Here is a 72,089-nt window from a genome sequence, read left to right as displayed (position 1 = left end):
ACTGTCAGTTATATACAACATGATGATGGTTCCACTATGTATTACTGTCAGTTATATACAACAACATGATGATGGTTCCACTATGTATTACTGTCAGTTATATACAACATGATGATGGTTCCACTGTGTATTACTGTCAGTTATATACAACATGATGATGGTTCCACTGTGTATTACTGTCAGTTATATACAACATGATGATGGTTCCACTATGTATTACTGTCAGTTATATACAACATGATGATGGTTCCACTGTGTATTACTGTCAGTTATATACAACATGATGATGGTTCCACTGTGTATTACTGTCAGTTATATACAACATGATGATGGTTCCTCTGTGTATTACTGTCAGTTATATACAACAACATGATGATGGTTCCACTATGTATTACTGTCAGTTATATACAACAACATGATGATGGTTCCACTGTGTATTAATGTCAGTTATATACAACATGATGATGGTTCCACTGTGTATTACTGTCAGTTATATACAACAACATGATGATGGTTCCACTGTGTATTAATGTCAGTTATATACAACATGATGATGGTTCCACTGTGTATTACTGTCAGTTATATACAACAACATGATGATGGTTCCACTGTGTATTACTGTCAGTTATATACAACATGATGATGGTTCCACTATGTATTACTGTCAGTTATATACAACAACATGATGATGGTTCCACTATGTATTACTGTCAGTTATATACAACAACATGATGATGGTTCCACTGTGTATTAATGTCAGTTATATACAACATGATGATGGTTCCACTGTGTATTACTGTCAGTTATATACAACATGATGATGGTTCCACTATGTATTACTGTCAGTTATATACAACAACATGATGATGGTTCCACTGTGTATTACTGTCAGTTTTATACAACAACATGATGATGGTTCCACTGTGTTTTACTGTCAGTTATATACAACATGATGATGGTTCCACTGTGTATTACTGTCAGTTATATACAACATGATGTTGGTTCCACTATGTATTACTGTCAGTTATATACAACATGATGATGGTTCCACTGTGTATTACTGTCAGTTATATACAACATGATGATGGTTCCACTGTGTATTATTGTCAGTTATATACAACATGATGATGGTTCCACTGTGTATTACTGTCAGTTATATACAACAACATGATGATGGTTCCACTGTGTATTACTGTCAGTTATATACAACATGATGTTGGTTCCACTATGTATTACTGTCAGTTATATACAACATGATGATGGTTCCACTGTGTATTACTGTCAGTTATATACAACAACATGATGATGGTTCCACTGTGTATTACTGTCAGTTATATACAACAACATGATGATGGTTCCACTGTGTATTACTGTCAGTTATATACAACAACATGATGATGGTTCCACTGTGTATTACTGTCAGTTATATACAACATGATGATGGTTCCACTGTGTATTACTGTCAGTTATATACAACAACATGATGATGGTTCCACTGTGTATTACTCTCAGTTATATACAACATGATGATGGTTCCACTATGTATTACTGTCAGTTATATACAACATGATGATGGTTCCACTGTGTATTACTGTCAGTTATATACAACAGGGTGATGCTGGTTCCACTGTGTATTACTGTCAGTTATATACAACAACATGATGATGGTTCCACTGTGTATTACTGTCAGTTATATACAACAACATGATGATGGTTCCACTGTGTATTACTGTCAGTTATATACAACATGATGATGGTTCCACTGTGTATTACTGTCAGTTATATACAACAAATCAAATCAAATCAAATCAAATCAAATTTATTTATATAGCCCTTCGTACATCAGCTGATATCTCAAAGTGCTGTACAGAAACCCAGCCTAAAACCCCAAACAGCAAACAATGCAGGTGTAAAAGCACGGTGGCTAGGAAAACTCCCAGTTATAAAACAAAGAAACCTGATGGTTCCACTGTCCTATTACTGTCAGTTATATAACAGAACATGACCAAGATGTTCAAATGTTCATAAATGACCAGCATGGTCAAATAATAATAAGGCAGAACAGTTGAAACTGGAGCAGCAGCACAGTCAGATGGACTGGGGAGCAAGGAGCCATCATGTCAGGTAGTCCTGGGGCACGGTTATATACTCAGGTCCTCCGAGAGAGAGAAAGAAAGATTAGATGGGGTGGCCAGTCCTCTTCTGGCTGTGCCAGGTGGAGATTATAACAGAACGTGGCCAAGATGTTCAAATGTTCATAAATGACCAGCATGGTTGAATAATAGTAAGGCAGAACAGTTGAAACTGAGCAGGAGCATGGCCAGGTGGACTGGGGACAGCAAGGAGTCCTCATGTCAGGTAGTCCTGGGACATGGTTCCACCAGTTGAAACTGGAGCAGCAGCATGGCCAGGTGGACTGGGGACAGCAAGGAGTCATCATGTCAGGTAGTCCTGGGGCATGGTTCTAGGGCTCAGGTCCTATATACAGAAAGAGAAAGGATGATGAGTTCCACTTAGATTTTACACAGTTATATACCGAATAGATGACAGGAGAAGTACTCCAGATAAACAAACTGACCCTAGCCCCGATTACTGCAGCATAAATACTGGAGGCTGAGACAACAACATGATGATGGTTCCACTGTGTATTACTCTCAGTTATATACAACATGATGATGGTTCCACTATGTATTACTGTCAGTTATATACAACATGATTATGGTTCCACTGTGTTTTACTGTCAGTTATATACAACATGATGATGGTTCCACTGTGTATTACTGTCAGTTATATACAACATGATGTTGGTTCCACTGTGTATTACTGTCAGTTATATACAACATGATGATGGTTCCACTGTGTATTACTGTCAGTTATATACAACAACATGATGATGGTTCCACTGTGTATTACTGTCAGTTATATACAACATGATGATTATGGTTCCACTGTGTATTACTGTCAGTTATATACAACAACATGATGATGGTTCCACTGTGTATTACTGTCAATTATATAGAACAACATGATGATGGTTCCACTGTGTATTACTGTCAGTTATATACAACATGGTGATGGTTCCACTGTGTATTACTGTCAGTTATATACAACATGATGATGGTTCCACTGTGTATTACTGTCAGTTATATACAACAACATGATGATGGTTCCACTATGTATTACTGTCAGTTATATACAACAACATGTTGATGGTTCCACTGTGTATTACTGTCAGTTATATACAACAGGGTGATGGTTCCACTGTGTATTACTGTCAGTTATATACAACATGATGATGGTTCCACTGTGTATTACTGTCAGTTATATACAACATGATGATGGTTCCACTGTGTATTACTGTCAGTTATATACAACAAAATGATGATGGTTCCACTATGTATTACTGTCAGTTATATACAACAACATGATGATGGTTCCACTGTGTATTACTGTCAGTTATATACAACATGGTGATGGTTCCACTGTGTATTACTGTCAGTTATATACAGCATGATGATGGTTCCACTGTGTATTACTGTCAGTTATATACAATATGATTATGGTTCCACTGTGTATTACTGTCAGTTATATACAACATGATGATGGTTCCACTGTGTATTACTGTCAGTTATATACAACATGATTATGGTTCCACTGTGTTTTACTGTCAGTTATATACAACATGATGATGGTTCCACTGTGTATTACTGTCAGTTATATACAACATGATGTTGGTTCCACTGTGTATTACTGTCAGTTATATACAACATGATGATGGTTCCACTGTGTATTACTGTCAGTTATATACAACAACATGATGATGGTTCCACTGTGTATTACTGTCAGTTATATACAACATGATGATGATGGTTCCACTGTGTATTACTGTCAGTTATATACAACAACATGATGATGGTTCCACTGTGTATTACTGTCAATTATATAGAACAACATGATGATGGTTCCACTGTGTATTACTGTCAGTTATATACAACATGGTGATGGTTCCACTGTGTATTACTGTCAGTTATATACAACATGATGATGGTTCCACTGTGTATTACTGTCAGTTATATACAACATGATGATGGTTCCACTGTGTATTACTGTCAGTTATATACAACATGATGATGGTTCCACTGTGTATTACTGTCAGTTATATACAACAACATGATGATGGTTCCACTATGTATTACTGTCAGTTATATACAACAACATGATGATGGTTCCACTGTGTATTACTGTCAGTTATATACAACAGGGTGATGGTTCCACTGTGTATTACTGTCAGTTATATACAACAACATGATGATGGTTCCACTGTGTATTACTGTCAGTTATATACAACAACATGATGATGGTTCCACTATGTATTACTGTCAGTTATATACAACATGATGATGGTTCCACTATGTATTACTGTCAGTTATATACAACAACATGATGATGGTTCCACTATGTATTACTGTCAGTTATATACAACATGATGATGGTTCCACTGTGTATTACTGTCAGTTATATACAACATGATGATGGTTCCACTGTGTATTACTGTCAGTTATATAAAACATGATGATGGTTCCACTATGTATTACTGTCAGTTATATACAACATGATGATGGTTCCTCTGTGTATTACTGTCAGTTATATACAACAACATGATGATGGTTCCACTATGTATTACTGTCAGTTATATACAACAACATGATGATGGTTCCACTGTGTATTACTGTCAGTTATATACAACATGATGATGGTTCCACTGTGTATTACTGTCAGTTATATACAACAACATGATGATGGTTCCACTGTGTATTAATGTCAGTTATATACAACATGATGATGGTTCCACTGTGTATTACTGTCAGTTATATACAACAACATGATGATGGTTCCACTGTGTATTACTGTCAGTTATATACAACATGATGATGGTTCCACTATGTATTACTGTCAGTTATATACAACAACATGATGATGGTTCCACTGTGTATTACTGTCAGTTTTATACAACAACATGATGATGGTTCCACTGTGTTTTACTGTCAGTTATATACAACATGATGATGGTTCCACTGTGTATTACTGTCAGTTATATACAACATGATGATGATGGTTCCACTGTGTTTTACTGTCAGTTATATACAACATGATGATGGTTCCACTGTGTATTACTGTCAGTTATATACAACAACATGATGATGGTTCCACTGTGTATTAATGTCAGTTATATACAACATGATGATGGTTCCACTGTGTATTACTGTCAGTTATATACAACAACATGATGATGGTTCCACTGTGTATTAATGTCAGTTATATACAACATGATGATGGTTCCACTGTGTATTACTGTCAGTTATATACAACAACATGATGATGGTTCCACTGTTATTACTGTCAGTTATATACAACATGATGATGGTTCCACTATGTATTACTGTCAGTTATATACAACAACATGATGATGGTTCCACTGTGTATTACTGTCAGTTATATACAACAACATGATGATGGTTCCACTGTGTTTTACTGTCAGTTATATACAACATGATGATGGTTCCACTGTGTATTACTGTCAGTTATATACAACAACATGATGATGGTTCCACTGTGTATTAATGTCAGTTATATACAACATGATGATGGTTCCACTGTGTATTACTGTCAGTTATATACAACAACATGATGATGGTTCCACTGTGTATTACTGTCAGTTATATACAACATGATGATGGTTCCACTATGTATTACTGTCAGTTATATACAACAACATGATGATGGTTCCACTGTGTATTACTGTCAGTTTTATACAACAACATGATGATGGTTCCACTGTGTTTTACTGTCAGTTATATACAACATGATGATGGTTCCACTGTGTATTACTGTCAGTTATATACAACATGATGTTGGTTCCACTATGTATTACTGTCAGTTATATACAACATGATGATGGTTCCACTGTGTATTACTGTCAGTTATATACAACAACATGATGATGGTTCCACTGTGTATTAATGTCAGTTATATAAAACATGATGATGGTTCCACTGTGTATTACTGTCAGTTATATACAACAACATGATGATGGTTCCACTGTGTATTACTGTCAGTTATATACAACATGATGATGGTTCCACTATGTATTACTGTCAGTTATATACAACATGATGTTGGTTCCACTATGTATTACTGTCAGTTATATACAACATGATGATGGTTCCACTGTGTATTACTGTCAGTTATATACAACATGATGATGGTTCCACTGTGTATTACTGTCAGTTATATACAACAACATGATGATGGTTCCACTGTGTATTACTCTCAGTTATATACAACATGATGATGGTTCCACTGTGTATTACTGTCAGTTATATACAACATGATGATGGTTCCACTGTGTATTACTGTCAGTTATATAAAACATGATGATGGTTCCACTATGTATTACTGTCAGTTATATACAACATGATGATGGTTCCTCTGTGTATTACTGTCAGTTATATACAACAACATGATGATGGTTCCACTATGTATTACTGTCAGTTATATACAACAACATGATGATGGTTCCACTGTGTATTAATGTCAGTTATATACAACATGATGATGGTTCCACTGTGTATTACTGTCAGTTATATACAACAACATGATGATGGTTCCACTGTGTATTAATGTCAGTTATATACAACATGATGATGGTTCCACTGTGTATTACTGTCAGTTATATACAACAACATGATGATGGTTCCACTGTGTATTACTGTCAGTTATATACAACATGATGATGGTTCCACTATGTATTACTGTCAGTTATATACAACAACATGATGATGGTTCCACTGTGTATTACTGTCAGTTTTATACAACAACATGATGATGGTTCCACTGTGTTTTACTGTCAGTTATATACAACATGATGATGGTTCCACTGTGTATTACTGTCAGTTATATACAACATGATGATGATGGTTCCACTGTGTATTAATGTCAGTTATATACAACATGATGATGGTTCCACTGTGTATTACTGTCAGTTATATACAACATGATGATGATGGTTCCACTGTGTATTAATGTCAGTTATATACAACATGATGATGGTTCCACTGTGTATTACTGTCAGTTATATACAACAACATGATGATGGTTCCACTGTGTATTAATGTCAGTTATATACAACATGATGATGGTTCCACTGTGTATTACTGTCAGTTATATACAACAACATGATGATGGTTCCACTGTGTATTACTGTCAGTTATATACAACATGATGATGGTTCCACTATGTATTACTGTCAGTTATATACAACAACATGATGATGGTTCCACTGTGTATTACTGTCAGTTTTATACAACAACATGATGATGGTTCCACTGTGTTTTACTGTCAGTTATATACAACATGATGATGGTTCCACTGTGTATTACTGTCAGTTATATACAACAACATGATGATGGTTCCACTGTGTATTAATGTCAGTTATATACAACATGATGATGGTTCCACTGTGTATTACTGTCAGTTATATACAACAACATGATGATGGTTCCACTGTGTATTACTGTCAGTTATATACAACATGATGATGGTTCCACTATGTATTACTGTCAGTTATATACAACAACATGATGATGGTTCCACTGTGTATTACTGTCAGTTATATACAACAACATGATGATGGTTCCACTGTGTTTTACTGTCAGTTATATACAACATGATGATGGTTCCACTGTGTATTACTGTCAGTTATATACAACATGATGTTGGTTCCACTATGTATTACTGTCAGTTATATACAACATGATGATGGTTCCACTGTGTATTACTGTCAGTTATATACAACAACATGATGATGGTTCCACTGTGTATTAATGTCAGTTATATAAAACATGATGATGGTTCCACTGTGTATTACTGTCAGTTATATACAACATGATGATGGTTCCACTGTGTTTACTGTCAGTTATATACAACATGATGATGGTTCCATATGTATTACTGTCAGTTATATACAACATGATGTTGGTTCCACTATGTATTACTGTCAGTTATATACAACATGATGATGGTTCCACTGTGTATTACTGTCAGTTATATACAACATGATGATGGTTCCACTGTGTATTACTGTCAGTTATATACAACAACATGATGATGGTTCCACTGTGTATTACTGTCAGTTATATACAACATGATGATGGTTCCACTATGTATTACTGTCAGTTATATACAACATGATGATGGTTCCACTGTGTATTACTGTCAGTTATATACAACATGATGATGGTTCCACTGTGTATTACTGTCAGTTATATACAACAACATGATGATGGTTCCACTGTGTATTACTGTCAGTTATATACAACAACATGATGATGGTTCCACTGTGTATTACTGTCAGTTATATACAACATGATGATGGTTCCACTGTGTATTACTGTCAGTTATATACAACAACATGATGATGGTTCCACTGTGTATTACTGTCAGTTATATACAACATGATGATGGTTCCACTATGTATTACTGTCAGTTATATACAACATGATTATGGTTCCACTGTGTTTTACTGTCAGTTATATACAACATGATGATGGTTCCACTGTGTATTACTGTCAGTTATATACAACATGATGTTGGTTCCACTGTGTATTACTCTCAGTTATATACAACATGATGATGGTTCCACTGTGTATTACTGTCAGTTATATACAACAACATGATGATGGTTCCACTGTGTATTACTGTCAGTTATATACAACATGATGATTATGGTTCCACTGTGTATTACTGTCAGTTATATACAACAACATGATGATGGTTCCACTGTGTATTACTGTCAATTATATAGAACAACATGATGATGGTTCCACTGTGTATTACTGTCAGTTATATACAACATGGTGATGGTTCCACTGTGTATTACTGTCAGTTATATACAACATGATGATGGTTCCACTGTGTATTACTGTCAGTTATATACAACAACATGATGATGGTTCCACTATGTATTACTGTCAGTTATATACAACAACATGTTGGTGGTTCCACTGTGTATTACTGTGGTTTCCACTGTGTATTACTGTCAGTTATATACAACATGATGATGGTTCCACTGTGTATTACTGTCAGTTATATACAACATGATGATGGTTCCACTGTGTATTACTGTCAGTTATATACAACAAAATGATGATGGTTCCACTATGTATTACTGTCAGTTATATACAACAACATGATGATGGTTCCACTGTGTATTACTGTCAGTTATATACAACATGGTGATGGTTCCACTGTGTATTACTGTCAGTTATATACAACATGATGATGGTTCCACTGTGTATTACTGTCAGTTATATACAATATGATTATGGTTCCACTGTGTATTACTGTCAGTTATATACAACATGATGATGGTTCCACTGTGTATTACTGTCAGTTATATACAACATGATTATGGTTCCACTGTGTTTTACTGTCAGTTATATACAACATGATGATGGTTCCACTGTGTATTACTGTCAGTTATATACAACATGATGTTGGTTCCACTGTGTATGATGACTGTTCAGTTATATACAACATGATGATGGTTCCACTGTGTATTACTGTCAGTTATATACAACAACATGATGATGGTTCCACTGTGTATTACTGTCAGTTATATACAACATGATGATGATGGTTCCACTGTGTATTACTGTCAGTTATATACAACAACATGATGATGGTTCCACTGTGTATTACTGTCAGTTATATACAACAACATGATGATGGTTCCACTGTGTATTACTGTCAGTTATATACAACATGATGATGGTTCCACTGTGTATTACTGTCAGTTATATACAACATGATTATGGTTCCACTGTGTTTTACTGTCAGTTATATACAACATGATGATTTCCACTGTGTATTACTGTCAGTTATATACAACATGATGTTGGTTCCACTGTTATTATAGTTATATACAACATGATGATGGTTCCACTGTGTATTACTGTCAGTTATATACAACAACATGATGATGGTTCCACTGTGTATTACTGTCAGTTATATACAACATGATGATTATGGTTCCACTGTGTATTACTGTCAGTTATATACAACAACATGATGATGGTTCCACTGTGTATTACTGTCAATTATATAGAACAACATGATGATGGTTCCACTGTGTATTACTGTCAGTTATATACAACATGGTGATGGTTCCACTGTGTATTACTGTCAGTTATATACAACATGATGATGGTTCCACTGTGTATTACTGTCAGTTATATACAACAACATGATGATGGTTCCACTATGTATTACTGTCAGTTATATACAACAACATGATGATGGTTCCACTGTGTATTACTGTCAGTTATATACAACAGGGTGATGGTTCCACTGTGTATTACTGTCAGTTATATACAACATGATGATGGTTCCACTGTGTATTACTGTCAGTTATATACAACATGATGATGGTTCCACTGTGTATTACTGTCAGTTATATACAACAAAATGATGATGGTTCCACTATGTATTACTGTCAGTTATATACAACAACATGATGATGGTTCCACTGTGTATTACTGTCAGTTATATACAACATGGTGATGGTTCCACTGTGTATTACTGTCAGTTATATACAGCATGATGATGGTTCCACTGTGTATTACTGTCAGTTATATACAATATGATTATGGTTCCACTGTGTATTACTGTCAGTTATATACAACATGATGATGGTTCCACTGTGTATTACTGTCAGTTATATACAACATGATTATGGTTCCACTGTGTTTTACTGTCAGTTATATACAACATGATGATGGTTCCACTGTGTATTACTGTCAGTTATATACAACATGATGTTGGTTCCACTGTGTATTACTGTCAGTTATATACAACATGATGATGGTTCCACTGTGTATTACTGTCAGTTATATACAACAACATGATGATGGTTCCACTGTGTATTACTGTCAGTTATATACAACATGATGATGATGGTTCCACTGTGTATTACTGTCAGTTATATACAACAACATGATGATGGTTCCACTGTGTATTACTGTCAATTATATAGAACAACATGATGATGGTTCCACTGTGTATTACTGTCAGTTATATACAACATGGTGATGGTTCCACTGTGTATTACTGTCAGTTATATACAACATGATGATGGTTCCACTGTGTATTACTGTCAGTTATATACAACATGATGATGGTTCCACTGTGTATTACTGTCAGTTATATACAACATGATGATGGTTCCACTGTGTATTACTGTCAGTTATATACAACAACATGATGATGGTTCCACTATGTATTACTGTCAGTTATATACAACAACATGATGATGGTTCCACTGTGTATTACTGTCAGTTATATACAACAGGGTGATGGTTCCACTGTGTATTACTGTCAGTTATATACAACAACATGATGATGGTTCCACTGTGTATTACTGTCAGTTATATACAACAACATGATGTTGGTTCCACTATGTATTACTGTCAGTTATATACAACATGATGATGGTTCCACTATGTATTACTGTCAGTTATATACAACAACATGATGATGGTTCCACAATGTATTACTGTCAGTTATATACAACATGATGATGGTTCCACTGTGTATTACTGTCAGTTATATACAACATGATGATGGTTCCACTGTGTATTACTGTCAGTTATATAAAACATGATGATGGTTCCACTATGTATTACTGTCAGTTATATACAACATGATGATGGTTCCTCTGTGTATTACTGTCAGTTATATACAACAACATGATGATGGTTCCACTATGTATTACTGTCAGTTATATACAACAACATGATGATGGTTCCACTGTGTATTAATGTCAGTTATATACAACATGATGATGGTTCCACTGTGTATTACTGTCAGTTATATACAACAACATGATGATGGTTCCACTGTGTATTAATGTCAGTTATATACAACATGATGATGGTTCCACTGTGTATTACTGTCAGTTATATACAACAACATGATGATGGTTCCACTGTGTATTACTGTCAGTTATATACAACATGATGATGGTTCCACTATGTATTACTGTCAGTTATATACAACAACATGATGATGGTTCCACTGTGTATTACTGTCAGTTTTATACAACAACATGATGATGGTTCCACTGTGTTTTACTGTCAGTTATATACAACATGATGATGGTTCCACTGTGTATTACTGTCAGTTATATACAACATGATGTTGGTTCCACTATGTATTACTGTCAGTTATATACAACATGATGATGGTTCCACTGTGTATTACTGTCAGTTATATACAACAACATGATGATGGTTCCACTGTGTATTAATGTCAGTTATATAAAACATGATGATGGTTCCACTGTGTATTACTGTCAGTTATATACAACAACATGATGATGGTTCCACTGTGTATTACTGTCAGTTATATACAACATGATGATGGTTCCACTGTGTATTACTGTCAGTTATATACAACATGATGATGGTTCCACTATGTATTACTGTCAGTTATATACAACATGATGATGGTTCCACTGTGTATTACTGTCAGTTATATACAACATGATGATGGTTCCACTGTGTATTACTGTCAGTTATATACAACAACATGATGATGGTTCCACTGTGTATTACTGTCAGTTATATACAACATGATGATGGTTCCACTGTGTATTACTGTCAGTTATATACAACAACATGATGATGGTTCCACTGTGTATTACTGTCAGTTATATACAACATGATGATGGTTCCACTATGTATTACTGTCAGTTATATACAACAACATGATGATGGTTCCACTGTGTATTACTGTCAGTTTTATACAACAACATGATGATGGTTCCACTGTGTTTTACTGTCAGTTATATACAACATGATGATGGTTCCACTGTGTATTACTGTCAGTTATATACAACATGATGTTGGTTCCACTATGTATTACTGTCAGTTATATACAACATGATGATGGTTCCACTGTGTATTACTGTCAGTTATATACAACAACATGATGATGGTTCCACTGTGTATTAATGTCAGTTATATAAAACATGATGATGGTTCCACTGTGTATTACTGTCAGTTATATAAAACATGATGATGGTTCCACTGTGTATTACTGTCAGTTATATACAACAACATGATGATGGTTCCACTATGTATTACTGTCAGTTATATACAACATGATGATGGTTCCACTGTGTATTACTGTCAGTTATATACAACATGATGATGGTTCCACTGTGTATTACTGTCAGTTATATACAACATGATGATGGTTCCTCTGTGTATTACTGTCAGTTATATACAACAACATGATGATGGTTCCACTGTGTATTACAGTTATATACAACATGATGATGGTTCCACTGTGTATTACTGTCAGTTATATACAACAACATGATGATGGTTCCACTGTGTATTACTGTCAGTTATATACAACATGATGTTGGTTCCACTATGTATTACTGTCAGTTATATACAACATGATGATGGTTCCACTGTGTATTACTGTCAGTTATATACAACAACATGATGATGGTTCCACTGTGTATTACTGTCAGTTATATACAACATGATGATGGTTCCACTGTGTATTACTGTCAGTTATATACAACATGATGATGGTTCCACTGTGTATTACTGTCAGTTATATACAACAACATGATGATGCTTCCACTATGTATTACTGTCAGTTATATACAACAACATGATGAAGGTTCCACTGTGTATTATTGTCAGTTATATACAACAGATGATGGTTCCACTGTGTATTACTGTCAGTTATATACAACAACATGATGATGGTTCCACTGTGTATTACTGTCAGTTATATACAACAGCATGATGTTGGTTCCACTATGTATTACTGTCAGTTATATACAACATGATGATGGTTCCACTGTGTATTACTGTCAGTTATATACAACAACATGATGATGGTTCCACTGTGTATTACTGTCAGTTATATACAACATGATGTTGGTTCCACTATGTATTACTGTCAGTTATATACAACATGATGATGGTTCCACTGTGTATTACTGTCAGTTATATACAACAACATGATGATGGTTCCACTGTGTATTACTGTCAGTTATATACAACATGATGATGGTTCCACTGTGTATTACTGTCAGTTATATACAACATGATGATGGTTCCACTGTGTATTACTGTCAGTTATATACAACAACATGATGATGCTTCCACTATGTATTACTGTCAGTTATATACAACAACATGATGAAGGTTCCACTGTGTATTATTGTCAGTTATATACAACAGGGTGATGGTTCCACTGTGTATTACTGTCAGTTATATACAACAACATGATGATGGTTCCACTGTGTATTACTGTCAGTTATATACAACAGCATGATGTTGGTTCCACTATGTATTACTGTCAGTTATATACAACAACATGATGAAGGTTCCACTGTGTATTATTGTCAGTTATATACAACAGGGTGATGGTTCCACTGTGTATTACTGTCAGTTATATACAACAACATGATGATGGTTCCACTGTGTATTACTGTCAGTTATATACAACAACATGATGTTGGTTCCACTATGTATTACTGTCAGTTATATACAACAGCATGATGATGGTTCCACTGTGTATTACTGTCAGTTATATACAACATGATGATGGTTCCACTGTGTATTACTGTCAGTTATATACAACATGATGATGGTTCCACTGTGTATTACTGTCAGTTCTATACAACATGATGATGGTTCCACTGTGTATTACTGTCAGTTCTATACAACATGATGATGTTTCCACTGTGTATTACTGTCAGTTATATACAACAACATGATGTTGGTTCCACTGTGTATTACTGTCAGTTATATACAACATGGTGATGGTTCCACTGTGTATTACTGTCAGTTATATACAACATGATGATGGTTCCACTGTGTATTACTGTCAGTTATATACAACAACATGATGATGGTTCCACTGTATATTACTGTCAGTTATATACAACATGATGATGGTTCCACTGTGTATTACTGTCAGTTATATACAACAACATTATGATGGTTCCACTGTGTATTACTGTCAGTTAAATACAACATGATGGTTCCACTGTGTATTACTGCCAGTTATATACAACAACATGATGATGGTTCCACTGTGTATTACTGTCAGTTATATACAACATGGTGATGGTTCCACTGTGTATTACTGTCAGTTATATACAGCATGATGATGGTTCCACTGTGTATTACTGTCAGTTATATACAATATGATTATGGTTCCACTGTGTATTACTGTCAGTTATATACAACATGATGATGGTTCCACTGTGTATTACTGTCAGTTATATACAACATGATTATGGTTCCACTGTGTTTTACTGTCAGTTATATACAACATGATGATGGTTCCACTGTGTATTACTGTCAGTTATATACAACATGATGTTGGTTCCACTGTGTATTACTGTCAGTTATATACAACATGATGATGGTTCCACTGTGTATTACTGTCAGTTATATACAACAACATGATGATGGTTCCACTGTGTATTACTGTCAGTTATATACAACATGATGATGATGGTTCCACTGTGTATTACTGTCAGTTATATACAACAACATGATGATGGTTCCACTGTGTATTACTGTCAATTATATAGAACAACATGATGATGGTTCCACTGTGTATTACTGTCAGTTATATACAACATGGTGATGGTTCCACTGTGTATTACTGTCAGTTATATACAACATGATGATGGTTCCACTGTGTATTACTGTCAGTTATATACAACATGATGATGGTTCCACTGTGTATTACTGTCAGTTATATACAACATGATGATGGTTCCACTGTGTATTACTGTCAGTTATATACAACAACATGATGATGGTTCCACTATGTATTACTGTCAGTTATATACAACAACATGATGATGGTTCCACTGTGTATTACTGTCAGTTATATACAACAGGGTGATGGTTCCACTGTGTATTACTGTCAGTTATATACAACAACATGATGATGGTTCCACTGTGTATTACTGTCAGTTATATACAACAACATGATGTTGGTTCCACTATGTATTACTGTCAGTTATATACAACATGATGATGGTTCCACTATGTATTACTGTCAGTTATATACAACAACATGATGATGGTTCCACTGTGTATTACTCTCAGTTATATACAACATGATGATGGTTCCACTGTGTATTACTGTCAGTTATATACAACATGATGATGGTTCCACTGTGTATTACTGTCAGTTATATAAAACATGATGATGGTTCCACTATGTATTACTGTCAGTTATATACAACATGATGATGGTTCCTCTGTGTATTACTGTCAGTTATATACAACAACATGATGATGGTTCCACTATGTATTACTGTCAGTTATATACAACAACATGATGATGGTTCCACTGTGTATTACTGTCAGTTATATACAACATGATGATGGTTCCACTGTGTATTACTGTCAGTTATATACAACAACATGATGATGGTTCCACTGTGTATTAATGTCAGTTATATACAACATGATGATGGTTCCACTGTGTATTACTGTCAGTTATATACAACAACATGATGATGGTTCCACTGTGTATTACTGTCAGTTATATACAACATGATGATGGTTCCACTATGTATTACTGTCAGTTATATACAACAACATGATGATGGTTCCACTGTGTATTACTGTCAGTTTTATACAACAACATGATGATGGTTCCACTGTGTTTACTGTCAGTTATATACAACATGATGATGGTTCCACTGTGTATTACTGTCAGTTATATACAACATGATGTTGGTTCCACTATGTATTACTGTCAGTTATATACAACATGATGATGGTTCCACTGTGTATTACTGTCAGTTATATACAACAACATGATGATGGTTCCACTGTGTATTATATACAAACATGTCAGTTATATAAAACATGATGATGGTTCCACTGTGTATTACTGTCAGTTATATACAACAACATGATGATGGTTCCACTGTGTATTACTGTCAGTTATATACAACATGATGATGGTTCCACTATGTATTACTGTCAGTTATATACAACATGATGATGGTTCCACTGTGTATTACTGTCAGTTATATACAACATGATGATGGTTCCACTGTGTATTACTGTCAGTTATATACAACATGATGATGGTTCCACTGTGTATTACTGTCAGTTATATACAACAACATGATGATGGTTCCACTGTGTATTAATGTCAGTTATATACAACATGATGATGGTTCCACTGTGTATTACTGTCAGTTATATACAACAACATGATGATGGTTCCACTGTGTATTACTGTCAGTTATATACAACATGATGATGGTTCCACTATGTATTACTGTCAGTTATATACAACAACATGATGATGGTTCCACTGTGTATTACTGTCAGTTTTATACAACAACATGATGATGGTTCCACTGTGTTTTACTGTCAGTTATATACAACATGATGATGGTTCCACTGTGTATTACTGTCAGTTATATACAACATGATGATGGTTCCACTGTGTATTACTGTCAGTTATATACAACATGATGATGGTTCCACTGTGTATTACTGTCAGTTATATACAACAACATGATGATGGTTCCACTGTGTATTAATGTCAGTTATATAAAACATGATGATGGTTCCACTGTGTATTACTGTCAGTTATATAAAACATGATGATGGTTCCACTGTGTATTACTGTCAGTTATATACAACAACATGATGATGGTTCCACTATGTATTACTGTCAGTTATATACAACATGATGATGGTTCCACTGTGTATTACTGTCAGTTATATACAACATGATGATGGTTCCACTGTGTATTACTGTCAGTTATATACAACATGATGATGGTTCCACTGTGTATTACTGTCAGTTATATACAACAACATGATGATGGTTCCACTGTGTATTATTGTCAGTTATATACAACATGATGATGGTTCCACTGTGTATTACTGTCAGTTATATACAACAACATGATGATGGTTCCACTGTGTATTACTGTCAGTTATATACAACATGATGTTGGTTCCACTATGTATTACTGTCAGTTATATACAACATGATGATGGTTCCACTGTGTATTACTGTCAGTTATATACAACAACATGATGATGTTTCCACTGTGTATTACTGTCAGTTATATACAACATGATGATGGTTCCACTGTGTATTACTGTCAGTTATATACAACATGATGATGGTTCCACTGTGTATTACTGTCAGTTATATACAACAACATGATGATGCTTCCACTATGTATTACTGTCAGTTATATACAACAACATGATGAAGGTTCCACTGTGTATTATTGTCAGTTATATACAACAGGGTGATGGTTCCACTGTGTATTACTGTCAGTTATATACAACAACATGATGATGGTTCCACTGTGTATTACTGTCAGTTATATACAACAGCATGATGTTGGTTCCACTATGTATTACTGTCAGTTATATACAACATGATGATGGTTCCACTGTGTATTACTGTCAGTTATATACAACAACATGATGATGGTTCCACTGTGTATTACTGTCAGTTATATACAACATGATGTTGGTTCCACTATGTATTACTGTCAGTTATATACAACATGATGATGGTTCCACTGTGTATTACTGTCAGTTATATACAACAACATGATGATGGTTCCACTGTGTATTACTGTCAGTTATATACAACATGATGATGGTTCCACTGTGTATTACTGTCAGTTATATACAACATGATGATGGTTCCACTGTGTATTACTGTCAGTTATATACAACAACATGATGATGCTTCCACTATGTATTACTGTCAGTTATATACAACAACATGATGAAGGTTCCACTGTGTATTATTGTCAGTTATATACAACAGGGTGATGGTTCCACTGTGTATTACTGTCAGTTATATACAACAACATGATGATGGTTCCACTGTGTATTACTGTCAGTTATATACAACAGCATGATGTTGGTTCCACTATGTATTACTGTCAGTTATATACAACAACATGATGAAGGTTCCACTGTGTATTATTGTCAGTTATATACAACAGGGTGATGGTTCCACTGTGTATTACTGTCAGTTATATACAACAACATGATGATGGTTCCACTGTGTATTACTGTCAGTTATATACAACAACATGATGTTGGTTCCACTATGTATTACTGTCAGTTATATACAACAGCATGATGATGGTTCCACTGTGTATTACTGTCAGTTATATACAACATGATGATGGTTCCACTGTGTATTACTGTCAGTTATATACAACATGATGATGGTTCCACTGTGTATTACTGTCAGTTCTATACAACATGATGATGGTTCCACTGTGTATTACTGTCAGTTCTATACAACATGATGATGTTTCCACTGTGTATTACTGTCAGTTATATACAACAACATGATGTTGGTTCCACTGTGTATTACTGTCAGTTATATACAACATGGTGATGGTTCCACTGTGTATTACTGTCAGTTATATACAACATGATGATGGTTCCACTGTGTATTACTGTCAGTTATATACAACAACATGATGATGGTTCCACTGTATATTACTGTCAGTTATATACAACATGATGATGGTTCCACTGTGTATTACTGTCAGTTATATACAACAACATTATGATGGTTCCACTGTGTATTACTGTCAGTTAAATACAACATGATGGTTCCACTGTGTATTACTGCCAGTTATATACAACAACATGATGATGGTTCCACTGTGTATTACTGTCAGTTATATACAACAACATGATGTTGGTTCCACTGTGTATTACTGTCAGTTATATACAACAACATGATGATGGTTCCACTGTGTATTACTGTCAGTTATATACAACATGACGATGGTTCCACTGTGTATTACTGTCAGTTATATACAACAACATGATGATGGTTCCACTATGTATTACTGTCAGTTATATACAACATGGTGATGGTTCCACTATGTATTACTGTCAGTTATATACAACAACATGATGATGGTTCCACTGTATATTACTGTCAGTTATATACAACATGGTGATGGTTCCACTGTGTATTACTGTCAGTTCTATACAACATGATGATGTTTCCACTGTGTATTACTGTCAGTTATATACAACAACATTATGATGGTTCCACTGTGTATTACTGTCAGTTAAATACAACATGATGGTTCCACTGTGTATTACTGCCAGTTATATACAAAATGATGATGGTTCCACTATGTATTACTGTCAGTTATATACAACAACATGATGATGGTTCCACTGTGTATTACTGTCAGTTATATACAACAGGGTTCTGGTTCCACTGTGTATTACTGTCAGTTATATACAACAACATGATGATGGTTCCACTGTGTATTACTGTCAGTTATATACAACAACATGATGATGGTTCCACTGTGTATTACTGTCAGTTATATACAACAACATGATGATGGTTCCACTGTGTATTACTGTGAGTTATATACAACATGATGATGGTTCCACTGTGTATTACTGTGAGTTATATACAACATGATGATGGTTCCACTATGTATTACTGTCAGTTATATACAACAACATGATGATGGTTCCACTGTGTATTACTGTCAGTTATATACAACAGGGTGCTGGTTCCACTGTGTATTACTGTCAGTTATATACAACAACATGATGATGGTTCCACTATGTATTACTGTCAGTTATATACAACAACATGATGATGGTTCCACTGTGTATTACTGTCAGTTATATACAACATGATGATGGTTCCACTATGTATTACTGTCAGTTATATACAACATGATGATGGTTCCACTGTGTATTACTGTCAGTTATATACAACAACATGATGATGGTTCCACTGTGTATTACTGTCAGTTATATACAACATGATGATGGTTCCACTGTGTATTACTGTCAGTTATATACAACATGATGATGGTTCCACTGTGTATTACTGTCAGTTATATACAACAGCATGATGATGGTTCCACTGTTTATTACTGTCAGTTATATAGAACAACATGATGATGGTTCCACTGTGTATTACTGTCAGTTATATACAACATGATGATGGTTCCACTGTGTATTACTGTCAGTTATATACAACAACATGATGATGGTTCCACTGTGTATTACTGTCAGTTATATACAACAACATGATGATGGTTCCACTATGTATTACTGTCAGTTATATACAACAACATGGTGATGGTTCCAATGTGTATTACTGTCAGTTATATACAACAACATGATGATGGTTCCACTGTGTATTACTGTCAGTTATATACAACAACATGATGATGGTTCCACTATGTATTACTGTCAGTTATATACAACAACATGTTGATGGTTCCACTATGTATTACTGTCAGTTATATACAACAACATGTTGATGGTTCCACTATGTATTACTGTCAGTTATATACAACAACATGATGATGGTTCCACTGTGTATTACTGTCAGTTATATACAACAACATGATGATGGTTCCACTATGTATTACTGTCAGTTATATACAACAACATGATGATGGTTCCACTGTGTATTACTGTCAGTTATATACAACAACATGGTGATGGTTCCAATGTGTATTACTGTCAGTTATATACAACAACATGACGATGGTTCCACTGTGTTTTACTGTCAGTTATATACAACAACATGATGATGGTTCCACTATGTATTACTGTCAGTTATATACAACATGATGATAGTTCCACTGTGTATTACTGTCAGTTATATACAACAACATGATGATGGTTCCACTGTGTATTACTGTCAGTTATATACAACAACATGATGATGGTTCCACTGTGTATTACTGTGAGTTATATACAACATGATGATGGTTCCACTATGTATTACTGTCAGTTATATACAACAACATGATGATGGTTCCACTGTGTATTACTGTCAGTTATATACAACAACATGATGATGGTTCCACTGTGTATTACTGTCAGTTATATACAACAACATGTTGATGGTTCCACTGTGTATTACTGTCAGTTATATACAACATGATGATGGTTCCACTGTGTATTACTGTCAGTTATATACAACACGATGATGGTTCCACTGTGTATTACTGTCAGTTATATACAACACGATGATGGTTCCACTGTGTATTACTGTCAGTTATATACAACATGATGATGGTTCCACTGTGTATTACTGTCAGTTATATACAACATGATGATGGTTCCACTGTGTATAACTGTCAGTTATATACAACATGATGATGGTTCCACCTGAAACCCCACCTCTTTAAGGAATACCTAGGATAGGATAAGTATTCCCTCTCCCCCCTTTAAGATTTAGATGCACTATTGTAAAGTGACTGTTCCACTGGATGTCTTAAGGTGAATGCACCAATTTGTAAGTCGCTCTGGATAAGAGAGTCTGCTAAATGACTTAAATGTAAATGTAAATGTGTATTACTGTCAGTTATATACAACATGATGATGGTTCCACTGTGTATTACTGTCAGTTATATACAACAACATGATGATGGTTCCACTATGTATTACTGTCAGTCATATACAACAACAAGATGATGGTTCCACTATGTATTACTGTCAGTTATATACAACAACATGATGATGGTTCCACTGTGTATTACTGTCAGTTATATACAACATGATGATGGTTCCACTGTGTATTACAGTCAGTTATATACAACATGATGATGGTTCCACTGTGTATTACTGTCAGTTATATACAACATGATGATGGTTCCACTGTGTATTACTGTCAGTTATATACAACAACATGATGATGGTTCCACTGTGTATTACTGTCAGTTATATACAACATGATGATGGTTCCACTGTGTATTACTGTCAGTTATATACAACATGATGATGGTTCCACTGTGTATTACTGTCAGTTATATACAACATGATGATGGTTCCACTGTGTATTACTGTCAGTTATATACAACAACATGATGATGGTTCCACTATGTATTACTGTCAGTTATATACAACAACATGGTGATGGTTCCAATGTGTATTACTGTCAGTTATATACAACAACATGATGATGGTTCCACTGTGTATTACTGTCAGTTATATACAACAACATGATGATGGTTCCACTATGTATTACTGTCAGTTATATACAACAACATGTTGATGGTTCCACTATGTATTACTGTCAGTTATATACAACAACATGTTGATGGTTCCACTATGTATTACTGTCAGTTATATATATACAACATGATGATGGTTCCACTGTGTATTACTGTCAGTTATATACAACAACATGATGATGGTTCCACTGTGTATTACTGTCAGTTATATACAACAACATGATGATGGTTCCACTGTGTATTACTGTCAGTTATATACAACAACATGATGATGGTTCCACTGTGTATTACTGTCAGTTATATACAACAACATGACAGATGGTTCCACTGTGTATTACTGTCAGTTATATACAACAACATGATGATGGTTCCACTGTGTATTACTGTCAGTTATATACAACATGATGATGGTTCCACTGTATTACTGTCAGTTATATACAGTTATATACAACAACATGATGATGGTTCCACTGTGTATTACTGTCAGTTATATACAACAACATGATGATGGTTCCACTGTGTATTACTGTGAGTTATATACAACATGATGATGGTTCCACTATGTATTACTGTCAGTTATATACAACAACATGATGATGGTTCCACTGTGTATTACTGTCAGTTATATACAACATGATGTTGGTTCCACTGTGTATTACTGTCAGTTATATACAACATGATTATGGTTCCACTGTGTATTACTGTCAGTTATATACAACATGATGATGGTTCCACTGTGTATTTCTGTCAGTTATATACAACAACATGATGACGGTTCCACTGTGTATTACTGTCAGTTATATACAACATGATTATGGTTCCACTGTGTATTACTGTCAGTTATATACAACATGATTATGGTTCCACTGTGTATTACTGTCAGTTATATACAACATGATTATGGTTCCACTGTGTATTACTGTCAGTTATATACAACATGATGATGGTTCCACTGTGTATTACTGTCAGTTATATACAACAACATGATGACGGTTCCACTGTGTAGATATTATTATATAGATACAGCCTTTATTAATGTAGATATTGTTATATAGATACTGCCTTTATTAATGTAGATATTATTACATAGATACTGTCTTTATTAATGTAGATATTATTATATAGATACTGTCTTTATGAATGTAGATATTATTATATAGACACTGTCTTTATTAATGTATATATTATTATATAGATACTGTCTTTATTCATGTAGATATTATTAAATACATACTGCCTATATTAATGTAGATATTATTATATAGACACTGTCTTTATTAATATTGACAATATGTATCTAATAATATGTACATACATAAAGACTTTATACTGGCCAGCCTGGAGGTGTGTTTTGGGTCATTGTCCTGTTGAAAAACAAATGATAGTCCCACTAAGCACAAACCAGATGGATCGGCGTATCGCTGCAGAATGCTGTGGTAGCCGTGCTGGTTAAGTGTGCCTTGAATTCTAAATAAATCATGACAGTTTCACCAGCAAAGCCCCCCCACACCATCACACCTCATCCATGCTTCACGGTGGGAACCACATATGCGGAGATCAAAAATCTCAAATTTGGACTCATCAGACCAAAGGACAGATTTCCACTGGTCCAATGTCCATTGCTCATGTTTCTTGGCCCAAGCAAGTCTCTTCTTATTATTGGTGTCCTTTAGTAGTGGTTTCTTTGCAGCAATTCGACCATGAAGGTCTGATTCACACAGTCCTCTGAAAAGTTGATTTTGAGATTTGTCTGTTACTTGAACTCTGTGAAGCATTTATTTGGGCTGCAATTTCTGAGGCTGGTAACTCTAATGAACTTGCCCTCTGCAGCAGAGGTAACTCTGGGTCTTCCTTCCCTGTGGCAGTCCTCATGAGAGCCAGTTTCATCATAGAGCTTGTAGGTTGTTGTAATTGCACTTGAAGAATAGTTCAAAGTTCTTGAATTTTTACATATTGATTGAACTTCATGTCTTAAAGTAATGATGGACTGTCGTTTCTCTTTGCTTATTTGAGCTGTTATAATAATAATAATATATATATATTAATCTCATATAGGTAATATATTTTTGATTTGTTTAACACTTCTTTGGTTACTACATGATTCCATATGTGTTATTTCATAGTTTTGATGTCTTCACTATTATTCTACAATGTAGAAAATAGTAAAAATAAAGAAAACCTTTGAATGAATAGGTGTGTCCAAACTATTGACTGGTACTGGATTTAGGTATTTTAGCTGAAATTTGTATTTTCAAAATACAAAATACTTTTCTATACCATTTTTAAAAAAGTGGTTTACAATTTGGGGTCCCCTGTCACGCCTTGGTCTTAGTATTTTGTGTTTTCTTTAATTATTTGTTCAGGCCAGGGTGTGACATGGGGTTATTGTATTTTCGTATTGGGGTTTGTAGTATTTGGGACCGCGGCTGAGTAGGGGTGTTGTATAGGCTTGGCTGCCTGAGGCGGTTCTCAATCAGAGTCAGGTGATTCTCGTTGTCTCTGATTGGGACCCGTATTTAGGTAGCCTGGGTTTCACTGTGTATTTCGTGGGTGATTGTTCCTGTCTCTGTGTAGTGTTCACCAGATAGGCTGTAATTAGGTTTCACGTTCCGTTTGTTGTTTTGTATTTTGTATAGTTTTTTCATGTGTCACTTTTTCTATTAAAGTCATGAGTAACCACCACGCTGCAATTTTGTTCCGACTCTCTTTCGACAAACGAAGAACGCCGTTACATCCCCCGTTTACCCTGCATCGGTATCAGAAATCTGATGGCATTATGGTGTGATAAGTTAACTACATGTAAATGATCAAATTATCAATTTCAAAGCATGCTGTGTAATATTCTAATGAGCTCCACCCCAAAACAAGGCCAATAATAATACCCAGTGTGCTTTGCACTTGATTTCGGCATGCTCATTTTCACATATACAGCCGAAACAGTTAGAAAGAGTTTGTGCATGTCTTATGATGACATTTTGTGACGTTTTTGTTCGTTTTGGACTTTTAGAGGCAAGTCGAAGTACCCAAAGACCCAAAGTCTATGCCCCTTCGTCTGTGATTGGTCAACAGTAGGGATTCTTCAACAGATTCTTCCACATTCAACAACAGATGACTTGTTTTCATGCACATTTTTTTCTTTGAGAAACACCAAACATCTTAGTCAGTCAAATGACCCTTGGCAAAACCGTCAAAATTAATCACAGATAACTTGAGTTATTTTAAATACACACAGACACACACACACACACATCCTCGCTGCAGAGAGCCAGAGTACAGAAATCACAGATATCCCCTTAGTCTTTAAACGTGACTTTTATTATTCACAGAACCAATCTAAAAAGATCACAAGATAATTGTATTGACTAGCGACCCGCTTGGACAGTTATGTTCTGATATTCTGTCGCCCAATCAAAGGAAGGAAATGTTTCGGCGCCTGGCATCCTTGGGTTGGTGCAACGGCCGGATGGCTGGGGAGGGCGCTGGGCACTACAGGTTTGATGTGTTGCCATGTTTGCATTGTTCTGCCTCTTTCACATCTTAACAGAGTGTTGAATTGGGAATAATTTGGTGGAGGACCAAACAGTAGCATGTGTGAGTTCCGGTTAATAAACCATTCAACAGTAGCATGTGTGAGTTCCGGTTAATAAACCATTCAACAGCAGCATGTGTGAGTTCCGGTTAATAAACCATTCAACAGCAGCATGTGTGAGTTCCGGTTAATAAACCATTCAACAGCAGCATGTGTGAGTTCCGGTGAATAAACCATTCAACAGTAGCATGTGTGAGTTCCGGTTAATAAACCATTCAACAGCAGCATGTGTGAGTTCCGGTTAATAAACCATTCAACAGCAGCATGTGTGAGTTCCGGTTAATAAACCATTCAACAGCAGCATGTGTGAGTTCCGGTTAATAAACCATTCAACAGCAGCATGTGTGAGTTCTGGTTAATCAACCATTCAACAGCAGCATGTGTGAGTTCCGGTTAATAAACCATTCAACAGCAGCATGTGTGAGTTCCGGTTAATCAACCATTCAACAGCAGCATGTGTGAGTTCCGGTTAATCAACCATTCAACAGTAGCATGTGTGAGTTCCGGTTAATCAACCATTCAACAGCAGCATGTGTGAGTTCCGGTTAATAAACCATTCAACAGCAGCATGTGTGAGTTCCGGTTAATAAACCATTCAACAGCAGCATGTGTGAGTTCCGGTTAATCAACCATTCAACAGCAGCATGTGTGAGTTCCGGTTAATAAACCATTCAACAGCAGCATGTGTGAGTTCCGGTTAATAAACCATTCAACAGCAGCATGTGTGAGTTCCGGTTAATAAACCATTCAACAGCAGCATGTGTGAGTTCCGGTTAATAAACCATTCAACAGCAGCATGTGTGAGTTCCGGTTAATAAACCATTCAACAGCAGCATGTGTGAGTTCCGGTTAATAAACCATTCAACAGCAGCATGTGTGAGTTCCGGTTAATAAACCATTCAACAGCAGCATGTGTGAGTTCCGGTTAATAAACCATTCAACAGCAGCATGTGTGAGTTCCGGTTAATAAACCATTCAACAGCAGCATGTGTGAGTTCCGGTGAATAAACCATTCAACAGTAGCATGTGTGAGTTCCGGTTAATCAACCATTCAACAGCAGCATGTGTGAGTTCCGGTTAATCAACCATTCAACAGCAGCATGTGTGAGTTCCGGTTAATAAACCATTCAACAGCAGCATGTGTGAGTTCCGGTTAATAAACCATTCAACAGCAGCATGTGTGAGTTCCGGTTAATAAACCATTCAACAGCAGCATGTGTGAGTTCCGGTTAATCAAACCATTCAACAGCAGCATGTGTGAGTTCCGGTTAATAAACCATTCAACAGCAGCATGTGTGAGTTCCGGTTAATAAACCATTCAACAGCAGCATGTGTGAGTTCCGGTTAATAAACCATTCAACAGCAGCATGTGTGAGTTCCGGTTAATAAACCATTCAACAGCAGCATGTGTGAGTTCCGGTTAATAAACCATTCAACAGCAGCATGTGTGAGTTCCGGTGAATAAACCATTCAATTCGAGAACTCAATCCTTATTTATTAATTTATTTATGATCTATGGAGATCATTAGACCATATTCTAGTTTAAGAAACAACACTATTGTTTATTACAAAAACAATAGGTATATTTTATTGTAAACTAGAGCATCACTAAGGAACAATATAAATCTTCAGAAATGTCCGATCTAATAGATTATGTAAGAGTTCCACAGAAACCATGGAAACGGTTGGGGATAGATCTCCTCATTACCGGCCATCAGAATCAACCTACATTAAGGCTATTGTTAATATATGTATTTGACTCTACGTTGTGGTAGATATTGGAGTATAATGCTTGTAAAGATGCCATCCCTTATACAGTACATGTTCGTCACCAATCAAATGCACTACAGTTAAAAACGGCTTTGACTACAACCACCGACTTCTCTATGCTGGCTTTGCTACCAGTTTATCAGAACGGTAGTTGGCATTGAGCACAAAGAAATTTGAAACCCGAAAAAGACAACTTCTAAATATTATGCAGCGAAAACAGACAAATATATCCAAATGGGATTGTAGAAACCACATTGTGGGCCTGATAGAACACATCAATCATGACGGACTTGATTTAATATCCACCATGTTAGATCAGCATCGCTGAATGGGCACCAATGATGGCGTCTTATGCCCCACAGTCTGCTATCACCTACACTCTGCTATCCCCCACAGTCTGCTATTCCCCACAGTCTGCTATCACCTACAGTCTGCTATCCCCCACAGTCTGCTATTCCCCACAGTCTGCTATCACCTACAGTCTGCTATCCCCCACAGTCTGCTATTCCCCACAGTCTGCTATCACCTACAGTCTGCTATCCCCCACAGTCTGCTATCACCTACAGTCTGCTATCCACCACAGTCTGCTATCCCCCACCGTCTGCTATCCCCTACAGTCTACGTTCCTTGTACTGTGCCGCACGGTTCACCTTCCTTGTACTGTCCCCCACGGTCTACGGTCCTTGCTCTATCTCCCACGGTTCACCTTCCTTCTACTGTCCCCCACGGTCTACGGTCCTTCTAGTATCCCCCACGGTCTGCGTACCTTGTTCTATCCCCCATGGTCTACGGTCCTTGTTCTATCCACCATAGTCTCCTATCCCCCACAGTCTCCTATCCCCCACAGTCTACTAACCCCCACAGTCTCTGTTCCTTCTGCTTTCCCCCACGGTCTGCGTTCCTTGTTCTATCTCCCAAGGTCTGCATTCCATATATCTCATTCCGGGTGGTATTGGGGTTGATCCATGACAGAGGACACTAGGGGGTATTGGGGTTGATCCTAGAGAGTGTTGGAGTTGATCCTAGAGGGTGTTGGAGTTGATCCTAGAGGGTGTTGGGGTTGATCCATGACAGAGGACACTAGGGGGTATTGGGGTTGATCCTAGAGAGTGTTGGAGTTGATCCTAGAGGGTATTGGGGTTGATCCTAGAGGGTGTTGGGGTTGATCCATGACAGAGGACACTAGAGGGTATTGGGGTTGATCCTAGAGAGTGTTGGAGTTGATCCTAGAGGGTATTGGGGTTGATCCTAGAGGGTATTGGGGTTGATCCTAGAGGGTGTTGGGGTTGACCCTAGAGGGTGTTGGGGTTGATCCATGACAGAGGACACTAGGGGGTATTGGGGTTGATCCTAGGGGGAATTGGGTTTGATCCATGACAGAGGACACTAGGGGGTATTGGGGTTGATCCTAGAGGGTGTTGGAGTTGATCCTAGAGGGTGTTGGGGTTGATCCATGACAGAGGACACTAGAGGGTATTGGGGTTGATCCTAGAGGGTGTTGGAGTTGATCCTAGAGGGTGTTGGGGTTGATCCTAGAGGGTATTGGGGTTGATCCTAGAGGGTGTTGGGGTTGATCCTAGAGGGTGTTGGGGTTGATCCATGACAGAGGACACTAGAGGGTATTGGGGTTGATCCTAGAGGGTGTTGGAGTTGATCCTAGAGGGTGTTGGAGTTGATCCTAGAGGGTATTGGGGTTGATCCTAGAGGGTGTTGGAGTTGATCCTAGAGGGTGTTGGGGTTGATCCTAGAGGGTGTTGGAGTTGATCCTAGAGGGTGTTGGGGTTGATCCTAGAGGGTGTTGGGGTTGATCCATGACAGAGGACACTAGAGGGTATTGGGGTTGATCCTAGAGGGTGTTGGGGTTGATCCATGACAGAGGACACTAGGGGGTATTGGGGTTGATCCTAGAGGGTATTGGGGTAGATCCATGACAGAGGACACTAGGGGGTATTGGGGTTGATCCTAGAGGGTGTTGGGGTTGATCCATGACAGAGGACACCAGAGGGTATTGGGGTTGATCCTAGAGGGTGTTGGAGTTGATCCTAGAGGGTGTTGGGGTTGATCCATGACAGAGGACACTAGAGGGTATTGGGGTTGATCCTAGAGGGTGTTGGAGTTGATCCTAGAGGGTGTTGGGGTTGATCCTAGAGGGTGTTGGGGTTGATCCATGACAGAGGACACTAGAGGGTATTGGGGTTGATCCTAGAGGGTGTTGGAGTTGATCCTAGAGGGTATTGGGGTTGATCCTAGAGGGTGTTGGGGTTGATCCATGACAGAGGACACCAGAGGGTATTGGGGTTGATCCTAGAGGGTGTTGGGGTTGATCCTAGAGGGTGTTGGAATTGATCCTAGAGGGTATTGGGGTTGATCCTAGAGGGTGTTGGGGTTGATCCTGGGGGGAATTGGGGTTGATCCATGACAGAGGACACTAGGTCGTATTTTGGTTGTGTCTGTGTGTCGTCACTAGGTTGTCTTGTCGGTGTGAGTGTGTATGATATGCGTGTGTGAGGAGGGCGGGTCGGGGGTTGTCCGGGGAGCGGAGACAGAGAGGATGCCGTCGTGTGATAGGTCGACGAAGAGCAGTAGAGGGTCAACACCCACAGGAAGTATGTAGGTCCTCGTAAACGACCGACTGATGAACCCGTGGACATCTTGTCTCTGGGAGTGGTTACCACTGACCTGACACACACACACACACGCATAAACACACACCACAACGAACCAAGGAAGAGGGAGAGAGAGAGACAGGTCTTTAACTCCAGAAGGTTTGATAAGGGGTTTGAGGTCAGGGGTAACAGGTCAGGGGTCAGGGGAATAGAGCATGATAGAGGTATTTTTAGCGTGGGCATCTCCATTGAGAACCATTTTGAAGTCTCGCTCTGATGCAACCCCTTCACGGGGTGGGGGTAATAAGTTGACCAGTGGCCAGCACTGGGACTCAATAAGTTGACCAGAGTGGCCAGCACTGGGACTCAATAAGTTGACCAGAGTAGCCAGCACTGGGACTCAATAAGTTGACCAGAGTGGCCAGCACTGGGACTCAATAAGTTGACCAGAGTGGCCAGCACTGGGACAACCACTCAATAAGTTGACTAGAGTGGCCAACACTGGGACTCAATAAGTTGACCAGAGTGGCCAGCACTGGGACTCAATAAGTTGACCAGAGTGGCCAGCACTGGGACTCAATAAGTTGACCAGAGTGGCCAACACTGGGACTCAATAAGTTGACTAGAGTGGCCAACAATGGGACTCAATAAGTTGACCAGAGTGGCCAACACTGGGACAACCACTCAATAAGTTGACCAGAGTGGCCAGCACTGGGACTCAATAAGTTGACCAGAGTGGCCAGCACTGGGACTCAATAAGTTGACTAGAGTGGCAAACACTGGGACTCAATAAGTTGACCAGAGTGGCCAGCACTGGGACTCAATAAGTTGACCAGAGTGGCCAGCACTGGGACTCAATAAGTTGACCAGAGTGGCCAGCACTGGGACTCAATAAGTTGACCAGAGTGGCCAGCACTGGGACTCAATAAGTTGACCAGAGTGGCCAGCACTGGGACTCAATAAGTTGACCAGAGTGGCCAGCACTGGGACTCAATAAGTTGACCAGAGTGGCCAACACTGGGACAACCACTCAATAAGTTGACTAGAGTGGCCAACACTGGGACAACCACTCAATAAGTTGACCAGAGTGGCCAGCACTGGGACAACCACTAATAAGTTGACTAGAGTGGCCAGCACTGGGACTCAATAAGTTGACCAGAGTGGCCAACACTGGGACAACCACTAATAAGTTGACTAGAGTGGCCAGCACTGGGACTCAATAAGTTGACCAGAGTGGCCAACACTGGGACAACCACTAATAAGTTGACTAGAGTGGCCAGCACTGGGACTCAATAAGTTGACCAGAGTGGCCAGCACTGGGACTCAATAAGTTGACCGGAGTGGCCAGCACTGGGACAACCACTCAATAAGTTGACCAGAGTGGCCAACACTGGGACAACCACTCAATAAGTTGACCAGAGTGGCCAGCACTGGGACTCAATAAGTTGACCAGAGTGGCCAGCACTGGGACTCAATAAGTTGACCAGAGTGGCCAACATTGGGACTCAATAAGTTGACTAGAATAGCCAACACTGGGACTCAATAAGGTGACTAGAGTGGCCAACACTGGGACTCAATAAGTTGACCAGAGTGGCCAACACTGGGACAACCACTCAATAAGTTGACCAGAGTGGCCAGCACTGGGACTCAATAAGTTGACCAGAGTGGCCAGCACTGGGACTCAATAAGTTGACCAGAGTGGCCAGCACTGGGACTCAATAAGTTGACCAGAGTGTCCAGCACTGGGACTCAATAAGTTGACCAGAGTGGCCAACACTGGGACTCAATAAATTGACCGGAGTGGCCAGCACTGGGACAACCACTCAATAAGTTGACTAGAGTGGCCAACACTGGGACTCAATAAATTGACCGGAGTGGCCAGCACTGGGACAACCACTCAATAAGTTGACTAGAGTGGCCAACACTGGGACTCAATAAATTGACCGGAGTGGCCAGCACTGGGACAACCACTCAATAAGTTGACCAGAGTGGCCAACAATGGGGGCCAACAATGGGACTCAATAAGTTGACCAGAGTGGCCAACACTGGGACTCAATAAGTTGACCAGAGTGGCCAACACTGGGACTCAATAAGTTGACCAGAGTGGCCAACACTGGGACTCAATAAGTTGACCAGAGTGGCCAGCACTGGGACTCAATAAGTTGACCAGAGTGGCCAACACTGGGACAACCACTCAATAAGTTGACCAGAGTGGCCAACACTGGGACAACCACTCAATAAGTTGACCAGAGTGGCCAACACTGGGACTCAATAAGTTGACCAGAGTGGCCAACAATGGGACTCAATAAGTTGACCAGAGTGGCCAACAATGGGACTCAATAAGTTGACCAGAGTGGCCAGCACTGGGACTCAATAAGTTGACCAGAGTGGCCAACACTGGGACAACCACTAATAAGTTGACCAGAGTGGCCAGCACTGGGACAACCACTAATAAGTTGACTAGAGTGGCCAGCACTGGGACTCAATAAGTTGACCAGAGTGGCCAACACTGGGACAACCACTAATAAGTTGACTAGAGTGGCCAGCACTGGGACTCAATAAGTTGACCAGAGTGGCCAACACTGGGACAACCACTAATAAGTTGACTAGAGTGGCCAGCACTGGGCCTCAATAAGTTGACCAGAGTGGCCAGCACTGGGACTCAATAAGTTGACCGGAGTGGCCAGCACTGGGACAACCACTCAATAAGTTGACCAGAGTGGCCAACACTGGGACAACCACTCAATAAGTTGACCAGAGTGGCCAGCACTGGGACTCAATAAGTTGACCAGAGTGGCCAGCACTGGGACTCAATAAGTTGACCAGAGTGGCCAGCACTGGGACTCAATAAGTTGACCAGAGTGGCCAGCACTGGGACTCAATAAGGTGACCAGAGTGGCCAACACTGGGACTCAATAAATTGACCGGAGTGGCCAGCACTGGGACAACCACTCAATAAGTTGACTAGAGTGGCCAACACTGGGACTCAATAAGTTGACCAGAGTGGCCAACACTGGGACTCAATAAGTTGACCAGAGTGGCCAACATTGGGACTCAATAAGTTGACTAGAATAGCCAACACTGGGACTCAATAAGGTGACTAGAGTGGCCAACACTGGGACAACCACTCAATAAGTTGACCAGAGTGGCCAGCACTGGGACTCAATAAGTTGACCAGAGTGGCCAACACTGGGACTCAATAAGTTGACCCGAGTGGCCAACACTGGGACTCAATAAGTTGACCAGAGTGGCCAACACTGGGACTCAATAAGTTGACCAGAGTGGCCAGCACTGGGACTCAATAAGTTGACCAGAGTGGCCAACACTGGGACAACCACTCAATAAGTTGACCAGAGTGGCAACACTGGGACTCAATAAGTTGACCAGAGTGGCCAACACTGGGACTCAATAAGTTGACCAGAGTGGCCAACACTGGGACTCAATAAGTTGACCAGAGTGGCCAGCACTGGGACTCAATAAGTTGACCAGAGTGGCCAGCACTGGGACTCAATAAGTTGACCAGAGTGGCAACACTGGGACTCAATAAGTTGACCAGAGTGGCCAACACTGGGACTCAATAAGTTGACCAGAGTGGCCAACACTGGGACTCAATAAGTTGACCAGAGTGGCCAACACTGGGACTCAATAAGTTGACCAGAGTGGCCAGCACTGGGACTCAATAAGTTGACCAGAGTGGCCAACACTGGGACAACCACTCAATAAGTTGACCAGAGTGGCCAACACTGGGACTCAATAAGTTGACCAGAGTGGCCAACACTGGGACTCAATAAGTTGACCAGAGTGGCCAACACTGGGACTCAATAAGTTGACCAGAGTGGCCAGCACTGGGACTCAATAAGTTGACCAGAGTGGCCAACACTGGGACAACCACTCAATAAGTTGACCAGAGTGGCCAACACTGGGACTCAATAAGTTGACCAGAGTGGCCAGCACTGGGACTCAATAAGTTGACCAGAGTGGCCAACACTGGGACAACCACTCAATAAGTTGACCAGAGTGGCCAACACTGGGACTCAATAAGTTGACCAGAGTGGCCAACACTGGGACTCAATAAGTTGACCAGAGTGGCCAACACTGGGACTCAATAAGTTGACCAGAGTGGCCAGCACTGGGACTCAATAAGTTGACCAGAGTGGCCAACACTGGGACAACCACTCAATAAGTTGACCAGAGTGGCCAACACTGGGACAACCACTCAATAAGTTGACCAGAGTGGCCAACACTGGGACAACCACTCAATAAGTTGACCAGAGTGGCCAACACTGGGACTCAATAAGTTGACCAGAGTGGCCAACACTGGGACTCAATAAGTTGACCAGAGTGGCCAACAATGGGACTCAATAAGTTGACCAGAGTGGCCAGCACTGGGACTCAATAAGTTGACCAGAGTGGCCAACAATGGGCGTCAATAAGTTGACCAGAGTGGCCAACACTGGGACTCAATAAGTTGACCAGAGTGGCCCACACTAGGACTCAATAAGTTGACCAGAGTGGCCAACAATGGGACTCAATAAGTTGACCAGAGTGGCCAACACTGGGACTCAATAAGTTGACCAGAGTGGCCAACACTGGGACTCAATAAGTTGACCAGAGTGGCCAACAATGGGACTCAATAAGTTGACCAGAGTGGCCAACAATGGGACTCAATAAGTTGACCAGAGTGGCCAACAATGGGCGTCAATAAGTTGACCAGAGTGGCCAACAATGGGACTCAATAAGTTGACCAGAGTGGCCAACACTGGGACTCAATAAGTTGACCAGAGTGGCCAGCACTGGGACAACCACTCAATAAGTTGACTAGAGTGGCCAACAATGGGACAACCACTAATAAGTTGACTAGAGTGGCCAACACTGGGACTCAATAAGTTGACCAGAGTGGCCAGCACTGGGCCTCAATAAGTTGACCAGAGTGGCCAACAATGGGCGTCAATAAGTTGACCAGAGTGGCCAACACTGGGACTCAATAAGTTGACCAGAGTGGCCAACACTGGGACTCAATAAGTTGACCAGAGTGGCCAACAATGGGCGTCAATAAGTTGACCAGAGTGGCCAACACTGGGACTCAATAAGTTGACCAGAGTGGCCAACACTGGGACTCAATAAGTTGACCAGAGTGGCCAACACTGGGACAACCACTCAATAAGTTGACCAGAGTGGCCAACACTGGGACAACCACTCAATAAGTTGACCAGAGTGGCCAGCACTGGGACTCAATAAGTTGACCAGAGTGGCCAGCACTGGGACTCAATAAGTTGACCAGAGTGGCCAACACTGGGACAACCACTAATAAGTTGACCAGAGTGGCCAGCACTGGGACAACCACTAATAAGTTGACTAGAGTGGCCAGCACTGGGACTCAATAAGTTGACCAGAGTGGCCAACACTGGGACAACCACTAATAAGTTGACTAGAGTGGCCAGCACTGGGCCTCAATAAGTTGACCAGAGTGGCCAGCACTGGGACTCAATAAGTTGACCAGAGTGGCCAGCACTGGGACTCAATAAGTTGACCAGAGTGGCCAGCACTGGGACTCAATAAGTTGACCAGAGTGGCCAACACTGGGACAACCACTCAATAAGTTGACTAGAGTGGCCAACACTGGGACAACCACTCAATAAGTTGACCAGAGTGGCCAGCACTGGGACAACCACTAATAAGTTGACTAGAGTGGCCAGCACTGGGACTCAATAAGTTGACCAGAGTGGCCAACACTGGGACAACCACTAATAAGTTGACTAGAGTGGCCAGCACTGGGACTCAATAAGTTGACCAGAGTGGCCAACACTGGGACAACCACTAATAAGTTGACTAGAGTGGCCAGCACTGGGACTCAATAAGTTGACCAGAGTGGCCAGCACTGGGACTCAATAAGTTGACCGGAGTGGCCAGCACTGGGACAACCACTCAATAAGTTGACCAGAGTGGCCAACACTGGGACAACCACTCAATAAGTTGACCAGAGTGGCCAGCACTGGGACTCAATAAGTTGACCAGAGTGGCCAGCACTGGGACTCAATAAGTTGACCAGAGTGGCCAACATTGGGACTCAATAAGTTGACTAGAATAGCCAACACTGGGACTCAATAAGGTGACTAGAGTGGCCAACACTGGGACTCAATAAGTTGACCAGAGTGGCCAACACTGGGACAACCACTCAATAAGTTGACCAGAGTGGCCAGCACTGGGACTCAATAAGTTGACCAGAGTGGCCAGCACTGGGACTCAATAAGTTGACCAGAGTGGCCAGCACTGGGACTCAATAAGTTGACCAGAGTGTCCAGCACTGGGACTCAATAAGTTGACCAGAGTGGCCAACACTGGGACTCAATAAATTGACCGGAGTGGCCAGCACTGGGACAACCACTCAATAAGTTGACCAGAGTGGCCAACAATGGGACTCAATAAGTTGACCAGAGTGGCCAACACTGGGACTCAATAAGTTGACCAGAGTGGCCAACACTGGGACTCAATAAGTTGACCAGAGTGGCCAACACTGGGACTCAATAAGTTGACCAGAGTGGCCAGCACTGGGACTCAATAAGTTGACCAGAGTGGCCAACACTGGGACAACCACTCAATAAGTTGACCAGAGTGGCCAACACTGGGACAACCACTCAATAAGTTGACCAGAGTGGCCAACACTGGGACTCAATAAGTTGACCAGAGTGGCCAACAATGGGACTCAATAAGTTGACCAGAGTGGCCAACAATGGGACTCAATAAGTTGACCAGAGTGGCCAGCACTGGGACTCAATAAGTTGACCAGAGTGGCCAACACTGGGACAACCACTAATAAGTTGACCAGAGTGGCCAGCACTGGGACAACCACTAATAAGTTGACTAGAGTGGCCAGCACTGGGACTCAATAAGTTGACCAGAGTGGCCAACACTGGGACAACCACTAATAAGTTGACTAGAGTGGCCAGCACTGGGACTCAATAAGTTGACCAGAGTGGCCAACACTGGGACAACCACTAATAAGTTGACTAGAGTGGCCAGCACTGGGCCTCAATAAGTTGACCAGAGTGGCCAGCACTGGGACTCAATAAGTTGACCGGAGTGGCCAGCACTGGGACAACCACTCAATAAGTTGACCAGAGTGGCCAACACTGGGACAACCACTCAATAAGTTGACCAGAGTGGCCAGCACTGGGACTCAATAAGTTGACCAGAGTGGCCAGCACTGGGACTCAATAAGTTGACCAGAGTGGCCAGCACTGGGACTCAATAAGTTGACCAGAGTGGCCAGCACTGGGACTCAATAAGGTGACCAGAGTGGCCAACACTGGGACTCAATAAATTGACCGGAGTGGCCAGCACTGGGACAACCACTCAATAAGTTGACTAGAGTGGCCAACACTGGGACTCAATAAGTTGACCAGAGTGGCCAACACTGGGACTCAATAAGTTGACCAGAGTGGCCAACATTGGGACTCAATAAGTTGACTAGAATAGCCAACACTGGGACTCAATAAGGTGACTAGAGTGGCCAACACTGGGACAACCACTCAATAAGTTGACCAGAGTGGCCAGCACTGGGACTCAATAAGTTGACCAGAGTGGCCAACACTGGGACTCAATAAGTTGACCCGAGTGGCCAACACTGGGACTCAATAAGTTGACCAGAGTGGCCAACACTGGGACTCAATAAGTTGACCAGAGTGGCCAGCACTGGGACTCAATAAGTTGACCAGAGTGGCCAACACTGGGACAACCACTCAATAAGTTGACCAGAGTGGCAACACTGGGACTCAATAAGTTGACCAGAGTGGCCAACACTGGGACTCAATAAGTTGACCAGAGTGGCCAACACTGGGACTCAATAAGTTGACCAGAGTGGCCAGCACTGGGACTCAATAAGTTGACCAGAGTGGCCAGCACTGGGACTCAATAAGTTGACCAGAGTGGCAACACTGGGACTCAATAAGTTGACCAGAGTGGCCAACACTGGGACTCAATAAGTTGACCAGAGTGGCCAACACTGGGACTCAATAAGTGACCAGAGTGGCCAACACTGGGACTCAATAAGTTGACCAGAGTGGCCAGCACTGGGACTCAATAAGTTGACCAGAGTGGCCAACACTGGGACAACCACTCAATAAGTTGACCAGAGTGGCCAACACTGGGACTCAATAAGTTGACCAGAGTGGCCAACACTGGGACTCAATAAGTTGACCAGAGTGGCCAACACTGGGACTCAATAAGTTGACCAGAGTGGCCAGCACTGGGACTCAATAAGTTGACCAGAGTGGCCAACACTGGGACAACCACTCAATAAGTTGACCAGAGTGGCAACACTGGGACTCAATAAGTTGACCAGAGTGGCCAACACTGGGACTCAATAAGTTGACCAGAGTGGCCAACACTGGGACTCAATAAGTTGACCAGAGTGGCCAGCACTGGGACTCAATAAGTTGACCAGAGTGGCCAGCACTGGGACTCAATAAGTTGACCAGAGTGGCAACACTGGGACTCAATAAGTTGACCAGAGTGGCCAACACTGGGACTCAATAAGTTGACCAGAGTGGCCAACACTGGGACTCAATAAGTTGACCAGAGTGGCCAACACTGGGACTCAATAAGTTGACCAGAGTGGCCAGCACTGGGACTCAATAAGTTGACCAGAGTGGCCAACACTGGGACAACCACTCAATAAGTTGACCAGAGTGGCCAACACTGGGACTCAATAAGTTGACCAGAGTGGCCAACACTGGGACTCAATAAGTTGACCAGAGTGGCCAACACTGGGACTCAATAAGTTGACCAGAGTGGCCAGCACTGGGACTCAATAAGTTGAAAAGAGTGGCCAACACTGGGACAACCACTCAATAAGTTGACCAGAGTGGCCAACACTGGGACAACCACTCAATAAGTTGACCAGAGTGGCCAACACTGGGACTCAATAAGTTGACCAGAGTGGCCAACACTGGGACAACCACTCAATAAGTTGACCAGAGTGGCCAGCACTGGGACTCAATAAGTTGACCAGAGTGGCCAGCACTGGGACTCAATAAGTTGACCAGAGTGGCCAACACTGGGACAACCACTAATAAGTTGACCAGAGTGGCCAGCACTGGGACAACCACTAATAAGTTGACTAGAGTGGCCAGCACTGGGACTCAATAAGTTGACCAGAGTGGCCAACACTGGGACAACCACTAATAAGTTGACTAGAGTGGCCAGCACTGGGCCTCAATAAGTTGACCAGAGTGGCCAGCACTGGGACTCAATAAGTTGACCAGAGTGGCCAGCACTGGGACTCAATAAGTTGACCAGAGTGGCCAGCACTGGGACTCAATAAGTTGACCAGAGTGGCCAACACTGGGACAACCACTCAATAAGTTGACTAGAGTGGCCAACACTGGGACAACCACTCAATAAGTTGACCAGAGTGGCCAGCACTGGGACAACCACTAATAAGTTGACTAGAGTGGCCAGCACTGGGACTCAATAAGTTGACCAGAGTGGCCAACACTGGGACAACCACTAATAAGTTGACTAGAGTGGCCAGCACTGGGACTCAATAAGTTGACCAGAGTGGCCAACACTGGGACAACCACTAATAAGTTGACTAGAGTGGCCAGCACTGGGACTCAATAAGTTGACCAGAGTGGCCAGCACTGGGACTCAATAAGTTGACCGGAGTGGCCAGCACTGGGACAACCACTCAATAAGTTGACCAGAGTGGCCAACACTGGGACAACCACTCAATAAGTTGACCAGAGTGGCCAGCACTGGGACTCAATAAGTTGACCAGAGTGGCCAGCACTGGGACTCAATAAGTTGACCAGAGTGGCCAACATTGGGACTCAATAAGTTGACTAGAATAGCCAACACTGGGACTCAATAAGGTGACTAGAGTGGCCAACACTGGGACTCAATAAGTTGACCAGAGTGGCCAACACTGGGACAACCACTCAATAAGTTGACCAGAGTGGCCAGCACTGGGACTCAATAAGTTGACCAGAGTGGCCAGCACTGGGACTCAATAAGTTGACCAGAGTGGCCAGCACTGGGACTCCTTAATTTGACCAGAGTGTCCAGCACTGGGACTCAATAAGTTGACCAGAGTGGCCAACACTGGGACTCAATAAATTGACCGGAGTGGCCAGCACTGGGACAACCACTCAATAAGTTGACTAGAGTGGCCAACACTGGGACTCAATAAATTGACCGGAGTGGCCAGCACTGGGACAACCACTCAATAAGTTGACTAGAGTGGCCAACACTGGGACTCAATAAATTGACCGGAGTGGCCAGCACTGGGACAACCACTCAATAAGTTGACCAGAGTGGCCAACAATGGGACTCAATAAGTTGACCAGAGTGGCCAACACTGGGACTCAATAAGTTGACCAGAGTGGCCAACACTGGGACTCAATAAGTTGACCAGAGTGGCCAACACTGGGACTCAATAAGTTGACCAGAGTGGCCAGCACTGGGACTCAATAAGTTGACCAGAGTGGCCAACACTGGGACAACCACTCAATAAGTTGACCAGAGTGGCCAACACTGGGACAACCACTCAATAAGTTGACCAGAGTGGCCAACACTGGGACTCAATAAGTTGACCAGAGTGGCCAACAATGGGACTCAATAAGTTGACCAGAGTGGCCAACAATGGGACTCAATAAGTTGACCAGAGTGGCCAGCACTGGGACTCAATAAGTTGACCAGAGTGGCCAACACTGGGACAACCACTAATAAGTTGACCAGAGTGGCCAGCACTGGGAAAACCACTAATAAGTTGACTAGAGTGGCCAGCACTGGGACTCAATAAGTTGACCAGAGTGGCCAACACTGGGACAACCACTAATAAGTTGACTAGAGTGGCCAGCACTGGGACTCAATAAGTTGACCAGAGTGGCCAACACTGGGACAACCACTAATAAGTTGACTAGAGTGGCCAGCACTGGGCCTCAATAAGTTGACCAGAGTGGCCAGCACTGGGACTCAATAAGTTGACCGGAGTGGCCAGCACTGGGACAACCACTCAATAAGTTGACCAGAGTGGCCAACACTGGGACAACCACTCAATAAGTTGACCAGAGTGGCCAGCACTGGGACTCAATAAGTTGACCAGAGTGGCCAGCACTGGGACTCAATAAGTTGACCAGAGTGGCCAGCACTGGGACTCAATAAGTTGACCAGAGTGGCCAGCACTGGGACTCAATAAGGTGACCAGAGTGGCCAACACTGGGACTCAATAAATTGACCGGAGTGGCCAGCACTGGGACAACCACTCAATAAGTTGACTAGAGTGGCCAACACTGGGACTCAATAAGTTGACCAGAGTGGCCAACACTGGGACTCAATAAGTTGACCAGAGTGGCCAACATTGGGACTCAATAAGTTGACTAGAATAGCCAACACTGGGACTCAATAAGGTGACTAGAGTGGCCAACACTGGGACAACCACTCAATAAGTTGACCAGAGTGGCCAGCACTGGGACTCAATAAGTTGACCAGAGTGGCCAACACTGGGACTCAATAAGTTGACCAGAGTGGCCAACACTGGGACTCAATAAGTTGACCAGAGTGGCCAACACTGGGACTCAATAAGTTGACCAGAGTGGCCAGCACTGGGACTCAATAAGTTGACCAGAGTGGCCAACACTGGGACAACCACTCAATAAGTTGACCAGAGTGGCAACACTGGGACTCAATAAGTTGACCAGAGTGGCCAACACTGGGACTCAATAAGTTGACCAGAGTGGCCAACACTGGGACTCAATAAGTTGACCAGAGTGGCCAGCACTGGGACTCAATAAGTTGACCAGAGTGGCCAGCACTGGGACTCAATAAGTTGACCAGAGTGGCAACACTGGGACTCAATAAGTTGACCAGAGTGGCCAACACTGGGACTCAATAAGTTGACCAGAGTGGCCAACACTGGGACTCAATAAGTTGACCAGAGTGGCCAACACTGGGACTCAATAAGTTGACCAGAGTGGCCAGCACTGGGACTCAATAAGTTGACCAGAGTGGCCAACACTGGGACAACCACTCAATAAGTTGACCAGAGTGGCCAACACTGGGACTCAATAAGTTGACCAGAGTGGCCAACACTGGGACTCAATAAGTTGACCAGAGTGGCCAACACTGGGACTCAATAAGTTGACCAGAGTGGCCAGCACTGGGACTCAATAAGTTGACCAGAGTGGCCAACACTGGGACAACCACTCAATAAGTTGACCAGAGTGGCCAACACTGGGACAACCACTCAATAAGTTGACCAGAGTGGCCAACACTGGGACTCAATAAGTTGACCAGAGTGGCCAACACTGGGACTGGACCAGAGTGGCCAACAATGGGACTCAATAAGTTGACCAGAGTGGCCAGCACTGGGACTCAATAAGTTGACCAGAGTGGCCAACACTGGGACTCAATAAGTTGACCAGAGTGGCCAACACTGGGACTCAATAAGTTGACCAGAGTGGCCAACACACTGGGGCCCACACTGACTCAATAAGTTGACCAGAGTGGCCAACAATGGGACTCAATAAGTTGACCAGAGTGGCCAACACTGGGACTCAATAAGTTGACCAGAGTGGCCAACACTGGGACTCAATAAGTTGACCAGAGTGGCCAACAATGGGACTCAATAAGTTTACCAGAGTGGCCAACAATGGGACTCAATAAGTTGACCAGAGTGGCCAACAATGGGACGTCAATAAGTTGACCAGAGTGGCCAACAATGGGACTCAATAAGTTGACCAGAGTGGCCAACACTGGGACTCAATAAGTTGACCAGAGTGGCCAGCACTGGGACAACCACTCAATAAGTTGACTAGAGTGGCCAACAATGGGACAACCACTAATAAGTTGACTAGAGTGGCCAACACTGGGACTCAATAAGTTGACCAGAGTGGCCAGCACTGGGCCTCAATAAGTTGACCAGAGTGGCCAACAATGGGCGTCAATAAGTTGACCAGAGTGGCCAACACTGGGACTCAATAAGTTGACCAGAGTGGCCAACACTGGGACTCAATAAGTTGACCAGAGTGGCCAACACTGGGACAACCACTCAATAAGTTGACCAGAGTGGCCAACACTGGGACAACCACTCAATAAGTTGACCAGAGTGGCCAGCACTGGGACTCAATAAGTTGACCAGAGTGGCCAGCACTGGGACTCAATAAGTTGACCAGAGTGGCCAACACTGGGACAACCACTAATAAGTTGACCAGAGTGGCCAGCACTGGGACAACCACTAATAAGTTGACTAGAGTGGCCAGCACTGGGACTCAATAAGTTGACCAGAGTGGCCAACACTGGGACAACCACTAATAAGTTGACTAGAGTGGCCAGCACTGGGCCTCAATAAGTTGACCAGAGTGGCCAGCACTGGGACTCAATAAGTTGACCGGAGTGGCCAGCACTGGGACAACCACTCAATAAGTTGACCAGAGTGGCCAACACTGGGACAACCACTCAATAAGTTGACCAGAGTGGCCAGCACTGGGACTCAATAAGTTGACCAGAGTGGCCAGCACTGGGACTCAATAAGTTGACTAGAGTGGCCAGCACTGGGACAACCACTAATAAGTTGACCAGAGTGGCCAGCACTGGGACTCAATAAGTTGACCAGAGTGGCCAACATTGGGACTCAATAAGTTGACTAGAATAGCCAACACTGGGACTCAATAAGGTGACCAGAGTGGCCAACACTGGGACTCAATAAATTGACCGGAGTGGCCAGCACTGGGACAACCACTCAATAAGTTGACTAGAGTGGCCAACACTGGGACTCAATAAATTGACCTGAGTGGCCAGCACTGGGACACCCACTCAATAAGTTGACCAGAGTGGCCAACACTGGGACTCAATAAGTTGACCAGAGTGGCCAGCACTGGGACTCAATAAGTTGACCAGAGTGGCCAACACTGGGACTCAATAAGTTGACCCGAGTGGCCAACACTGGGACTCAATAAGTTGACCAGAGTGGCCAACACTGGGACTCAATAAGTTGACCAGAGTGGCCAGCACTGGGACTCAATAAGTTGACCAGAGTGGCCAACACTGGGACAACCACTCAATAAGTTGACCAGAGTGGCAACACTGGGACTCAATAAGTTGACCAGAGTGGCCAACACTGGGACTCAATACGTTGACCAGAGTGGCCAACACTGGGACTCAATAAGTTGACCAGAGTGGCCAGCACTGGGACTCAATAAGTTGACCAGAGTGGCCAGCACTGGGACTCAATAAGTTGACCAGAGTGGCAACACTGGGACTCAATAAGTTGACCAGAGTGGCCAACACTGGGACTCAATAAGTTGACCAGAGTGGCCAGCACTGGGACTCAATAAGTTGACCAGAGTGGCCAATACTGGGACAACCACTCAATAAGTTGACCAGAGTGGCCAACACTGGGACTCAATAAGTTGACCAGAGTGGCCAACACTGGGACAACCACTCAATAAGTTGACCAGAGTGGCCAACACTGGGACTCAATAAGTTGACCAGAGTGGCCAACACTGGGACTCAATAAGTTGACCAGAGTGGCCAACACTGGGACTCAATAAGTTGACCAGAGTGGCCAGCACTGGGACTCAATAAGTTGACCAGAGTGGCCAACACTGGGACAACCACTCAATAAGTTGACCAGAGTGGCCAACACTGGGACAACCACTCAATAAGTTGACCAGAGTGGCCAACACTGGGACTCAATAAGTTGACCAGAGTGGCCAACACTGGGACTCAATAAGTTGACCAGAGTGGCCAACAATGGGACTCAATAAGTTGACCAGAGTGGCCAGCACTGGGACTCAATAAGTTGACCAGAGTGGCCAACACTGGGACTCAATAAGTTGACCAGAGTGGCCAACAATGGGACTCAATAAGTTGACCAGAGTGGCCAACAATGGGACTCAATAAGTTGACCAGAGTGGCCAACAATGGGACTCAATAAGTTGACCAGAGTGGCCAACAATGGGACTCAATAAGTTGACCAGAGTGGCCAACAATGGGACTCAATAAGTTGACCAGAGTGGCCAACAATGGGACTCAATAAGTTGACCAGAGTGGCCAACAATGGGACTCAATAAGTTGACCAGAGTGGCCAACAATGGGACTCAATAAGTTGACCAGAGTGGCCAACAATGGGACTCAATAAGTTGACCAGAGTGGCCAACACTGGGACTCAATAAGTTGACCAGAGTGGCCAGCACTGGGACAACCACTAATAAGTTGACTAGAGTGGCCAACAATGGGACAACCACTAATAAGTTGACTAGAGTGGCCAACACTGGGACTCAATAAGTTGACCAGAGTGGCCAGCACTGGGCCTCAATAAGTTGACCAGAGTGGCCAACAATGGGACAATAAGTTGACCAGAGTGGCCAACACTGGGACTCAATAAGTTGACCAGAGTGGCCAGCACTGGGACAACCACTGGGACAATAAGTTGACCAGAGTGGCCAACAATGGGGGACAACCACTAATAAGTTGACTAGAGTGGCCAACACTGGGACTCAATAAGTTGACCAGAGTGGCCAGCACTGGGACTCAATAAGTTGACCAGAGTGGCCAGCACTGGGACTCAATAAGTTGACCAGAGTGGCCAACAATGGGACTCAATAAGTTGACCAGAGTGGCCAACAATGGGACCAGAGTGGCCAACAATGGGACTCAATAAGTTGACTAGAGTGGCCAACAATGGGCGTCAATAAGTTGACCAGAGTGGCCAACACTGGGACTCAATAAGTTGACCAGAGTGGCCAGCACTGGGACTCAATAAGTTGACCAGAGTGGCCAACACTGGGACAACCACTCAATAAGTTGACCAGAGTGGCCAACACTGGGACAACCACTCAATAAGTTGACCAGAGTGGCCAACACTGGGACTCAATAAGTTGACCAGAGTGGCCAACACTGGGACTCAATAAGTTGACCAGAGTGGCCAACAATGGGACTCAATAAGTTGACCAGAGTGGCCAGCACTGGGACTCAATAAGTTGACCAGAGTGGCCAACACTGGGACTCAATAAGTTGACCAGAGTGGCCAACAATGGGACTCAATAAGTTGACCAGAGTGGCCAACAATGGGACTCAATAAGTTGACCAGAGTGGCCAACAATGGGACTCAATAAGTTGACCAGAGTGGCCAACAATGGGACTCAATAAGTTGACCAGAGTGGCCAACAATGGGACTCAATAAGTTGACCAGAGTGGCCAACAATGGGACTCAATAAGTTGACCAGAGTGGCCAACAATGGGACTCAATAAGTTGACCAGAGTGGCCAACAATGGGACTCAATAAGTTGACCAGAGTGGCCAACAATGGGACTCAATAAGTTGACCAGAGTGGCCAACAATGGGACTCAATAAGTTGACCAGAGTGGCCAACAATGGGACTCAATAAGTTGACCAGAGTGGCCAACACTGGGACTCAATAAGTTGACCAGAGTGGCCAGCACTGGGACAACCACTAATAAGTTGACTAGAGTGGCCAACAATGGGACAACCACTAATAAGTTGACTAGAGTGGCCAACACTGGGACTCAATAAGTTGACCAGAGTGGCCAGCACTGGGCCTCAATAAGTTGACCAGAGTGGCCAACAATGGGCGTCAATAAGTTGACCAGAGTGGCCAACACTGGGACTCAATAAGTTGACCAGAGTGGCCAGCACTGGGACAACCACTCAATAAGTTGACCAGAGTGGCCAACAATGGGACAACCACTAATAAGTTGACTAGAGTGGCCAACACTGGGACTCAATAAGTTGACCAGAGTGGCCAGCACTGGGCCTCAATAAGTTGACCAGAGTGGCCAGCACTGGGACTCAATAAGTTGACCAGAGTGGCCAACAATGGGACTCAATAAGTTGACCAGAGTGGCCAACAATGGGCGTCAATAAGTTGACCAGAGTGGCCAACAATGGGACTCAATAAGTTGACTAGAGTGGCCAACAATGGGCGTCAATAAGTTGACCAGAGTGGCCAACACTGGGACTCAATAAGTTGACCAGAGTGGCCAACAATGGGACTCAATAAGTTGACCAGAGTGGCCAGCACTGGGACTCAATAAGTTGACCAGAGTGGCCAACAATGGGCGTCAATAAGTTGACCAGAGTGGCCAACACTGGGACTCAATAAGTTGACCAGAGTGGCCCACACTGGGACTCAATAAGTTGACCAGAGTGGCCAACAATGGGACTCAATAAGTTGACCAGAGTGGCCAACACTGGGACTCAATAAGTTGACCAGAGTGGCCAACACTGGGACTCAATAAGTTGACCAGAGTGGCCAACAATGGGACTCAATAAGTTGACCAGAGTGGCCAACAATGGGACTCAATAAGTTGACCAGAGTGGCCAACAATGGGACTCAATAAGTTGACCAGAGTGGCCAACACTGGGACTCAATAAGTTGACCAGAGTGGCCAACACTGGGACTCAATAAGTTGACCAGAGTGGCCAGCACTGGGACTCAATAAGTTGACCAGAGTGGCCAGCACTGGGACAAACACTCAATAAGTTGACCAGAGTGGCCAACACTGGGACTCAATAAGTTGACCAGAGTGGCCAGCACTGGGACAACCACTAATAAGTTGACTAGAGTGGCCAACAATGGGACAACCACTAATAAGTTGACTAGAGTGGCCAACACTGGGACTCAATAAGTTGACCAGAGTGGCCAGCACTGGGCCTCAATAAGTTGACCAGAGTGGCCAACAATGGGACAACCACTAATAAGTTGACTAGAGTGGCCAACACTGGGACTCAATAAGTTGACCAGAGTGGCCAACAATGGGACTCAATAAGTTGACCAGAGTGGCCAGCACTGGGACTCAATAAGTTGACCAGAGTGGCCAACAATGGGCGTCAATAAGTTGACCAGAGTGGCCAACACTGGGACCACCACTAATAAGTTGACCAAAGTGGCATTCAAAGCCACCTGGTCTTAGAGCATTTCATATTATTCTGTAAGTAAATCAGAGACACTCCATTACGTGTGATACTTTATGTTGTGTTTCATATGGTATGTATTAATTTTCTGATGTCCATCAACCATTTCGTTAGAGGTCAGGGGTTAGAAGTCTTTACCTCCAATAGGTTGTCGACAGTGCGAACGGTGACTTCATCAGGAGTGAACTGACACACGTCCAATCGAACGGTCCACTTCCCTGGCTCCGCCTCTATATCAGAGAAGCCCCGCCCTAGCTGCTTGGTGATTCTTGGACGGACATAATAACCATGGTACAGGGTGGGGGTGAGGAGGTCCTGGGGGGTAAGAGCTGGGGGAGGAGTCAGATATCAGAATCATACAGCTGGGGGAGGAGTCAGATAATAGAATCATATAGCTGGGGGAGGAGTCAGAGAACAAAATCATACAGCTGGGGAGGAGTCAAATAATATAATCATATAGCTGGGAGAGGAGTCAAATAATAGAATAATTTTGCTGGGGGTGGAGTCAGATAGAAGAATCATATAGATGTGGGAGGAGTTAGATAATAGAATCATATAGATGTGGGAGGAGTCAGATAATAGAATCATATTGCAGGGGGAGGAGTGAGATAATAGAATCATATAGATGGGGGAGGAGTCAAGTAATAGAATCATATAGCTGGGGGAGGAGTCAAATAATAGAATCATATAGCTGGGGGAGGAGTTAGATAATAGAATCATATAGATGTGGGAGGAGTTAGATAATAGAATCATGTAGATGGGGAGGAGTTAGATAATAGAATCATATAGATGGGGAGGAGTCAAGGTTTACATTAGTTTGATAGTTCTCTCAGGGCTGGGGGGAAAGAGATTTACAGTAGTTCGATTGTACTCTCAGGGCTGGGGGAAAGAGATTTACAGTAGTTTGATAGTTCTCTCAGCGCTGGGGGAAGAGATTTACAGTAGTTTGACAGTTCTCTCAGGGCTGGGGGAAGAGATTTACAGTAGTTTGACAGTTCTCTCAGGTCTGTGGGGGGAGATTTACAGTAGTCTGATAGTTCTTTTTCATGGCTGGGGGGAGATTTACAGTAGTTTGATAGTTCTCTCAGCACTGGGGGAAGAGATTTACAGTAGTTTGACAGTTCTCTCAGGTCTGTGGGGGGGGAGATTTACAGTAGTTTGATAGTTCTTTCAGGGCTGGGGGGGGGATTTACAGTAGTTTGATAGTTCTCTCAGCGCTGGGGGGAAGAGATTTACAGTAATTTGACAGTTCTCTCAGGGCTGGGGAGGAAGAGATTTACAGTAGTTTGATAGTTCTCTCAGCGCTGGGGGAAGAGATTTACAATAGTTTGACAGTTCTCTCAGGGCTGGGGGTTAAGATATTTACAGTAGTTTGACAGTTCTCTCAGGGCTGGGGGAAAAGATTTACAGTAGTTTGACAGTTCTCTCAGGGCTGGGGTGGGAAGAGATTTACAGTAGTTTGACAGTTCTCTCAGGGCTGGGGGTAAGATATTTACAGTAGTTTGACAGTTCTCTCAGGGCTGGGGGTAGGAGATTTACAGTAGTTTGACAGTTCTCTCAGGGCTGGGGGGGTAGGAGATTTACAGTAGTTTGACAGTTCTCTCAGGGCTGGGGGAAGAGGTTTATATTAGTTTGACAGTTCTCTCAGGGCTGGGGGTTAAGATATTTACAGTAGTTTGACAGTTCTCTCAGGGCTGGGGGGTAGGAGATTTACAGTAGTTTGACAGTTCTCTCAGGGCTGGGGGGTAGGAGATTTACAGTAGTTTGACAGTTCTCTCAGGGCTGGGGGGAAGAGGTTTATATTAGTTTGATAGTTCTCTCAGGGCTGGGGGTAGGAGATTTACAGTAGTTTGACAGTTCTCTCAGGGCTGGGGGGGGTAGGAGATTTGCAGTAGTTTGACAGTTCTCTCAGGGCTGGGGGGAGAGATTTACAGTAGTTTGACAGTTCTCTCAGCGCTGGGGGAAAGAGGTTTACAGTAGTTTGACAGTTCTCTCAGGGCTGGGGGAAAGAGGTTTACAGTAGTTTGACAGTTCTCTCAGGGCTGGGGGGTTAAGTTCTCTCAGGGCTGGGGGTAATATTTACAGTAGTTTGACAGTTCTCTCAGGGCTGGGGGGGAAGAGATTTACAAGATTTACAGTAGTTTGACAGTTCTCTCAGGGCTGGGGTGGGAAGAGATTTACAGTAGTTTGACAGTTCTGGGGGAAGAGGTTTATATTAGTTTGACAGTTCTCAGGGCTGGGGGGTAAGATATTTACAGTAGTTTGACAGTTCTCTCAGGGCTGGGGGTTAGGAGATTTAGGAGATTTACAGTAGTTTGACAGTTCTCTCAGGGCTGGGGGAAGAGGTTTATATTAGTTTGATAGTTCTCTCAGGGCTGGGGGGGTAGGAGATTTACAGTAGTTTGACAGTTCTCTCAGGGCTGGGGGGGGGGGGTAGGAGATTTGCAGTAGTTTGACAGTTCTCTCAGGGCTGGGGGAGAGATTTACAGTAGTTTGACAGTTCTCTCAGCGCTGGGGGAAAGAGGTTTACAGTAGTTTGACAGTTCTCTCAGGGCTGGGGGGAAAGAGGTTTACAGTAGTTTGATAGTTCTCTCAGGGCTGGGGGGAAAGAGGTTTACAGTAGTTTGATAGTTCTCTCAGGGCTGGGGGGAAAGAGGTTTACAGTAGTTTGACAGTTCTCTCAGGGCTGGGGGGAAAGAGATTTACAGTAGTTAGATAGTTCTCTCAGGGCTGGGGGGGGGTAAGAGATTTACAGTAGTTCCTATATAACCCAGTGCAGCTGTTCTAGGATGGTGTGTGGGTCTGAAAACATACCTCTGGCTACAAGGCTTAGGAGAAACTCACCCCTGTTATTTTTCTGCCTCTCCTCTGATCAGACATGTTTTTCCATACCTAGTCTCTATGCAGGCTTTACAGCCCTGCGTGTGTGTTCCAGGCTGCCATAGGTTATTATGGAACCCTGTTCAGCTGGACGTTCTATTTATACACACAGTCCTTCTGAGGAGCGGGGTTCCCTAGTTCAGGGGGAAATAATATTGGACATTCATCTCTGTTTGTTTTGGATTTATAGTGACTAGTGACACACACACACACACACACACACACACACACACACACACACACACACACACACACACACACACACACACACACACACACACACACACACACACACACACACACACACACACACACACACACACACACATAACTAGTACTGAGATATAGCATGTTAGCTACAGACAGTGATCCAGTGATAGTTTTATAGCGTAGCTTCCGCTAGATCACAAACTAAATACACCTCTGATTTAAAAACACACAGAGAGACAAAGAGAGACAGAGAGCGACAGAGAGACAGACAGAAAATGACAGAGAGAGGGAGAGGTTCCTACCCTCTCCAAAGTTCTGATCGTAGATCCTTCTGGGAGAGTTCAGTTCACACTGAGTACTCATGGGAAATGCATGAGGCACCGTCCGCTCCGCCATCATGACTCAATGACTGACAGAAGGAGAAAGAGAGAGTGAGGCAGATGGAGGGAGGGAGGGAGTGAGTAAGGGGATAGAGAGTGAGGGTATGAACGAGGACAGAGAGAGGAGAGGGAACAGGGGGAGTTTATCCAAAGAATGTTTGGCTCCACGGAGATTGATAAAAAGGCTGCAAATAGAGTACACAAACACATTCTACTCCATTTAGCTCATACACAGACTAATAGCAGACTAATAACAGACTAATAACAGACTAATAAAAGGCTAATAACAGACTAATAGCAGACTAACAACAGACTAATAACATACTAATAACAAACTAATAGCAGACTAATAGCATACTAATAACAGACTAATAACAGACTAATAGCAGACTAATAACAGACTAATAGCAGACTAATAACAGACTAATAACAGATTAATAGCAGACTAATAACAGACTAATAACAGACTAACAACAGACTAATAACAGACTAATAACAGACTAATAACAGACTAATAACAGACTAATAACAGACTAACAACAGACTAATAACAGACCAACAACAGACTGACAACAGACTAATAACAGACTAACAACAGACTAATAACAGACTAACAACAGACTGACAACAGACGAATAACAGACTAATAACAGACTAATAACTAACAACAGACTAATAACTACCAACAGACTGACAACAGACTAATAACAGACTAACAACAGACTAATAACAGACTAACAACAGACTGACAACAGACGAATAACAGACTAATAACAGACTAATAACTAACAACAGACTAATAACTAATAACAGACTAATAACAGACTAACAACAGACTAATAACAGATTAATAACATACTAATGACAGACTAATAACAGACTTGTAATAGTGGTATATAGATGTTGGTATATAATAGTGGTATATAGATGGTGGTATGTAATAGTGGTATATAGATGGTGGTATGTAATAGTGGTATATAGATGGTGGTATGTAATAGTGGTATATAGTTGGTGATGTGTAATAGTGGTATATAGATGGGGGTATGTAATAGTGGTATATAGATGGTGGTATGTAATAGTGGTATATAGATGGTGGTATGTAATAGTGGTATATAGTTGGTGGTGTGTAATAGTGGTATATAGATGGTGGTATGTAATAGTGGTATATAGATGGTGGTATTTAATAGTGGTATATAGATGGTGGTATGTAATAATGGTATATAGTTGGTGGTGTGTAATAGGGGTATATAGATGTTAGTTGGTGGTGTATAATAGTGGTATATAGTTGGTGGTGTGTAATAGTGGTATATAGATGGTGGTATGTAATAGTGGTATATAGATGGTGGTATGTAATAGTGGTATATAGATGGTGGTATGTAATAGTGGTATATAGATGGTGGTATGTAATAGTGGTATATAGATGTTAGATGGTGGTGTGTAATAGTGGTATATAGATGGTGGTGTATAATAGTGGTATATAGTTGGTGGTGTGTAATAGTGGTATATAGATGGTGGTATGTAATAGTGGTATATAGATGGTGGTGTGTAATAGTGGTATATAGTTGGTGGTGTGTAATAGGGGTATATAGATGTTAGTTGGTGGTATTTAATAGTGGTATATAGTTGGTGGTGTGTAATAGGGGTATATAGATGTTAGTTGGTGGTATTTAATAGTGGTATATAGATGGTGGTGTGTAATAGTGGTATATAGTTGGTGGTGTGTAATAGGGGTATATAGATGTTAGATGGTGGTGTGTAATAGTGGTATATAGATGGTGGTGTGTAATAGTGGTATATAGATGGTGGTGTGTAATAGTGGTATATAGTTGGTGGTGTGTAATAGTGGTATATAGATGGGGGTATGTAATAGTGGTATATAGTTGGTGGTGTGTAATAGTGGTATATAGATGTTAGTTGGTGGTGTGTAATAGTGGTTTAAAGATGGTGGTATGTAATAGTGGTATATAGATGGTGGTGTGTAATAGTGGTATATAGATGGTGGTATGTAATAGTGGTATATAGTTGGTGGTGTGTAATAGGGGTATATAGATGTTAGTTGGTGGTATTTAATAGTGGTATATAGTTGGTGGTGTGTAATAGGGGTATATAGATGTTAGTTGGTGGTATTTAATAGTGGTATATAGATGGTGGTGTGTAATATAGTTGGTGGTGTGTATATAGATGTTAGATGGTGGTGTGTAATAGGGGTATATAGATGGTTAGATGGGTGTTGGTGGTGTAATAGGGGTATATAGATGTTAGATGGTGGTGTGTAATAGTGGTATATAGATGGTGGTGTGTAATAGTGGTATATAGTTGGTGATGTGTAATAGTGGTATATAGATGGGGGTATGTAATAGTGGTATATAGATGGTGATGTGTAATAGTGGTAAATATATGTAGATGTAATTGTGGCTATTTTTTGTCCTTTCCCCTTTCTTTCCAACCTGACCGATCACACACTCCTGCACAGCAGCTGTAAGCATGCACAAATACATGTCCTAACGCCTTGATACCAAAGAGAAAGAAGGATTAGGTACCAAAGAGGAAGGATTATGGTTACGGTAAGGAGTTAATTTCAGGGTTAGGTTATGGACGTCGCAAGGAACGTTTTATACCATTAGTTTTGTTTCCGTCCATACTACTGTAAGTGTGACACCGACCTTATTGTTTTGATCGTTCTACTCGTGCCGACCGGCTCCACTGCTGATGACAAAATAATATGAATCTTATGATCGATAATTAACCCAACTCGATGTTTTCCCCTGCTGATTATTATTAACCGTTTTTCATTGATGAGCGGCCGTGAGGCTAATGGGGACAGAACGGCACTCTTCAAATCTACCGGGAGGAAACGTGAATTGCTTTGCCAATGTTAGCAACATTATTCCATTACATACATTGGCAAGCTAGATCAATGCGAGTAGACAGACACTAAGTTAGCAACTCTTCTTTCTGAAAGCCTCGTCTCGTGCATTGAGCAATGGAATAACTAGTGGGGGGCGTCCCTATAGTCTAAAAGAGGCTTCCTCACATTGGGAGCATCTCAATTGTATTTCCTTGATACCCCGGATGTCCCTCTTCTTCTCTTCTCAAAGCACATTGGAGCAGAAGATCCTGACTACTTCATTCCAGTGTCAAAACGGCCTCTCAGGAAATGCTTTTGAGAGGGTTTGAGCGCAATGGCTGTCTTCTGCACTGACCTGACAAACATCGGGACAGACACCAAAATATAGCTTTGGTGCAATTTTCAGAGGTATGTGGTACATTTTCACAACTAAGTACAAAACTCAAAGCAGATCATCCAAAATGCAGTTGATTCAAAACTCATTTTAAATTGACTACAATACACCAAATCAGTCACTTTTCCACCAAACGTAGTGTTTCATCTAGAAATACATGTTTCACATTGCAATACATGTTCATATGGCAGGACGCTTGGCCCCAGTGATGTTCTGGGCCGTACCCACTACCCTCTGTAGCGCCTTACGGTTAGATGCCGAGCTGTTGCCATACCAGGCGGTGATGCAACCGGTCAGGATGCTCTCGATGCTGCAGCTGTAGAACCTTTTGAGGATCTGAGGACCAATGACAGATCTTTCCAGTCTCCTGAGGGGGAAAAGGCTTTGTCGTGCCCTCTTCACGACTGTCTTAGTGTGTTTGGACCATGTTAGTTTGTTGGTGATGTGGACACCAAGGAACTTGAAGCTCTCAACCTGCTCCACTGCAGCCCCGTTGATGAGAATGGGGTCTTGCTCGGTCCTTCTTTTTCTTGTAGTCCACAATCATCTCAGTCTTGCTCACATGGGGCGGCAGGGTAGCCTAGTGGTTAGAGCGTTGGACTAGTAACCGGAAGGTTGCAAGTTCAAACCCCCGAGCTGACAAGGTAGAATTAGTCGTTCTGCCCCTGAACAGGTAGTTAACCCACTGTTCCTAGGCCGTCATTGAAAATAAGAATTTGTTCTTAACTGACTTGCCTAGTTAAATAAAGGTAAAATAAAAAAACATTGAGGGAGAGGTGGTGTCCTGGCACTACACTGATAGGTCTCTGACCTCCTCCCTATAGTCTGTCTCATCGTTGAGGGAGAGGTTGTTGTCCTGGCACTACACTGATAGGTCTCTGACCTCCTCCCTATAGTCTGTCTCATCGTTGAGGGAGTTGAGGATAGGTCTCTGACCTCCTCCCTATAGTCTGTCTCAGTTGAGGGAGAGGTTGTTGTCCTGTACACTGATAGGTCTCTGACCTCCTCCCTAGTCATGACACTACACTGATAGGTCTCTGACCTCCTCCCTATAGTCTGTCTCATCGTTGAGGGAGAGGTTGTTGTCCTGTACACTGATAGGTCTCTGACTGTCTGTCTCATCGTTGACATGACACTACACTGATAGACCTCCTCCCTATAGTCTGTCTCATCGTTGAGGGAGAGGTTGTTGTCCTGATACTACACTGAGTGACGTTTGAAACGCTATTAGCGCGCGCTAACTAGCCAGCCATTTTACTTCGGTTACACCAGCCTCATCTCGGGAGTTGATAGGCTTGAAGTCATAAACAGCGCAATGCTTGACGCACAATGAAGAGCTGCTGGCAAAACGTACGAAAGTGCTGTTAAAATGAATGTTTACGCGCCTGCTTCTGCCTACCACCGCTCAGTCAGATACTTAGATACTTGTATGCTCAGTCAGATTATATGCAACACAGGACACGCTAGATAATATCTAGTAATATCATCAACCATGTGTAGTTAACTAGTGATTATGATTGATTGTTTTTTGACTGTCCGTCGGTCAGCGCAGAATGATGACGTCATCAGAAGGTGGGGAGGCGGTGCTTCTGGTTGGAGAGGGGAACTTCTCGTTCTCTGCCGCTCTGGGCCGGATCGTCGCCACGGATACAAATGACATCACCTCGGGCACCGATGACATCACAAGGGAGACCGATAACATAGCCGGTGGGAGGGGTTTGAGGATCACAGCCACCTGTCTCCAGACCAAAGAGGAGGCGCTACGACACCACGGCTCTCCAGACCAAAGAGGAGCTCCGCGCAACATACACACAATCACACACTCAGGCTCCGCCCACAACATACACACAATCACACACTCAGGTAGCTCCGCCCACAACATACACACAATCAATCACTCAGGTAGCTCCGCCCACAACATACACACAATCACTCATTCAGGTAGCTCTGCCCACAACATACACACAATCACACACTCAGGTAGCTCCGCCCACAACATACACACAATCACTCACTCAGGTAGCTCTGCCCACAACATACACACAATCACTCACTCAGGTAGCTCCGCCCACAACATACACACAATCACACACTCAGGTAGCTCCGCCCACAACATACACACAATCACTCACTCAGGTAGCTCTGCCCACAACCACACCATTAAAGATTGTGGATAAATGAAGACGACTCAAGCCATTTACAGATTTGTGTTAATGGTTTCTGTCTGTGTAAGTGGGTGTTGCTTTTCTTCGTAACATCTGGCTTGGTGAGAGGGAAAAGCTGCTTCTGGTCTCCTTATTGCCCCACCTATCTCTGCCGTCTCTGGGGCACCCCTCCACGGTTCCGGGGCAATAAGAAGACCAGTGTGGCCCGCCTCAACCAAAAAATATAATGTAACACTTTCTCTTCCGTCTCTGACACCATCACACACTCCAATTAGAGACAGGCTGGGTGTGTGTGTGTGTGTGGGTGTGTGTGTTCTACTCTGTTTTGTTTCTGAATGCACAATGTGATGTCCTTATGTACAGTTGGTCTAATGTCTGTCTGTCTGTGTGTGTGTGTGTGTGTGTGTGTGTGTGTGTGTGTGTGTGTGTGTGTGTGTGTGTGTGTGTGTGTGTGTGTGTGTGTGTGTGTGTGTGTGTGTGTGTGTGTGTGTGTGTGTGTGTGTGTGTCAGGTGGGGAGGTGCTGTTTGAGGTGGATTGTACGCGTCTGTCAGAGTGTGTGTGTCTGCGTGGTCGACAGTTTGACCGTGTCATCTTTAACTTCCCTCACTGCGGTCGGAAGAGTGGCGTGAAGAAGAACAGGCTGCTGCTCAAACACTTTTTCCTCAGGTGAGACACACACACACACACACACACACACACACACACACACACACACACACACACACACACACACACACACACAACACAACACGAAATGTATGCACACATGACTGTGAGTCGCTTTGGATAAAAGCGTCTGCTAAATGGCATTTATTTATTTATTTATAACACTGTTGAATCTCATCTCACCTCTAAGTGTGTGTGTGTAGCTGTGTGGGGGTGCTGAAGGAGGAAGGGGAGGTGCTTGTGTCTCTGTGCAACGGGCAGGGCGGGACTCCAGCCGACCGGCCAATGAGAGAGTGGCACAACAGCTGGCAGGTGGTCGCCATGGCAGCAGAGGCAGGGCTTATCCTGAATGAGGTCCGCCCCTTCGATGGCGAGAAACCTGACAGTTACCAATCCACCGGGTATAGGTGAGCTGATGGCGTCTCGGAGTAGGAGTGCTGATCTTGGATCAGATCAAAATTAATGAGAGGATATGGACATCGTGGCAAACCAACCAATCAATCAAATGTATTTATAAAGCCCTTTACCCAGCCTAAAAGCCCACAGAGCAGATACCCGGCGTAAAAGCCCACAGAGCAGACACCCACAGAGCAGATACCCACAGAGCAGATACCCACAGAGCAGATACCCGGCCTAAAAGCCCACAGAGCAGATACCCACAGAGCAGATACCCACAGAGCAGATACCCGGCCTAAAAGCCCACAGAGCAGATACCCGTCCTGAAAGCCCACAGAGCAGATACCCGTCCTGAAAGCCCACAGAGCAGATACCCACAGAGCAGACTCCCACAGAGCAGACTCCCACAGAGCAGAAACCCACAGAGCAGAAACCCACAAAGCAGATACCCACAGAGCAGATACCCACAAAGCAGATACCCGTCCTGAAAGCCCACAGAGCAGATACCCACAGAGCAGATACCCACAGAGCAGATACCCACAGAGCAGATACCCGTCCTGAAAGCCCACAGAGCAGATACCCACAGAGCAGATACCCACAGAGCAGATACCCACAGAGCAGATACCCATCCTGAAAGCCCACAGAGCAGATACCCACAGAGCAGATACCCGTCCTGAAAGCCCACAGAGCAGATACCCGTCCTGAAAGCAGAAGGCAATGCAGCAGCAAACATACCTCACTGGTAGTTAAAGTCTGTTACTGTTAAAGAACGTAGCAAACATTGAATTGAGGTGAAGGCACCCAAAATGAAGGGTTTTGTTGACTGTGTGTTTGTGTGTGTTGTCAGGAGCCAGATACCATGCAGAGCAGATACTCATGTGTTTAAAGCCCAGCGCCCCCAGTGGAAGGACATGAAACAGCACATTCTGGGAGGACGACCATTGACCTACCACATACCTGCTGAACTTTCACATTACATACACAGGTACACACACACACACACATTGACCTACCACATACCTGCTGAACTTTCACATTACATACACAGGTACACACACACACACACTGGCCTACCACATACCTGTAGGGTGACCATGGTTCCTCCAACGTCTGGCACTGCCCACACACACACTGCCCAGGACACAAACACACATTCTGGGAGGACACTGACCACCACATACTGCCCAACTTTCACACTACCCACACAGGTACACTGCCCACACACACACTGACCACATACCTGCCCAACTTTCACACTACATACACACTGCCCACACACACACTGCCCACCACACACCTGCCCAACTTTCACACTGCCCATACACAGGCCCACACACACACTGCCCACACACACACTGACCACCACATACCTGCCCAACACACACTGCCCACACACACACTGCCCACACACACACTGCCCACACATACTGCCCACACACACTGCCCACACATACTGCCCACACATACTGCCCACACATACTGCCCACACACACTACCCACACACACTGCCCACACACACTGCCCACACATACTGCCCACACATACTGCCCACACATACTGCCCACACACACTGCCCACACATACACTGCCCACACACACTACCCACACACACACTGCCCACACACACACTGCCCACACACACACTGCCCACACATACTGCCCACACACACTGCCCACACACACTGCCCACACATACTGCCCACACACACTGCCCACACATACTGCCCACACATACTGCCCACACACACTGCCCACACACACTGCCCACACATAATACTGTCTTTTTTTAAAGAGCTGAAGCAAGGCACATTATTTTCCTTCATATGAAATTGCCACCTAGTTGCCATTGAAATGCATTGGGAGCTCATTTAAATATTGCTGTAGCACAAACAGTATAAATGCCTTCACTACTATTTTCTCCAGCATTCTAAGTTGGGCCCTCCTGTATGCTTTTTAAAAGGCGTTTTCATGTTAATAGTTTCAAATGTTTCAGCTTTAAATAGTTTCCGCTGCAAATAGTCTGGTTATTCATACAACAGAGTAGCAGTGGTGTAAGGGGGGGGCATTGCCAATAGTCTGGGTATTCATACAACAGAGTAGCAGTGGTGTAAGGGGGGGGGGCATTGCCAATAGTCTGGGTATTCATACAACAGAGTAGCAGTGGTGTAAGGGGGGCATTGGTCTGGGTATTCATACAACAGAGTAGCAGTGGTGTGAGGGGGGGGCATTGCCAATAGTCTGGTTATTCATACAACAGAGTAGCAGTGGTGTAAGGGGGGCATTGCCAATAGTCTGGTTATTCATACAACAGAGTAGCAGTGGTGTAAGGGGGGGCATTGCCAATAGTCTGGGTATTCATATAACAGAGTAGCAGTGGTGTGAGGGGGGCATTGCCAATAGTCTGGTTATTCATACAACAGAGTAGCAGTGGTGTAAGGGGGGGGGGCATTGCCAATAGTCTGGTTATTCATACAACAGAGTAGCAGTGGTGTAAGGGGGGCATTGCCAATAGTCTGGTTATTCATACAACAGAGTAGCAGTGGTGTAAGGGGGGGGCATTGCCAATAGTCTGGTTATTCATACAACAGAGTAGCAGTGGTGTAAGGGGGGGGCATTGCCAATAGTCTGGTTATTCATACAACAGAGTAGCAGTGGTGTAAGGGGGGGGGCATTGCCAATAGTCTGGTTATTCATAGAACAGAGTAGCAGTGGTGTAAGGGGGGGGAGGCCGAGCAGTTACCGTAAACACCAGGAAGAGTAGCTGTTGCCTTGGCAGGAACTAATGGGAATCCACAATAAACCCCAGGAAGAGTAGCTGTTGCCCTGGCAGGAACTAATGGTGATCCACAATAAACCCCAGGAAGAGTAGCTGCTGCCTTGGCAGGAACTAATGGGGATCCATAATAAACCCCAGGAAGAGTAGCTGCTGCCTTGGCAGGAACTAATGGGGATCCATAATAAACCCCAGGAAGAGTAGCTGCTGCCTTGACAGGAACTAATGGGGATCCATAATAAACTCCAGGAAGAGTAGCTGCTGCCTTGGCAGGAACTAATGGGGGTCCATAATAAACCCCAGGAAGAGTAGCTGCTGCCTTGGCAGGAACTAATGGGGATCCATAATAAACCCCAGGAAGAGTAGCTGCTGCCTTGACAGGAACTAATGGGGCTCCATAATAAACCCCAGGAAGAGTAGCTGCTGCCTTGACAGGAACTAATGGGGATCCATAATAAACCCCAGGAAGAGTAGCTGCTGCCTTGGCAGGAACTAATGGGGATCCATAATAAACCCCAGGAAGAGTAGCTGCTGCCTTGACAGGAACTAATGGGGATCCATAATAAACCCCAGGAAGAGTAGCTGCTGCCTTGACAGGAACTAATGGGGATCCATAATAAACCCCAGGAAGAGTCCAGGAAATAAACCCCAGGAAGAGTAGCTGCTGCCTTGACAGGAACTAATGGGGATCCATAATAAACCCCAGGAAGAGTAGCTGCTGCCTTGACAGGAACTAATGGGGATCCATAATAAACCCCAGGAAGAGTAGCTGCTGCCTTGACAGGAACTAATGGGGATCCATAATAAACCCCAGGAAGAGTAGCTGCTGCAGGAACTAATGGGGATCCATAATAAACCCCAGGAAGAGTAGCTGCTGCCTTGACAGGAACTAATGGGGATCCATAATAAAAACAAATACAAACAATAATTATTTTTTATTTAACTCGGCAGGTCAGTTAAGAACAAATTCTTATTTACAATGATTCGATGATCGGAGATTCGATCTAGCAATCTTTTGGGTACTGGCCCAACGCTTTAACCACTAGGCTACCTGTCGCCCCAAATAATCAAGGGTCAAAACAACCACACATTGAACATTAACAATAAGCATAGAGGACAGGTTGGTGGTCTGTCAGACACTGTCCCTCATCTCTGCGTTTTATATTTTTGACAGTCACACAAGTTCTAAAAGAATAAAGACATTTCAAATGTCATTATGTCTTTATACAGTGTTGTAACTCTCTCTCTCTCTTTCTCTACAGGGGTTTTCTCTCGAATTCCAATCATCCCGTCAGGCTGGTTCAGGACTTTCTGGTTCAGGCCCTGGAGAGGGAATGGCCTGTCTCCATGGTTACAGAGCCCCTCCCCCTGATCATACACTCCTCCCCCCAGAGACTAAATGCATGTTGCCCTGAGATACAAGACACACACACACATTGCTACTGGCTACACCCCTCCCACACACACACCACTTCACACACACCCTCAGATGATCACAAACACATAGACACTCTACTGGCAGACACACACATAACCTACGACTCAGAGGATGAGGGAAGAGAGAGAGAGTGTAGCAACCGTTTTAAGGAGTGTGTAGGTGAGGGAGAGGAGTGTGTAGGTGAGGGAGAGGAGTGTGTAGGTGTTGGGGGATACATGCTGCGTCCTTCTCTACTGCCTCAGATGGAGATACTGAGAGAGGAGAGAGAACACAGAGAGAGAGAGGAGGTTCTGCATGGTGTGAGCGGCCTAGTCTTTCAGAGAGTTCACATCAGTCCCTGGTCCCCCCCTGCCTTCCACCAGCTCCTCCTCTGGGGAGCATGGCCCAAAGCCTCTCAGTCAATCCCTGACCTGAGGCGGAGTCTGGAGCGTCTACTGACCCCCTATGGGCTTTCCCTGGCTGAGGAGCAGGGGTCTCTGTGGCTGGCAGCCGAGCCAATGGGACGGCTAGGCCGGCTGTGGGCTGATGACCTCACTGATGGCGTCCGTGTGTGTCTGAACCTTGACCTCCTGGCGTCACTGGTCTACTCCCTACCTGACTGGCGCCTGCTCTGGTCACCTGACCCCCGCTTCCTCAACCACTTCCTGCTCCGTCCATTGCCAGAGCAACCGTTCCATCCCTTCTCCCTGTTTCCACAGAGCTTTGTTTATGACATCAGCTTCTGGGCGGGGCCAGACTGGCAGGAGGCAGCGTTTCATGCTCTAGTCAGGGAGGCCAGTAGAGAGATGGTAGAGAACGTTACGCTCATCGACACCTACACACCCAACACACAGACCGACACACACCCTGACGTACCACACACCAACACACAGACCGACACACACCCTGACGTACCACACACCTACACACCCAACACACAGACCGACACACACCCTGACGTACCACACACCAACACACCCAACACACAGACGTACCACACACCCACACCCAACACACACCTACACACCCAACACACACCAACACACAGACACACACACCCTGACGTACCACACACCAGCTAACACACAGTTACAGACTCACACACCAACACACAGACCACACACACATGCCCTCTCACACACACACAGACACACAAACCCACACACACACCTGCAAACCCAACTGTCCACACACACCGTGCATCTCACCCAGGTAGTGTTGACTCTGTCTGTCTGTCTGTGAGAGATGAGTGCAGTGTTGTAATATGCTGTTGGTGTCAGGATGGTGTTGGTGTCAGGATGGTGTTGATGTCAGGATGGTGTTGGTGTTGTGTTGATGTGAGGATGGTGTTGATGTCAGGATGGTGTTGATGTTGTGTTGGTGTCAGGATGGTGTTGGTGTCAGGATGGTGTTGGTGTTGTGTTGATGTGAGGATGGTGTTGGTGTCAGGATGGTGTTGGTGTTGTGTTGGTGTCAGGATGGTGTTGGTGTCAGGATGGTGTTGGTGTCAGGATGGTGTTGATGTGAGGATGGTGTTGGTGTCAGGATGGTGTTGGTGTCAGGATGGTGTTGGTGTCAGGATGGTGTTGGTGTCAGGATGGTGTTGGTGTCAGGATGGTGTTGATGTGAGGATGGTGTTGATGTGAGGATGGTGTTGATGTGAGGATGGTGTTGGTGTCAGGATGGTGTTGATGTTGTGTTGGTGTCAGGATGGTGTTGATGTCAGGATGGTGTTGATGTTGTGTTGGTGTCAGGATGGTTTTGATGTGAGGATGGTGTTGATGTGAGGATGGTGTTAGGATGGTGTTGGTGTCAGGATGGTGTTGGTGTCAGGATGGTGTTGGTGTCAGGATGGTGTTGGTGTTGTGTTGATGTGAGGATGGTGTTGGTGTCAGGATGGTGTTGATGTTGTGTTGGTGTCAGGATGGTGTTGGTGTCAGGATGGTGTTGATGTTGTGTTGGTGTCAGGATGGTTTTGATGTGAGGATGGTGTTGGTGTCAGGATGGTGTTGGTGTCAGGATGGTGTTGGTGTCAGGATGGTGTTGGTGTCAGGATGGTGTTGGTGTTGTGTTGATGTGAGGATGGTGTTGGTGTCAGGATGGTGTTGGTGTCAGGATGGTGTTGGTGTCAGGATGGTGTTGATGTTGTGTTGGTGTCAGGATGGTGTTGGTGTTGTGTTGGTGTTGTATTGTGGAATGATGTTTGTGTCATTGGCCTCCACACTTACCCTGTAATGTCAAAGTGGAATGATGTTTTTCAAAATTTTTACAAATGAATAAAAAATGAAAAGCTGAAATGTCATGACTTAATATGTATTCAAACCCTTTGTTATGGCCTAAATACGTTCAGGAGTACACATTTGCATCATAAGTCACATAACAAGTTCCACATAAGTGGGCTCCCTAGTGGTGCAGTGGTCTCAGGGACTGCATCTCAATGCTAGAGGGCTCCCTAGTGGTGCAGTGGTCTCAGGGACTGCATCTCAATGCTAGAGGGCTCCCTAGTGGTGCAGTGGTCTCAGGGACTGCATCTCAATGCTAGAGGGCTCCCTAGTGGTGCAGTGGTCTCAGGGACTGCAGCTCAATGCTAGAGGGCTCCCTAGTGATGCAGTGGTCTCAGGGACTGCATCTCAATGCTAGAGGGCTCCCTAGTGGTGCAGTGGTCTCAGGGACTGCATCTCAATGCTAGAGGGCTCCCTAGTGGTGCAGTGGTCTCAGGGACTGCATCTCAACGCTAGAGGGCTCCCTAGTGGTGCAGTGGTCTCAGGGACTGCATCTCAACGCTAGAGGGCTCCCTAGTGGTGCAGTGGTCTCAGGGACTGCATCTCAACGCTAGAGGGCTCCCTAGTGGTGCAGTGGTCTCAGGGACTGCATCTCAACGCTAGAGGGCTCCCTAGTGGTGCAGTGGTCTCAGGGACTGCATCTCAATGCTAGAGGGCTCCCTAGTGATGCAGTGGTCTCAGGGACTGCATCTCAATGCTAGAGGGCTCCCTAGTGGTGCAGTGGTCTCAGGGACTGCATCTCAATGCTAGAGGTGTCACTACAGTCCCTGGTTTGAATCTAGGCTGTATTACATCCGGCCGTGATAGGGAGTCCCATAGAAATGGGTGGCCAATAATAAACTGGTCCTGAACATCTCTACATTTTAGAGCATTGTATTTGGTGCTAACCATTCTCTAAGCCTTAGACCGCAGTTGAATTTGGTAATGAATAGTGTGGCTGTTGAGCAAGTTGGAGAGTAAATGCTGGTGTTATCTTAGATTGTAAACTGTCATGTTCAAAACATGTACAAGCGATTTGGAAACTATTCAAACCCTTTGACATTCTCTACACTTTGTTACATTACAGCCTTTTTCTAAAATGTATTAAATTGTTTTCCCCCCCTCATCAATCTACATACATAATACAATACCCCATAACGACAGAATATAAAAAAACAGGTTTTTAGAAATGTCTGCACGTATAAAATATCACATTTACATAAGTATTCAGACCCTTTACTCAGTACTTGTTGAAGCACCTTTGGCAGTGATTACAACCGTGAGTATTATTGGGTATAACTCTACAAGCTTGGCACAATTTGGGGAGTTTCTCCCATTCTTCTCTGCAGATCCTCTCAAGCTCTGTCAGGTTGGAAGGGGAGTGTTGCTGCACAGCTATTTTCAGGTCTCTCCAAAGATGTTTCGATTGGGATCAAGTCCGGACTCTGGCTGGGCCACTCAAGGACATTCAGAGACTTGTCCCAAAGCCACTCCTGTGTTGTCTTGTCTGTGTGCCTATGGTCATTGGCAGCTGAACCTTTGCCCAAGTCGGAAGGCCCTGAGCGCTCTGAAGCAGGTTTTCATCAAGGATCTCTGTACTTTGATGCTGCCACCACCATGCTTCACCGTATGAATGGTGCCAGGTTTCCTCCAGACGTGACGCTTGGCATTCAGGCCAAAGAGTTCAATCTTGGTTTCATCAGACCAGAGAATCTTGTTTCTCATTGTTCTGAGTCTTTAGGTGCCTTTTGGCGAACTCCAAGCAGTCTGTCATGTGTGTTTTACTGAGGAGTGGCTTCCGTCTGGCCAGTCTACCATAAAGGCCTGATTGCTGGAGTGCTGCTGAGATGGTTGTCCTTCTGGAAGGTTCTCCCATCTCCACAGAGAAACTCTGGAGCTCTGTCAGAGTGACCATCGGGTTCTTGGCAGTGGTGTAAAGTACTTAAGTAGTACTTAAAAGTATTTTGACTTAAAACCGGATCAGTGGAACGCTAGCCATCATCCAGTGAAATTGCTGAGTGCGAAATTCAAAATCCAAAATTCGTCAAATTAAACATTCATGAAAATACAAGTGTTACACATCAGTTAAAAGATGAACTTCTTGTTAATCCATCCGCTGTGTCAGATTTCAAAAAGGCTTTACGGCGAAAGCATACCATCTGAAGACAGCGCCCAGCATACAAAAGCATTAAAAACATTTTCCAACCAAGCAGAGGCGTCACGAAAGTCAGAAATGGCGATAAAATAAATCACTTACCTTTGAAGATCTTCCTCTGTTTGCAATCCAAAGGGTCCCAGCGACATCACAAATGGTTGTTTTGTTTGATAAAGTCCTTCTTTATATCCCAAAACGGTCAGTTTAGTTGGCGCGCTTCATTCAGTAATCCACTGGTTTCCCTCGTTCAAAATGGATACAAAATGAATCCCAAACGTTACCAATAAACTTATACAATTTAAGACGGAGAATAGTATGTTCATTACCAGAGATAAATAACGAAGTGCTCGCCCTCACCAGAACGCGCTACAAACACTAACAGCCAAAATGGGAGCCACTTAGAAAAACTACAAATTCTAGCTCATTTTTCAATAAACAAGCCTGAAACTCTTTCTAAAGACTGTTGACATCTAGTGGAAGCCCTAGGAACTGCATTCTGGGGGGACTTTTATATTCCCATTCCCAGCCATTGTAATTAGAGGTGAGCTGAAAAAAAAAATCTGAATGGATTGTTCTCGGGTTTTCACCTGCCATATCAGTTCTGTTATACTCACAGACATTATTTTAACAGTTTTCAAATTTTTCAGTTTTCTATCCAATACTACCTGCATACGGCATATGCATATCCTAGCTTCTGGGCCTGAGTAACAGGCAGATTACTTTGGGCAACTCAGTCATCAGAACTTCAGAATACTGCCCCCTAGCCTTAAAAAGTTAATTAAGTAGTTTTTTGTGGTTTCTGTACTTCACTATTTATATTTTACTCCACTACATTCCTGAAGAAAATAATGTACTTTTTACTCCTTACATTTTCCCTCAATCCCAAAAGTACATTTTGAATAATTAGCAGGAAAATTGCCTAATTCGCACACTTATCAAGAGAACATCCCTACTGCATCTGATCTGGCAGACTCACTAAACACAAAGGCTTCATTTAACACTCACAAAGGCTTCAAATTATGTCTGAGTGTTGAACTGCGACTGGACAATTCCTTCGACCTCATGGCTTGGTTTTTGCTCTGACATGCAGTGTAAACTGTGGGACAGGTGTGTGCCTTTCCAAATCATGTCCAATCAATAGAATCTACCACAGGGGTCTGAATACTTTCGCGAAGGCACTGTAGATTCAATGGTTGTAAAGATGGAGAATGGTCTGTCTGTAATAAAGAGATGCTCTGCTTTTTTACACCACACTCCAAAAAGCAAGTCCTGATCCGTGGTTGATGATGTGGTAGGCACAGCTTGTCCCATTAATAAATTGAGGAGTAGCTGATAACTGCGAAAAAACAAACATTCTGGAATATATACAGTGCCTTGCGAAAGTATTCGACCCCCTTGAACTTTGCGACCTTTTGCCACATTTCAGGCTTCAAACATAAAGATATAAAACTGTATTTTTTTGTGAAGAATCAACAACAAGTGGGACACAATCATGAAGTGGAACGACATTTATTGGATATTTAAAACTTTTTTAACAAATCAAAAACTGAAAAAATTGGGCGTGCTGCCCTGTCTACCACAGGTATATAACGCTGCCCTGTCTACCACAGGTATATAACGCTGCCCTATCTACCACAGGTATATAACGCTGCCCTGTCTACCACAGGTGTATAACGCTGCCCTACCACAGGTATATAATGCTGCCCTGTCTACCACAGGTATATAACGCTGCCCTGTCTACCACAGGTATATAACGCTGCCCTACCACAAGTATATAACACTGCCCTACCACAGGTATATAACGCTGCCCTGTCTACCACAGGTATATAACGCTGCCCTGTCTACCACAGGTATATAACGCTGCCCTGTCTACCACAGGTATATAACGCTGCCCTACCACAAGTATATAACACTGCCCTACCACAGGTATATAACGCTGCCCTGTCTACCACAGGTATATAACGCTGCCCTACCACAAGTATATAACGCTGCCCTGTCTACCACAGGTATATAATGCTGCCCTACCACAAGTATATAACGCTGCCCTGTCTACCACAGGTATATAACGCTGCCCTGTCTACCACAGGTATATAACGCTGCCCTACCACAGGTATATAACACTGCCCTACCACAGGTATATAATGCTGCCCTGTCTACCACAGGTATATAACGCTGCCCTGTCTACCAGAGGTGTATAACACTGCCCTACCACAGGTATATAACACTGCCCTATCTACCACAGGTATATAACGCTGCCCTATCTACCACAGGTATATAATGCTGCCCTACCACAGGTATATAACGCTGCCCTGTCTACCACAGGTATATAACGCTGCCCTGTCTACCACAGGTATATAACGCTGCCCTGTCTACCACAGGTATATAACGCTGCCCTGTCTACAACAGGTATATAACGCTGCCCTACCACAGGTATATAACACTGCCCTGTCTACCACAGGTATATAACACTGCCCTGTCTACCACAGGTATATAACGCTGCCCTACCACAGGTATATAATGCTGCCCTACCACAGGTATATAACGCTGCCCTGTCTACCACAGGTATATAACGCTGCCCTGTCTACCACAGGTATATAACGCTGCCCTGTCTACCACAGGTATATAACGCTGCCCTACCACAGGTATATAACACTGCCCTGTCTACCACAGGTATATAACACTGCCCTGTCTACCACAGGTATATAACGCTGCCCTGTCTACCACAGGTATATAACGCTGCCCTGTCTACCACAGGTATATAACGCTGCCCTGTCTACAACAGGTATATAACGCTGCCCTACCACAGGTATATAACACTGCCCTGTCTACCACAGGTATATAACACTGCCCTGTCTACCACAGGTATATAACGCTGCCCTACCACAGGTATATAATGCTGCCCTACCACAGGTATATAACGCTGCCCTGTCTACCACAGGTATATAACGCTGCCCTGTCTACCACAGGTATATAACGCTGCCCTGTCTACCACAGGTATATAACGCTGCCCTGTCTACCACAGGTATATAACGCTGCCCTGTCTACCACAGGTATATAACGCTGCCCTGTCTACCACAGGTATATAACGCTGCCCTGCCTACCACAGGTATATAACGCTGCCCTGTCTACCACAGGTATATAACGCTGCCCTGTCTACCACAGGTATATAACGCTGCCCTGTCTACCACAGGTATATAACGCTGCCCTGTCTACCACAGGTATATAACGCTGCCCTGTCTACCACAGGTATATAACGCTGCCCTGTCTACCACAGGTATATAACGCTGCCCTGTCTACCACAGGTAAATAACGCTGCCCTGCCTACCACAGGTATATAACGCTGCCCTGTCTACCACAGGTAAATAACGCTGCCCTGTCTACCACAGGTATATAACACTGCCCTGTCTACCACAGGTAAATAACGCTGCCCTGTCTACCACAGGTATATAACACTGCCCTGTCTACCACAGGTATATAATGCTGCCCTGTCTACCACAGGTATATAACGCTGCCCTGTCTACCACAGGTATATAATACTGCCCTGTCTACCACAGGTATATAACACTTCCCTACCACAGGTATATAACACTGCCCTACCACAGGTATATAACACTGCCCTGTCTACCACAGGTATATATTAACTATTTATATATTAATTGGTCATTACAATCTACATTAAACTGATATCAGCGTCATCACCATAGAGACAGGGCCAGGTCAGAGGTTAACTGGTCATTACACTCTACATTAAACTGATATCATCCTCATCACCATAGAGACAGGGCCAGGTCAGAGGTTAACTGGTCATTACACTCTACATTAAACTGATATCATCCTCATCACCATAGAGACAGGGCCAGGTCAGAGGTTAACTGGTCATTACACTCTACATTAAACTGATATCAGCGTCATCACCATAGAGACAGGGCCAGGTCAGAGGTTAACTGGTCATTACACTCTACATTAAACTGATATCATCCTCATCTCCATAGACACAGAGCCAGGTCAGAGGTTAACTGGTCATTACACTCTACATTAAACTGATATCATCCTCATCACCATAGAGACAGGGCCAGGTCAGAGGTTAACTGGTCATTACACTCTACATTAAACTGATATCATCCTCATCACCATAGAGACAGGGCCAGGTCAGAGGTTAACTGGTCATTACACTCTACATTAAACTGATATTATCCTCATCTCCATAGAGACAGGGCCAGGTCAGAGGTTAACTGGTCATTACACTCTACATTAAACTGATATCATCCTCATCACCATAGAGACAGGGCCAGGTCAGAGGTTAACTGGTCATTACACTCTACATTAAACTGATATCAGCGTCATCTCCATAGAGACAGGGCCAGGTCAGAGGTTAACTGGTCATTACAAAACCTGGAGAATAAAAACCTTCTGAAGAAAGACACTGAGTGCAGATGCTTTTATTTAGGGCGTACACACACACACTTTAAACACACTGTAACATGTTTGCATTCTCATTTCAGAA

General features: G+C 43.0%; 2 protein-coding genes across 2 annotated transcripts; one reads left to right on the top strand and one right to left on the bottom strand.

The window, feature by feature from the left end:
- Positions 1–28,222: 28,222 nt before the first annotated feature.
- LOC124021101 (heat shock protein beta-2-like) lies at positions 28,223–52,570 on the bottom strand. The gene is made up of 3 exons (XM_046336428.1): positions 52,432–52,570; positions 49,178–49,368; positions 28,223–31,178 (listed from the first exon to the last, which is right to left on the bottom strand). Exons 1-3 carry the CDS (start codon positions 52,526–52,528, stop codon positions 30,963–30,965), a joined length of 504 nt encoding a protein of 167 aa, XP_046192384.1. The 5' UTR covers positions 52,529–52,570; the 3' UTR covers positions 28,223–30,962.
- A 2,599-nt stretch (positions 52,571–55,169) lies between these two features.
- fdxacb1 (ferredoxin-fold anticodon binding domain containing 1) lies at positions 55,170–64,956 on the top strand. Its single transcript, XM_046336427.1, has 8 exons — positions 55,170–55,765; positions 57,299–57,524; positions 57,579–57,614; positions 58,427–58,583; positions 58,787–58,990; positions 63,015–64,033; positions 64,073–64,128; positions 64,924–64,956. The coding sequence occupies exons 2-8, from the start codon at positions 57,305–57,307 to the stop codon at positions 64,954–64,956; spliced, it is 1,725 nt and encodes a 574-aa protein (XP_046192383.1). The 5' UTR covers positions 55,170–55,765; positions 57,299–57,304.
- Positions 64,957–72,089: the final 7,133 nt, after the last annotated feature.

The sequence above is a fragment of the Oncorhynchus gorbuscha genome, unplaced genomic scaffold (genome assembly GCF_021184085.1).
Source record: "Oncorhynchus gorbuscha isolate QuinsamMale2020 ecotype Even-year unplaced genomic scaffold, OgorEven_v1.0 Un_scaffold_1051, whole genome shotgun sequence".
In the NCBI taxonomy this organism is placed as follows: Eukaryota; Metazoa; Chordata; class Actinopteri; order Salmoniformes; family Salmonidae; genus Oncorhynchus; species Oncorhynchus gorbuscha.
This window is presented reverse-complemented; position numbering and strand designations above follow the sequence as displayed.

Bases quoted from the DNA above. Each gene is read 5' to 3' on its own strand.
- fdxacb1 (XM_046336427.1), top strand. From the start codon at position 57,305: ATGATGACGTCATCAGAAGGTGGGGAGGCGGTGCTTCTGGTTGGAGAG. The intron at 57,615-58,426 runs GTAGCTCCGCCC...TGTGTGTGTCAG, and splicing joins ACACACAATCACACACTCAG to GTGGGGAGGTGCTGTTTGAG. The intron at 58,991-63,014 runs GTGAGCTGATGG...CTTTCTCTACAG, and splicing joins TACCAATCCACCGGGTATAG to GGGTTTTCTCTCGAATTCCA.
- LOC124021101 (XM_046336428.1), bottom strand. From the start codon at position 52,528: ATGATGGCGGAGCGGACGGTGCCTCATGCATTTCCCATGAGTACTCAG. The intron at 49,369-52,431 runs GTAGGAACCTCT...CTCCTCCCCCAG, and splicing joins CGATCAGAACTTTGGAGAGG to CTCTTACCCCCCAGGACCTC. The intron at 31,179-49,177 runs GTAAAGACTTCT...TGTGTGTGTCAG, and splicing joins CTGTCGACAACCTATTGGAG to GTCAGTGGTAACCACTCCCA.